At 40.1% G+C, this 72,089-nt stretch overlaps 1 protein-coding gene across 1 annotated transcript; it reads right to left on the bottom strand.

Annotated features, from left to right (window-relative positions):
* Positions 1-33,118: 33,118 nt before the first annotated feature.
* On the bottom strand, positions 33,119-46,594 carry TAF1L (TATA-box binding protein associated factor 1 like). Its single transcript, XM_030818386.1, is given in 4 exon segments — positions 33,119-33,201; positions 40,905-41,089; positions 41,091-41,250; positions 41,323-46,594. Coding segments are annotated over 4 exon segments (5,700 nt in total).
* Positions 46,595-72,089: the final 25,495 nt, after the last annotated feature.

Here is a 72,089-nt window from a genome sequence, read left to right as displayed (position 1 = left end):
TATATTATTTAAGTTTGAAAAACACTGTTATAACATCATACAAGTTTATTTTTTCTATAAAGTTATTAATAATCAACAGGGAATAAACTAAAGAAAACCAGAGTAGGCATATAATCAAAAGCTCAGCTACACTGCCTTTTAGGGACTAGAATGACAACTAACTTTGTAGGATCTAATATTTTTTTCAAAACACATTATTAGTATTATTTTTAGTTGACAGATAATCATTATACATGTGGCAGGGCATGGTGGATTACACCTGTAATCCCAGCACTTTGGGAGGCCAAGGCAGGAGGATTGCTTGAAGTCAGGAGTTTGAGACCAGCCTGGGCAATATAGTGAGAACTTGTCTCTAGAAAATACTAATAGTAATAAGTATATATATTTATGGGGTACAACATAATGTTTTGAATACACTGTAGAGTGATCAAGCTAATTAATATAGCCATTGCTTACTAATTTTCTTTGGTGAGACATTAGAAATTTACTCTCTTTGGCTGGGCACAGTGGCTCACACCTGTAATCCCAGCGTTTTGGGAGGTTGAGGCGGGAGGATCACTTGAGCCCAGGTGTTCAAGACCAGTCTGGGCAACATAGTCAGACCCCCGTCGCTACAAAAATTAAAAAATTAGCCCAGCGTGGTGGTGTATGCCCGTGGTCCCAGCTGCTTGGGAGGCTGGGATGAGAGGATCACTTGAGACTGGGAGGCCGAGGCTAAAGTGAGCCATGATCATACCACTGCACTCCAGCCTGGGTGACAGAGCAAGACTCTGTCAAAAAAAAAAAAAAGAAAGAAAAGAAAAAAATATTTATTCGTTTAGCAATTTTGATGTATACACTATTTTAACTGTAGGCACCCTGCTGTGTAACACATCCCACAAATTTATTCCTCTCGCCTAACTTAAATTTTGTACCCTTTGACCAACATCTCTCTGTCCACCCACTCCCCCTTACTCCCAGCCTCTGGTAACTACCATTCTACTGTTTACTTTCATGAGTTCGACTTTTTTTGGATTCCATGTATGTGTGAGATCATGTAGTATTTGTCTTTATTGCCTGGTTTATTTCATGTAGTATAACGTCCTCTAATTCATTCATGCTGTTGCAAATGACAGGATTTCTGTATTTTTTTAAGGCTGAATAGCATTCCATTGTGTATACACACCACATTTTCTTTATCTATTCATCCACTGATGAACACTTAGGTTGATTCCACATCATAGGGTATTGTGAATAGTGCTGCAATGAACATGGGAGCGCAGATAAAAATCTTTTCAACATATTGATTTCAATTCCTTTGGATATATATCTAGAAGTAGAATTGCTAGATCATATGGTAGTTCTATTTTTAGTTTTTTGAGGAAAGATCTAGTATTCTTAGATGTAAGAGATTATTCTTTAATTTCAACCTAGTAAATTACATTTCATAATGATGCATCTCATGGAACCTCAGAGGCCAAGTGTTTAAGCCTAAAGTTTTCTAAAGTCTTCCGGAAAGGTATGTTTTCTTTTTGCTCTTCCTTTCCTTCTTTTCTCTTTTCCCACCATGAGTAACTAATTTTGTCTTTTTTCTCCTTAGTTTTAGTTGATTTTCTTGGGTGAAAGATGGCTTTTGGAGGGAAAAAAAGTGGGATCTGAATAATTTCAACTGATTATAATACAAATTTACAGGGTAATTGATACACTTTGCCTTCATTTTTTACTTCATAGATGTGACTTGAGAGTCTTAAAAGTCTTTACTGTTAGAAAAAAGTATTGTTGAGCATTGTATATAAATGCAGCCGTCTTCTGTTTATTCTTCCGAAATAACTTCTTTCAAAATTGGAGTCAATCCTCTCAAACCATGCTGCTGCTTTAGCAACTAAGTTTATGTAACACTTGACATCCTTTGTTGTCATTTCAACAATGTTCATAGCGTCTTCACCAGGAACAGTTTCCATCTCAAGAAACCACTTTCTTTGCTTATCCAGAAGAAGCAACTTCTCATCTACCAAGTTTTATCATGAGATTGAGGCACTTCAGTCACATCTTCAGGCTCCAGTTCTAATTCTAGTTCTCTTGCTATAGCCACCACATCTGCAGTTACTTCCTCCACTGAAGTCTTGAACCCCTCAAAATCATTTATGAGAGTTGAAATCAACTTCTTCCAAACTCTTGTTCATGTTGATACTTTGACTTCCTCCCATGAATCACAAATCTTCTTAATGGCATATAGGACAGTAAATTCCTTCCCAGAAGGTTTTCAATTTACTTTGCCAAGATCCATCAGAGGAATCACTATCTATGACAGCTGTAACCTTACGAAATGTATTTCTTAAAGAATAAGACTTGAAAGTTGAAATTACTCCTTGATCCATGGGCTGCAGAATGGATGCTGTGTTTGAAAGCATAAATAGAACATTCATTTCTTTGTACATCTCCATCAGAGCTCTTGGGTGACAAGGTGCATTGTCAATGAGCAGTAATGTTTTGAAAGAAGTCTCTTTTTCTAAGCAGTCGTTCTCAACAGTGGGTTTAAAATATTCAGTAAACCATGCTGTAAACAGATGTGCTGTCATCCAGGCTTTGTTGTTCCATTTATAGATCACAAGCAGAGTAGACTGAGCAAAATTCTTAAGGGCTTTTTAGGGATTTTCAGAATGGTAATTAGCCATGGCTTCCACTTAAAATCTCCAGCTACATTCGCCCCTAACAAGAGAGTCAGCCCATCCTTTGAAGCGTTGAAGCCAGGCATTGACTTCTCTCTAGCTATAAAAGTCCTAGATGGCATCTTCTTCCAATATAAAACTTTTTGGTCTACATTGAAAATCTGTTGTTCAGTGTAGCCATCTTCATCACAGATCTTAGCTACATCTTCTGGTTAACTTGCTGCAGCTTCTACATGGGCACTTGCTGCTTCACCTTGCACTTTTGTTATGGAGAGGGCTTCTTTCCTTAAACCTAATGAACCAATGGAGAAACAGCCAGTCGGTGGAGCAGCCAGAACCCACAGAACATTTATCAATTACGTTTGCCATCTTCTATGGGTGCGGTTCATTGCACCACAAAACAATTAGAATAGTAACAACAAAGATTACTATGAAAGATCACCATACCAGATATAATAATGAAATAGATCGAAACATTGCAAGAATCACCAACGGTGACACATATACGTGAAGTGAGCACATGCTGTTGGAAAAACGGTGCGGATAGACTTGCTCGCCATACAATTGCCACAAACCATTAATTTGTAAAACATACAACTTATGTGAAGTGTCATAAAGTGAAGCACAATACACCAAGGTATGCCTGCATTTGACCCAGGAACTCTGGCCTGTAGCTTCAAATCAAAATCCCAGGCTAGGCAGTGGCTCACACCTGTAATCCCAAACTTTAGGAGGCTGAGATGGGTGGATCACTTGAGGCCAGGAATTTGAGACCAGCCCGGCCAACATGGCGAAACCCTGTCTCTACTAAAAACACAAAACTTAGCTGGGCGTGGTGGTGCACACCTGTAATCCCAGCTACTCGGGAGGCCAAGGCAAGAGAATTGCTTGAACCCAGGAGGAGGAGGTTGCAGTGAGCCTAGATTGTGCCACTGCACTTCAGCCAGGGTGACAGAGCAAGACTGTCTCAAAACAAACAAACAAACAAACAAAAAATCCCACTGATAGTTTTCAAGTCTCTTTATTTGGCTACACCACTTAATTTCACCCTTTTCCCCTACCTCAACCCTACATTATGGAGCAATTGCATTTCTGTCCCTCAAAAATATCACCGTATTCACTACCTTCTCCTTGACTTTTTCCATCTGCCAGCAGAGAGTCTTACCCAAGTCCTACTGCCTCTGTAAACTTTGACCCCCGTGGCTCAGTGATTTTTGCTGCTTTTGCCCATCTAAAGGCTTCTTTGTCTGTTAAACCTATGCCAAGTTTTGCTTTCACAAATGGCTCGTTGAAAAATTTATTCAACATCCCACTCTGCATAGCTTGAATATAACTGAAATATCTATTATTTGGAAACAGGCACATCCATATCTTTGCAGGACATCTTGGAATAGAGTTCATTAAGAAGTTTAATTAGTAGGAAATGATGTATGATAACATTAGTAAATGTCTGGTGGCTAAACTGACAAGGCCCTGTTTCCAAACTTCCCATGTGGTGAACACCTCACACTGCACTCATCATGGCTAAAGCTGTGGGAAGCACCTCTTTCCAAGTCTCATCATTTCCAGCCACAGCCTGCCTCTGACTCCGCAAGAGCAAATTCTGTCAAACAGAAGGTTGTGGTTTTACTTACAGCTGTTCTGCTGGACGTTTTCAGTATTTATAAACCATGTGCTTGCTCTTAAAACTTGCAGAAAAGAGTTCAAATGCTCACATGTGTCTCTGAAGAAAATCATTGCCTTTCTCTCCTATTATCTTCTTTCCTTCTCCCAGTTTCTTCTCTCCTGTCTTAATCAGGGTAATTAACAGTTAACTCCAAATTTTCACTGGCCTAGAATGCTAAAAGTGTATTTCATGTCCCCATCACAGTCTATTGCAGGTTATGGGGATTAGGGTGGAGGATTAGGCTCTACTTAGACATTCAAGGACGCAGGATGATAAAGGGTCCCATGGTCTGCCTGAGCAATGACATCCACCAGATGTGGGTGGGGAGGGGAGACAAAAAAATGGGGGACAATGTCGGATATTTTAGGAGCTAGGACTGCACGTCTTCCATCCACATTCTATCTGCCAGAACTCAGTCACAGGGCCCCACCTAACCGCAGGGAATGCTGGAAAATGTAATTTAGCTATGTTTTCAGGAAAAGAACAAAATGGGTTTGATGAACAAACCCTTCATTCCATTTGGCTAGGGAGAGGTTTATGTATACGCTTCCTTGGAGGGCTAAGGAAGGGTATATGCAACCAGTCCACAGAAACATCCTTTGACATCTCATACATGCCAACAATGTGTTTGATGGGTCATACACAGTCCAGTTACTTCTGTAACAAACATCTAGATCCTATACAATATACTCTCTTGTATAAATCTCGGATCGTCTCACATATACGTTTGTTAAACGTTTGTTAATTCTTCAGTGAGACTTCACAGTTGAGGGGGTGGCAGTGAAAGGAGACAAGCTAGAAAGGGCTGTTTTCCACAGGAAGGGAAAAAAGAAAACAACTTAGTTTTAGAAACTTAATTGAATGTATATCCACAAAACATGATATTACAAAATTAATCAGTGCGGGAAATTGAGTGGAAAGATACTTACTTCTGAGCAAAAGATTTGTATTGGAGACAGTTAATTTGGGTCTAGAGGCATGAAAACGCATATTTTAAAGACTCAAATGTAAGGTCTTAGAGGATGCACTCATGGTTTCACAATTAGGAGATTCCACTAGATGGCCTCGTTTCAAAATGCTACAAAGCTGGAGACGTACAGCTTCCTGGTAACTGCAGCTCTCAGACCTTCTCAAGTATTTAGGGCACTTCGTTATCAATTGTAGTTGATTTTTCTAAAATACTATTGATGTGGCAAATTTCTTCTTTTAGTATGACATGGAAATGTTTTCGTAAAAGAATTTAGCCCAGAGTTTTCTCAACAGAGTATTTTGTTCTGAACAAATCATTAAAAATGAACAACCTGCATTGAAATGACAGCCTGTCCCCCAAAGTGCAGAATCAGCAGTGATGCTGCAAGAGTTTAGGAAGAAGCTGGAGCTGTAAATTTCCCTCGCTCCAAGTGGATTTTAAAGCCAACACAGATTCTGTCCCCCCTCCCTTTTCCAGCTCTATTTTGAGACACACATTTCAAAGTCCTAGGTTATTCTGCTATGTTATATGGATTTTGACAACTCCAAATAAGTCTAAACCACCCAATTAAAATATTTTCTGAAACTGAAATAGGATGATTATAATAAAAAGCTGCAAAACCCGTATTTATTAACTAGGGCCTGGTAGTTGTCCTTATTAGACATCTCCAGAATTGCTGACGAGATAGAACAGAGAATGCTAGTGTCTCTTTTTCCTAACTGTGCATTCATTAATACTGGCATCCTTTGTGTCAGGTATTGGCTCTCAAACCTAATAGGAAGTTTATCCGATTAAAGATTAAAGACCAATGGTGGGATCTTCCACCACTTCTGCTCTCATCATCGCCTCCTGCAAATTTGATAGTGGCAACACTGGTTTATTCCAAGAAACAAAGGAAGCCAACGGCAGAGCCTCCACTCCTACCATCCATCAGGATTGTTCCTGTATGTAAAAGGAGGCCCCACACTATACTCAACATTATTAAACAGTTCTTTTTTTTTGTTTTTTGTTTTTTTTTTTTGAGACGGAGTTTCACTCTTGTTGCCCGGGCTGGAGTGCAATGGCATGATCTCAGTTCACGGCAACCTCCGCCTCCCTGGGTCAAGCGCTTCTGCTGCCTCAGCCTCCCCAGTAGCTGGGATTATAGGCATGTGCCACTATGCCCAGCTAATTTTGTATTTTTAGTAGAGATGGGGTTTCTCCATGTTGGCCAGGCTGGTCTCGAACTCCTGACCTCAGATGATCCGCCCATCTCGGCCTCCCAAAGTGCTGGGATTACAGGCATGTACTGCCGCACCCAGCTTATTATTAAACAGTTATAAGACATGTCCACAATTGTAGATAAGAAATCAGAGTACTACTTTCGGCTAAGATAGTCTCCTACCAGACACTATGGCTATCTAGCTATCTTGGATATTATGTTGAAAATACCTTCCATCCCAGTACTTCCAGATTTGTAGCAGTCATATATTTCCTTATCCACTAAAACCTAGACCAAAAATGTTGCACATTTGTGTGTGCTTTTATCTGTGTGTGGGAGGTAGAATAAGGAGTCCAGAGAGTTGAGGGATTAAATTTGGCTGAGCTAATATGTATGTAATTCTACCTCTGGCTGTGATGAACTACCCGGGACTGGATTTACCTTTCTACCCCCAAACAACTAGAATATCTGACAAAACATATGAAGCAATGGTTTTAAGACATTGGACAATGTGTGATTATGATCCCTGCCAGAGGAAAATAGATGAGGTGAGCCCTACAATTTCCCCGTTTTCTGCTTGAAGAAGTTTTTAGGTTGCAGTGCAGGAAGAGAAAACCCAAACAGAGCATGGCAGTCTCACTGAGTTAGAGACTGAAGTTTTAGGAGGCCAAAGCAGCTAGAATTTCTTTCAGAGAGGAGGGAGCTACAGAGGGAGAGAGCTCTGAAGTCTTCCACTCAATAGTGATCTGTGCATGAGTCAGAGAAAACTACCTGAGGCCAGAGAAAGAAGCCTGAGAAATCACTACAACAAACAATGCTAAGCATGCAAAAAAGCAGGAAAACAGATCCATAACCAGGAAAAAATAATTGATAGAAAAAAACAAAAATGACAAAGGTAATGGAATTAGCAAAGAAGGATGTTTTAAAAAGCTATTACAAATATGCTCCATATATTCAATAAGTTGGAGGAAAGCAAGAATGATCAGGAGAGGAATGAGACAACCTAGAGAATGGGAAAAATTTTTTGCAATCTACCTATCTGACAAAGGTCTAATAGCCAGTATATACCAGGAACTTAAGTAAATTTACAAGAAAAAACAAACAACTCCATTAAAAAGTGGGCAAAGGATATGAACAGACATTTCTCAAAAAAGACATACAGGCGGCCAACAAATGTGAAAAAAAGCTCAACATCACTGATCATTAGAGCAATGCAAATCAAAACCACAATGAGGTATCATCTCACACCAGTCAGTATGGTGATTACTAAAAAGTCAATAAACAATAGACGCTGGCAAGGTTGCAGAAAAATAGGAACACTTTCACACTGTTGGTGGGAATGTAAATTAGTTCAACCATTGTGAAAGACAGTGTGGCAATTCCTCAAAGATTTAGAACTGGAAATACCATTTTTGATCCAGCAATCTCATTACTGGGTATATACCCAAAGGAATAGAAGTCATTCACTGCAGCACTATTCACAATAGCAAAGACGTGGAATCAACCCAAATACCCAACAATGATAGACTGGATAAAGAAAATGTGGCACATATACACCATGGAATACTATGCAGCCATAAAAAGGAACGAGATCATTACCTTTGCAGGCACATAGATGAAAGTGGAAGCCATTATCTGTAGCAAACTAACTCAGGAACAGAAAACCAAACACTGCATGTTCTCACTTATAAGTGGGAGCTGAACAATGAGAACACATGGGTACAGGGAGGGGAACAACACTCACTGGGGCCTGTTGAGGGAGGGCAGTGAGGGGAGAGCATTAGGGAAAACAGCTAATGCATGCTGGGCTTAATATGTAGGTGATGGGCTGATAGGGTGCAGCAAACCACCATAGCACACGTTTACCTATGTAACAAACCTGCACATCCTGTACATGTACCCCAGAACTTAAAAATAATAATAATAAAAAAACAACAAAAACACATAAAAATTTGTGGGGTTTTAGTTAAAACAGTGCTCAAAAAGGAAAGTTATCATATTGAAGAATAATATTTAAGAAGAACTGACTCAAATCCATGATTTAAGCTTCCACTTAAAAAACTATTAGAAGAACAAATGAAACCTAAAGTAAGCAAAAGGAAATAAATGAAGAGCAGAAATCAAAGAAAAAGGGAAAAGAAAGGTAATAGAGAAAAAAAACAATGAAACCAAGAGTTGTTTCTTTGAAAAGACAAAAAAGTAAATCATAAATTTCTAGTCAGACTGATGAGAAAAAGTAGAGAGATCACAAGTCACCAATGTCAAATGAAAGAGAGAACATCACTACAGATCCTGCAGACATTAAAAGGAAAATAAAAGAGTGTTATAAACAATGCCATGCCAATAAATTCAACAATTTGGATGAAATGGACAAATCCCTTGCATGACAAACACTCGCAAAGCTCATACATTAACAAATAGATAACGTGAATAACCCTATATCTATTAGGGAGATTTAATTTGTAGTTTAAAAACCTCCCACAAAGTAAACTTCAGCTCCTGATGGCTCTACTGGTGAATTCTAACAAACATTTTAGGAAGAAATAATACCGGTTCTACACAAACTCTTGAGAAAACCGAAGATGAGGGAACACTTCCCAAATCATTCTACAAGGGAAGCAGTACCCCAACATCAAAACCAAACAAAGACATTACAAGAAAACACAATCACAGGCCACCATCCTTCATAATATATAGATACAAAAAGTCTTTAGAAAATTTTAGCAAATCACATCCTGCAGTATACAATATGATAACATCAGGACTACATAGAGTTTATCCCAAGAATGCAAGTTTGGTTGAAAGTTCAAAGATCAACTTATGGAACTCACCATATTAACATAGGAAAAGAGAAAAACTGTATAAGCAATAGACCGAGAAGTATTTGACAAGATTTAACACCCATTCACGATTTAAGAAAAACCCAAAACAAACAGAACAAAGACTCTCTCAGCAAACTAGGAAAAGAAGGGAACTTCCTAAACCTGGTAAAGAGTATTTACAAAAATTCTACAACTAACATCTTTTTTATTGTTTTTTTTAAGAGATGTGATCTTGCTGTGTTGCCAAGGCCGGCCTCAAACTTTGAACTCCTGGGTTCAGGTGACCCTCAAGCCTCAGCTTCCTGAATAGCTGGGACTACAGGTACACGCCACTGCACTAGCTACTAACATATTTAATGGAGAAAATCTTAATTCTTTCCCTTAAAATTGGGAATAAGACAAAGATGCCTGCTTATACTACTTCTATTTAATATTGTACCGAAGGCCATAGCCAGCACCATAAGGCTAAGAAAAGAAATAAAAGATACACAGATTTGAAAGGAAGAACTAAAACCATCTTTATTTGCAGGCCAATAATGCTACTAGAAATAATGAATTTAACAAGATTGTAGGATACAAGATCCATATATAAAAATAATTTATATTCGTATATACTAGAATGAACAATTGGAAGTTGAAATAAAAAATACAATTTACAATAACATCAAAAATATTAAATACTTAGGGATATATTTAATAAAACATATTTAAGAGCCACACACTGAGAAACTATAAAATTTTGCCGAGAGAAATTAAAGACCTATATAAATACAAAAAGCATATTTATGGATAAGAAAACTAAATATTATTAAGATGACAATTCTCCGTAAATTGATCCATAGCATCAACACATTTTCAGTCAAAATGCCAACAGGTTTTAAATAGACATGGCACTTTTGCAACTCAGTAATAAGAAAAAAAATACACGATTAAAAAAATTTTTAATCTCATTTTTATAATAGGCAAAAAAAATTTGAATAGACACTTTGATAAAGTACAGTTTTGAATGACAAATAAGCACAGAAGAGATGCTCAACATTATTGGACATTACAGAAATGCCAAAAAAACACAGTGCAACTTATTATTATTATTATTATTATTTTTGAGGTGCAATCTCACTCTGTCACCCAGACTGGAGTGCAGTGGTGCGATCTTGGCTCACTGAAACCTCCATCTCCTGGGTTCAAGTGATTCTCCTGCCTCAGCCTCCCGAGTAGCTGGGATTACAGGCATGCACCACCACGCTCAGTTAATTTTTTTGTATTTTTACTAAAGACGGGGTTTCACCATGTTGGCCAGGCTGGTCTCAAACTCCTGACCTCAAATGATCCACCCACCTCGTCCTCCCAAAGTGCTGGGATTACAGGTATGAGCCACCATACCCGGCCCCCCAGTGCAATTTAAAAAGAATGATTATACCAAGTATTGACAAGTAAGTAGAGCAATTAAAACTTTTTTTCTTCCTTTTTTTTTTTTTTTTTTTGAGATGGTGTCTCGCTCTGTCACCCACGCTGGAGTGCAATGACAATCTCGGCTCACTGCAACCTCTGCCTCTCGGGTTCAAGAGATTCTCCTGTCTCAGCCTCCTGAGTAGCTGGGATTACAGGCGTGCACCCCCACGCCCAGCTAATTTTTGTATTTTTACTAGAGATGGGGTTTCATCATGTTGGCCAGGCTGCTCTTGAACTCCTGACCTCAGGTGATCCGTCCGCCTTGGCCTCCCAAAGTGCTGGGATTGCAGGTGTGAACCACCGCGCCTGACCCAATTAAGACTCCTATACTTTGCTGGTGGAAATGCAAAATGGTACAGTCACTTTGGAAAACCGTTTGGCAGTTTCTTAAAAAGTTGAATGTATATTTACCATATGAACTAGCAATTCTATTCCTAGATTTACCATGAGAAATTAAAACATATGTTCACACAAAAACTTACACTCAAATATTTATAGCAGCTTTATTTGTAATAAGCAAACCCTAGATACAACCCTAATAAATTAGATGGTAAATGTATTAACTAACGCGGGTAAGTCCATATAATGGAATACTTCTCGAAAATAAAAAGGAACAACCTACCGATACAAGCAACGATATGGATGAATCTCAAAACATGCTTAGTGAAAGAAATGAGACACAAAGAGTACTTACTGTTTAATTCCACTTATATTGAATTATAGAAAGGGCAAAACTATAGGTATAGAAAGCAAATCAGTGATTGCCAGGGGCTATAAGTGGGAGAAAAGGATTGACTACAAAGGGATACAAGGGCATTTTTTTGGAATGAGGAAATGTTCTGTATCGTGATTGTGGTGGCGATTGCGTGACTGTATATGTTCATTAGTATTCAATAAATTATACACTTTAAATTGCTGGATTTTCTTATGTATAAATTATGCCTCAATAATACAGATTTTTTAAACATATAGAATGTCAAAAACCCATAAGGTAAATTGCATAAGAATGGTGACAAAACATACATATATTCTTTGGATTTCTAATGCTGAGTTCCTGAAACAACTGAAGCCTTTAATCAGACAGGCACTAAGGAGCTACCATTTAGTTAGGGAAAGCGTAGAGTGAACTGAATAACCAAGGTACAAAGGGTACCCAGGTATGTGACCTACTTCAGACCAGTGGGATTGGGAGGGTGAGGAGAGATGCGAATTGAGCCCTTGATGCTAAGACAAGCATCTCCCAAACAGCTCCACAAAGCAAGTTAATTTGTGGTTTCCATTTGATCAACACACAGCTCTGGAGCACTTTCTGTGAGTCAGGCAAAGAGTGTCAGCCCCTAGACAAAAATAAGATGAGGCATGTGACCTTAAGGGCAAAACCAGGATTGCAATACAAAATGATCAAGGCAAACTGCCACTGAAATGTAGAGAAGAATCTACCTATTCATGTTTTTAAAAACATTTATTGAGTACTAATTCTATTCCAGGCACTGTGTTAGTTTCTTTGAATAAAGTTAGTTGACAAAATAGCCGCAGAACTTCCTCTCTGGAAGACAAGGCAGCCATTAATCACAGAGTCACACTGTACTCATCAGGACCTTTGGATGTAAAAATGAAACTAAGTCTGGTCAAGTTAAGAAGAAAAATAACTTGATGGAAGAGTATCAGATGGCTTACGGCATTCACAGAAATGTCAAAGAATCAGACTAAGGCAGGAACCAAAGAAGGCTATGCACAGCCAAGACTCTGCTGCAGGAACTAATACCTGCCCTGATGGGGACATGACTGTTGGACATTCACCACTGCCACCCCCAGACACTTGCCACTGTGACACTGGCCTCTCAACTCTGCCCAACCAAGAAAAATCTCTAATCAGCCCTGTGCTTTTGCAGCATTTCCTAAGACTTATTTGCTCGTTCAGGCTAAGATCATGTGCCTGCCTGAATGTGGGAAGACGAAATGGCCTTCTTCCTCCTTGAGGTTTTGTAGTAGGAAGCAGGGTCTTAGTTAATTAGGTGAAGAGGAGAGGAGAGTGTTCCAAGCAGAGGAAACCACATGTTCCAAGTTCCTGTGGTGGGAGAGAGCATGATATGTATACCAGGCACTGAAATAGGATGGACCATGCCGCCCCATAAAAGCCATGTTAGGGGGCTTTGACTTTATTCCAAGGGCAATGAGAAGCCATTGTGGGATGTTAAGTAGGGAGTGACATATTGATCTGTGTGTCTAAAAGATTACTCTGCACTCTGGAGAACAAATTGGAAGTAACAAGAAACGAAAGTAGAAAGATCAGGTACTTGGCTGCTCCAAAGGTCCAGGGCAGAGGTTAAATGGTAGCTTTGACTAAATTGGTGGCAGTGGAAGTGGAGAGATGAGGAGAGAGTCAAGAGCTATTTAGAAGGTACATAGGCCAGGATGTGATGATAATCAGATGTGGGAGGTGAGACAGCAGTGGATCTAGGGTGACATCTAAGGTTCTGACTTGCATAACTGGATGAAGGGTGATTCCAATCACTAGGATGGGGAAACTGGAAGAGGGCTAGCTTGGAGAGAAGAACACAAGTTTTAGTATTAGTTCCATCTAATTTGAGATGGCTTGAGACATCCAAATGACAATGTCAACTAAGTGAGAACCTCAGCTTAAATGAGTTTACCAAAAATAAGTGGGGATGGCTCACAAAGTGCAAGTAAAATAAAAAATCATGGAGGTAGGTAATCAGATACAGCAGGAGCCAAGAGTTGAAATAATATTAATGTGTCTCATTTCCTCTCCTCATTGCTCTGAAAAAGCAATATGAGTCCATTCAAATGAAAAATAAAAACATTTTCTTTTAAACAACAAAAACCTATGATCTCAAACGTCTGCCAGAATGGATGGGCAGAATGACCTTCAAGAACTCATCCTAGAAGTCAAATTATCCTTGTTTGTAGATTACATAATCGTCTATTTGGAAAAACCTAAAGATTTCACAAGAAAACCACTAGAAGTGATCAACAAATTCAGTAAAGTTGCAGGATACAAAATCAACATACAAATATCAGTAGCAATTCTATATGCCAATGGTAAAGAATCTAAAACAGAAATAAAAAGTAATCCCATTTACAATAGTCACATATAAAATTAAATACCTAGGAATTAACCAAAGAAGTGAAAGACTTCTACAATAAAAACTACAAAACACTGATGAAAGAAATTGAAGAGGACACCAAAAACATTGAATATATTTCATGTTCATGGATTGTTAAAATGTCCATACTACCCCAAGGCAATATATAGATTAACGTAATTCCTATCAAAATACCAATGACATTCTTCACAGAAATAGAAAAAAAAAATTCTAAAATTTATATGGAACCACAAAAGACCCAGAATAACCAAAGCTATCCTAAGCAAAGAAAGCAAAACTGGAGGAATCACATTACCTGACTTCAAATTATACTACAGAGCTATAGTAACCAAAACAGCATGGTGCTGACATAAAAACAGACACACACACCAGTGAAACAGAATAGAGAACCCAGAAACAAATGCACACATCTACAGCAAACTCATTTTCAACAAAGGTGCCAAGAACATACGCTGGAAAAAAAGACAATCTCTTCAACAAATGGTGCTGGGAAAACTGGATATCCATATGCAGAAGAAGGAAACTAGACCCCTCTCTCTCACCATATAAAAAGATAAAATCGAAATGGATTAAAGACTTAAATCTAAGACCTCATACTATGAAACTATTACAAGAAAACATTGGGGAAAATCTCCAGAACTTTTGGTCTGGGCAAAAATTTCTTGAGCAATACCCCACAAGCACAGGCAACCAAAGCAAAAATGGACAAATGGGATCACATAAAGTTGAAAAGCTTCTGCACAGAAAAGGAAACAATCCACAAAGTGAAGAGACAATCCACAGAATGTGAGAGAATATTTGCAAACTATCCATCTGACAACTCTATAGGAAAAAATCTAAATAATCTGATAAAAAGAATCAGGCAAAAGATTTGAATAGACATTTCTCAAAAGACGTACAATGGCAAACAGGCATATGAAAAAGTGTTCAACATCATTGATCATCAGAGAAATGCAAATCAAAACAATAATGAGATGTCATCTCATCCCAGTTAAAATGGCTTGTATCCAAAAGACAGGCAATAACAAATGCTGGTGAGAATGTGGAGAAAAGGGAACCCTTATAAGTTATTGATAGGAATGTAAATTAGTACAATTACTATGGAGAACAGTGTGGAAGTTCCTCAAAAACCAAAAATAGAACTATCATATGCTCCAGCAAACTCACTGCTGGGTATATACCCAAAAGAAAGGAAATCAGCATATCGAAGAGATATCTGCACTGGTATGTTTGTTGCAGCTTTTACAATAGCTAAGATTTGGAAGCAATCTAAATGTCCATCAGCAGATGAATGGATAAGGAAAATGTGGTACATATCTACAATGAAGTCCTTGAGCCATGAAAAAGAATGAGAGCCTGTCACTTGCAACAACATGGATGGAACTGGAGGTCATTATGTTAAGTGAAATAAGCTAGGAACAGAAAGACGAATATCACATGTTCTCACTTATTTGTGGGACCTAAAAATCAAAACAATTGAACTCAAGGACAGAGAAAGTAGAAGGATGGTTACCAGAGGCTGGGAAGGGTAGTGGGGGCGGTGAGTGCTAAGGGGGAGATTAATGGGTACAAAAAATTTGGAAAGAATGCATAAGACCTAGTATTCGATAGCCCAACAGGGTGACTATAGTCAATAGTAACTTAGCTGTACATGTTAAAACAACTAATACAGTGTAACTGGATTGTTTGTAACACAAAGGATAAATGCTTGAGGGGATGGATACCCCATTCTCCGTAATGTGATTATTTCACAGTGTATGCCTGTATCAAAACATCTCACGTATCCCATAAATATGTACATCTACTATGTACCCACAAAAATTAAAAATTAAAAAAAAATTTTTTTAAAGATCCCAAGTTCATGCCAGGCACTTTATGTATACAAATACAGCAAATTTAGAATTATTGATATCATTTAGTGAAGAAGGAAACTCAGTCCTAAAATTTTGTTATTATTCGAAAGTTTTGAAATTATCAGCATGTTGTCTTATTCTTATTCAAATAAATTGTTTTCATTTCTCGATGATAATATTTTTATTATTATTATTATGTCAAGCAAGTGATCTCAGTTTCCCTAATATAAATATTTAAAAGGCAGTAATGACATGCCAGATAAAAGAATAAGGTTTGAGGGCAGCAAGTCCTGTGTTCACATTCCATCAAATATTAATCAGTTGTGTGAACTTACGCACAAAACATATTTTAATTTTCTGAGCATCATCTTTCTAATTTTCAAAATAAGAATAATAAAAGTACTTACATCATAATTTTTAAGAAGATTAAAGGAGCTCTTGAACATTTAAAATAGGGAACATCAAATAGGTAGTTGGATATATGAGACTAGAATTTGGAAGAAAAATCTGTGTGGTTAACATAAATTTGTGGTCATACGTCTATCAATAATTGAAGCCATGTTGTGAATGGCACTACCTAGGAAAGAAGTATACAGAGATGAAAGGACAAGGCCTGCGACTGAACATTGATTCCTTAATTGAGCTTCCTGCGCACATCAGAGTAGCAAATTTTGTGATGAAATTTGAAACTATGAGTGATTGTCTAGGTGGAGAAGGAAGGAAGGAGTATTTTGATGGTGACCAGAAGAAGAGGTCTAAGGCAACATAGAATATTCTGGGAGAGGTGGTGGCTAGGGTATAAGAACACTGCTGCTAAGGGAGATAGGGAGTAATTAAGACTCCAGAAGCAAACAGAAGAGGAAACTCCCCCAGGGAATTAAGAGTTACACAGTTGGATGTCTAAGGAAACAGAACAGCATCTTTCTTGGGAGGACTGAGCCAGGCTACTGGTAGGAAGGGAACTCAAAGAGTGAACTCCAACACTTTTGGCTGGAGACCTTGAACCAATGTGCATAACAGACATGGCTTATGTCTGACATTGATGGGGGTGGGGTGGAAGCAGGCAGAGCAGGGGTATATTAAGTCTCTAGAAGATACATGGTCCTGGTACTGTCTTCCCTTCTACTTTTCTGCTACTACAGAAAGAGTAGTTGAAATTCTACAAGCTGAGAGATTTCATATCTACCCAGACCTTAAGACTTCCTGAATAAAGTTTGGCAGATGGCAAATACAGAGCATGATCAGACCTGTGGAAATCTACCCAAAAGCCAGATGTCACCTCCCCTGTGTCCTCTGATTCCCGCATCTGCTCACACTACTCAGTCTCACTGCATCAACCTGGATGCAGAACTCAGCACCTCTCCTAGTCCTGCTGCTCTTCACCAAATCCAGCCACAGAAAAGCTTCAGTTAGCAATGTTAATTTCCCTGAAGATTCTGTGTGTCCTGGAGGAGAAGGAGGGGCAGGAAGGGTAGCTATATCACACAACCTGAAGAAAACAAGGTAAAAAATGACATTCTATATTTGTACCTCCAAAAATCCCTTCCTGGCTTTATCCTCTCTAGGGATTTGTCTCCCTGAATCTTCCCAGATTTCACTGCTTAATTCTGTCTCCTAGATTCTTGACCATCCTGCCCCCAACTCCTGCCTTCGTTTTCATTTTTTTCCTTCCCTTTCTTAAGCAAGCAATTTAGCCACTTCCCCCAATTCATAAACGTACAGACCCCAGGAAATCATGATGCTCCGCAAAACCAGATGCTCTACAGTAACAAGATTCACCCTCCTAAAGAAGCAGTTGGGGTAACAAACAATAATTTGTTGTTGTTTCATATAAATATAACAATCTGAAAAAGTAAAATGATATTAGCCGTGCCACCTCAAGGAGCACCTAGTTTGTGCCAGGTGCTTTATATATATATATATATATATATATATATATATACAGGTACAGCAAATTTAGGATCATTGATATCATTCAGTAAAGAAGAAAACTCAGCTCAGAGAGATTAAATATATAACCTGCCTAAAAACACAAACTCAGGGAGGTGACCCAGGATCAAAGCCTAGTTTTAACACTAAAGCCCATGACCTTTCCTATGCTGCTATATATTTTCAGGAACAGTTTGCTGGCGAATAATTATTTAGCTTTAAGCCATAAATTACTCAACCTAAAAATCTACAGTGGTGTAAGAATGCAAAGTGAGCCTGAATTGAACAAAACAAAACAAAAAACAACATGTAGGGCTATGAGAAAGGGATGGGAGTGGAGGAGAGACTACGATTTTTGTGCACTTCGAATGTATCAGGTTCTGTGGTCCAGTATTTACATACTTTTTCTCTTTTACTCCTTCCAACAACCCTGTGAAGCAGAGATTGTTATTTTTATGTTAACCTGTCTCTCTCTCCATCTCTCCTCTGTGGCTCATTTGCAAGGTTGACATGACATCTATTTTCATTTTGCTCAAGCTAAACTTATGCAGTGCTATGATATAAACTTCAGTTTCTCTGATCTACTGTAGTTCTTCTTGACCCTCTTCCTGGAAACTGTCACCCCTATGGAGAACAACTTGAGGGCTGGCTGTTATTTTCTACTTACTTTTCTCTAGCCAGAAAACTTGTGAGGAGGAGGAAAGGTCATCAGGAGCTGCCTGCAGTTGTTGCTGGCCTGGCTGGATTCTCTCTTCCAAGCCCCAGCAAATGTCCCTTACCAGGGCCAGTCTGCCTAGCATGGGACATTTTCTTTTTTTTTTTTTTTTTTTTTTTTTTGAGACGGAGTCTCGCTCTGACACCCAGGCTGGAGTGCAGTGGCACGATCTAGGCTCACTGCAAGCTCCGCCTCCCGGGTTCACGCCATTCTCTTGCCTCAGCCTCTCCGAGTAGCTGGGACCACAGGCGCCCGCCACCACACCTGGCTAATTTTTTTGTATTTTTTAGTAGAGACGGGGTTTCACCGGGGTCTCGATCTCCTGACCTCGTGATCCGCCCGCCTCGGCCTCCCAAAGTGCTGGGATTACAAGCGTGAGCCACCGCGCCCGGCCCAGCATGGGACATTTTCTAACCCAAGGGCTTTGGTTGATTCCCCCATTCAGCAAGCACCCTGGAGAATGCCCGGCCCTGCCTACTCCTCCTGCCTTAGCAAGGGCCTGCAGTGGCACGAAGAGTGGCTCCTACGCGTCAGTTTCCCCACCTCCTCGTGCCTCAGTCCTCTTCTTCCTCACATCAAGGCGAATTCAGAAAAAGTATCAGAATTTTGTTGACTCACCTTTCCTCATTTCTCCTTCTGAAAAGCGAGTGTCATTACAAGGTTGAAAGCCAGTGTTAAAACTGTATTACATGAAGTTTTGCCCTTTTTTCAATCTTGATCACTGATGATAAATTTTTGGCCCTTTAAAATGCAGTCATTTTATTCATTTTGTTAGGTACTGGGGGAAAAATGCTCTCTGATCTGACTTCCTTTACCTCAAACTTTCAGAACAACTTTCAAGCAGGTGGGCCACACTCAGAAAAACCAAAGCCTGAAATTCAGTGTCAGGGTAAAAATAACATTAAGGATGGGGTGAAAACCAGTGAGCCTTATTTCACATTCACTTTAGAGGCTGAATTACAGCTAGATAGGAGGAATAAGTTCTAGTGTTGCGATGGCTTCTAATTTTATATTTACTTAAATCATATACTTATGTTTCCAAGAGCTTAAAAAAAGGACAAGACACTTTGAAGCTTGTATCATTTCCAATACTAAAAATTCACTAAAGGTGAATCGTTGCAGGTTAAAAATCTCATATGCTAGGCCGGGCGCGGTGGCTCACGCCTGTAATCCCAGTACTTTGGGAGGCCGAGGCGGGTGGATCACGAGGTCAGGAGATTGAGACCATCCTGGCTAACACAGTGAAACCCCGTCTCTACTAAAAATACAAAAAATTAGCCGGGCGAGGTGGCAGGCACCTGTGGTCCCAGCTACTCTGGAGGCTGAGGCAGGAGAATGGCGTGAACCCCGGGGGGCAGAGCCTGCAGTGAGCCGAGATCGCGTGACTGCACTCCAGCCTGGGCGACAGCGAGACTCTGTCTCAAAAAAAAAAAAAAAAAAAAAAAACCTCATATGCTAAATAGACTTCAAAAACAACAACAAAAAAACCCCAAAGCATCCTTATAATGACACAAGATATTAGAGTGGCATTAAAATGTGTCTCAAATATATAATATCATTTTCACAAGATGTTGCCGTCTAGAAGCAACTGAGCTGAACATCTCTGACTTCACCATACTTTGCATTTATTTGTCTTACAAAGTGAAACTAATTCTTTCATTACTTTTAGAGATTAATTCTGTGTGCTGACTTCAACAAGACTTGATGTTTTGCATTTGTGCTCAGCCACATTTTAAGCAACACCCTGAGAGATAGAGTCAGTACTGTGTGCAGGGATTCAGCTGCACAGTGAGATCAGCAAAAGGGTGGATAAATCCCTAGGTGCAGTTTTAATTTTGTTGCCAGAAAAAAAAAAAAAAAACCCAACCAGTGTTCAGAGGCCATCAGGCTTAGCTTCTGCTCTGTGCCTCTGCGAAGTGCAATGCGCAGGAAACAGCTCATCCTGGAGCCCCGACCCACTCTGAATTACAGCTGCCTGCCAGGCCCAGGAGGCTTGGTCCTAGGAGTCCAGCAACCACGCTGTGCAGTGGGGCTGGGTCAAAAATTCCTGAGGGCTGATTATCTTCTTCTCGGCAGCTGGCAGGTGTGCGTCACCATCAGCTTAACTCTCCCTGTGTTCCCTGGATGACTCACAATGATCGCTTCCCATGTCACCTTAACCTAGTGAGCAAATTAGGAAGAGTTGTTTATTCATTTTAAAGTATGATAATCCCTTCTAGTCACAATAGCTAAAGTGGTCATATGGCCACTGGCCATCACTATTGATCTTCTGGTATGTGTTGGGTATAGTTATGGAGGCAGAGTAGCAGTGGTCAAACACGCGTGTTCTGGGTTCAGGAATTGAAACCCTGGCTCCACCACTAACTATCTGCATGGCAGGGCAAGGTCCTTAACTTCATTAAACCTCCGGTTCCTTATTCGTAAAATGGAGACAATAATGGCACCCATTGGGAGGACTTAAAAAGCTAATAGTGTGTATAGGAAAATTCTTAGCCCTGTGTTAATACTCTCACTGATGCAGCTGCTGAAGATGATTAACATCTGTTTTATTTAAGAAAGCTGATACCAAAGGTTTACGTTTATATATTTTCCTAATTAAAAAAAATATTTTAAATGACACATAATGATTTGTACATATTTATGGGGTGCATAGTGATGTTTCAACACATGTGATGTATAGTGATAAGGTCAAGGTAATTAGCATAGCCATCATGTCAAACATTTATCATTTCTTTGTCTTGGGAACATTCTATATCCTCCTGCTAGCTATTTGAAACTATAGAGTATATTATTGTTAACTATCATCATCCTATAGTGCTATATAACACTAGAACTCATTCCTTCTATCTAGCTGTAATTTTGTATTCTTCTACAAATCTATCCGTATTTCTCCCTTCCCTCCCCTTCCCAGCCTCTAGTTGCTTTACCAGTGATTAGGAATATAATGAAGTACTTCTGAAACCAGATGCTTTTTATTTTCAAGCTTTAAGCATTTGTTTTCAATTGTACAAAACCATCTTGCTTCATGGATGAAGACAGAGAAATATAAGGCTTGCCTGAGATCACAAAGCTGACTAGAGGTAAAAATGCTACTAAAATTCTAGTGTCCTGATTTTCTTCCCAGGCTTTTTTGTCTCCATTGCCCTGCTTTTCCTTGTATGATCATATTCATCAGTGGAGACTCTCATATTCTAGCCATGTTCCTACAGAGCCATTCTAGATGTTAGTAATTTCACATTTTGGCTGTTATAACAGAGAGCCTCAAAATAACACTGGGGCTAGCCTCAGTGGCTCATGCCTGTAATCCCAGCCCTTTGAGAGGCCTAGGTGGGTGGATCACTTGAGGTCAGGAGTTCCAGACCAGCCTGGCCAAGATACCAAAACCCCGTCTCTACTAAAAATACAAAAAAGTAGCTAGGCGAGATGGTGGGCAGGAGAATTGCTCGAACCCGAGAGGCGGAGGTTGCAGTGCGCTGAGATTGCAGCCACTGCACTCCAGCCTGGGCAACAGAGCAAAACTCCATCTCAAATAAATACAAAATAAATAAAAAATAACACTGGATTAAACAAGATACTTATCTCTCATGTTAAAATCCAGGTAAGCAATCCAGGGCTGGAATGGAGGCCCTGCAATCACCAGACGCCCAAGCCTCCTATGTCTTAATGCCTTGCCAATCTCAGCACCTAGTATCTGTTTTTGGTCTAAGGATGGCTATGCTCACTTCCACCTTCCCATCAGTGAGGATGTGGAAAGAGGTAAAAGCCTGGCTCACTTCTTCCATTTAAGAGAACATGACATTTTTACTCACATCCCATTCTTCTGAACTTAATCACATAGCTACATCTAGCTGCAAGGGAGGCTGGAAAATGGGACTCTTTAACTGTCCCCTGTGTAAGAAGGGGAGACTGGATACTGGAGTATAATTAATAGTTGTTGACACACGGACACCCTAAGCTTTAAGTAGTATGATGTTTTTACAAAAATACTAGAGTTTTTAGATTTTAATACAACAGCTAGAAGGTGTACATAGGTCCTAAGCATCAATGAAGGATCATTAATCTATTTCTCAGGATGTGATTCCAGACAGCAGCTTCCACCTGAGGGTCTACAAAGGTGGCATGAGGTTCTGCACATTATTACAAATATTTACCAAGCCAATGTATAAAAAGACAGGCAATAACAAATATTGACAAGGATGTAAAGAAACTGTAGCTCTTGTATTCTGCTGGTGGGAAAATGGTGCAGCCACTTTGTAAAACATTTTTCAGTTTCTTAAAATACTAAATAGAGTCACCGTATGACCCAACAATTCAGTCATTATTATCTACCCAAGAGAAGTGAAAATCTACATTCACACGAAGATTTGTATATGAATATCCCTGAGAACATTAGCCATAATATAAAAAAATGGAAATAACCCAAATGTTTTAACTGAATGGATAAGAAAAATGTGGTATATCCATACAACAGAATACTATTCCAGTCATAAAAAGGAAGAAAGTATTGACACATGCTTCAACATGAATGCATGTCAAAAACATTAAGTGAAAGAAGACAGAAACAAAAGACCATGGTTCCATTTATATGAATATAAATATATGAAATATCCATCATAGACACATCAATAGAAACAGAAAGCAGATTAGTGGTTTTGTGTGGCGGGGGCAGGGGTGGCGCTGAAGGTGGAAATAGGAAATGACTGCAAATGGGAACGAGGTTATTTTGGGGGTGAAGGAAATGTTCTAAAATTCCATTGTGGTAGTGATTGCAAAACTCTTTAAACTTACTAAGAATTATTAAATTATACACTTTTATTTTTAGAGATGAAGTCTTGCTACATTGTTCAGGTTGCTCTTGAACTCCTGGCCTGAAGTGATCCTCCTGCCTTGGCCTCCCAAAGCTCTGGGATTACAGGCATAAGCCACCATACCCGGCCTGTTTTTAATTTTCTTTGCAGCCTGAGGAAATCTAGAATTCAAGGACACATCATGATTAGTTGCTGGGGATATTAAGTGGTTAAAAAAGCCATGGCCTGGGCAGTGCTCAGGGACGAGAACAGGTGAACCAGGAGAGTGGCAACAAGCAATGGTAAGAGAAAACCCAGAGCAGAGTAACCACGCTGGACTCTTGCCGGGAGAACTAACCTTAAGGGGGTGTGGAGAAGAGCCAAGTAAATAACAAAAACAGTGCTCAGAGATATTCCCCAGTTCCCTGTGGTCCAGCTCAATCTCCTACAGTTTTCATGAGACTATACCACGCTGTGAGAATTGATATTCCTAATCATTCATTAATTCTTCACATATGCATCCACAAAGATTTCTTGAACCTCCTGTTGTCAGGAGTAAGGATGTTCCTAAGAGCCCAAACCTGGTTTCTCGTTCTGTTCAAGTACAGGTCTCATCTCAGTATAAGTTTCTTCTTTCTTTTTTTCGAATTTCAAAGAGCCTATATCTTCATGAATTTCATGAAAAAAATTAAATAAACATGAGATCTAAAATTTGCTTCTTGTGCCTACAATAAATCTTTCCAGGAAGAACTACCTTCCCAGGTTTTTTTATCCTTTTGTTTTCCTTCCTTAATATTACAAAGTCCTTTCTGAGGTCATAAGCATAGCAACAATATACAACTTTAGACTTAAATGTGAAAAAACATTAAATGACCATATTGACTCAGGATGAAGTGATCTAATCTGAATACCAATAATAAATTTAAAAAATTTTTTTCTTTATTCCTTCTAAAAAAAGAAAAACAGGATACATGTGCAGAACGTACAGATTTGTTACATAGGTATATGTGTGCCATGGTGGTTGGCTGTACCTATTGATCCATTCTTTAAGTTCCCTTCCCTCACCCCCAACCCTGCAACCAGCCCTGGTGTGTGTTGTTCTCCTCTCTGTGTCCATGTGTTCTCAGTGTTCAGCTCCTACTTATAAGTGAGAACATGCAGTGTTTGGTTTTCTGTGCCTGTGTTAGTTTGCTGAGGATGATGGTTTCCAGCTTCATCTATGTCCCTGCAAAGGACATGATCTCATTCCTTTTTATGGCTGCAGAGTATTCCATGGTGTATGTGTACCACATTTTCTTTATCCAGTCTATCACTGATGGACATTTGGGTTGGTTCCATGTCTTTGCTATTGTGACTAGTGCTGCAGTAAACATATATGTGCATGTGTTTTTATAGTAGCATAACTTATAATCCTTTGAGTATATACCCAGTAATGGGATTGCTGGGTCAAATGGTATTTCTGGTTCTAGATCCTTGAGGAATTGCCCCTCCAATAATCAAATTTTTAAAAATCATAGAATTCACTCCAAAGAAATCTCCTAACCCAGGTAGCTTTGTGGGTGAGCCTTTTTAAATATTAAAAACACATATGATTCTCCCTCTATAAACTCCTTCAAAGTTAAAATGGAAAACCTACCTAATTATAGAAAAGAAACCAAACAAACAAAACAAAACCAAAACCTGAAAATACCTTGGTACCAAAACTTAAAACAACAGCAACAACTGTAAACCAATCTTATGTATCAATATAGATGCAAAAACCTTGGGTAAACTACTTACAAATTAGGCTGGGTGCAGTGGCTCTGTAATTCCAACACTTTTAGAACCTGAGGCAAGAGGATTGCTCGAAGCCAGGAGTTCAAGAACAGCCTGGCCAACATCGCAAGACCCCATCTCAAAAAAAAATTTAAAAATTAGCTGTGGGTGAGGGAGACCTGGGCACAGCGGTGTACACCTGTAGACTCAGCTACTCAGGAGGCCAAGGTGGGAGGACTGCTTAAGCCCAGGAGTTCAAGGCTTCAGTGAGCTATGATAGCACCACTGCACTCCAGCCTGGGTGACAGAGTGAGACCACATCTCTAAAAAATAAAAAACAAGAGAGAAAAAAAATTACAAATTAAATTAAATAACATATTTAGGGACTTTCCACCATGTTCAAGTAGAATTTCCTCAAAAAAAATGAAGATTTTTTTTTTTTTTTTTTTTTTTTAGTATTCAGAAATATACTAGGCTGGGCATGGTGGCTCACACCTGTAATCCTAGCACTTTGGGAGGGTGAGGCAGGCGGATCACCTGAGGTCAGGAGTTTGAGACCAGCCTGGCCAACATGGTGAAACCCTGTCTCTACCAAAAATACAAAATAGGCATGGTGGCAGGCACCTGTAATACCAGCTACTAGGGAGGCTAAGGCAGGAGAATCACTTGAACCCGAGAGACAGAGGTTGCAGTGAGCTGAGATCACACCACTGCACAACAGCCTGGGCGACAAGAGTCAGAATCTGCCTCAAAAAAAAAAAAAAAAAAAAAAGAGAAAGGAAAAGAATATACTAATATCGACATTTGTGACAGACTAAAGATGAGGACAGGCCGAGCACCGTGGCTCACGCCTGTATTCCCACCACTTTGGGAGGCTTAGGTGGGCGGATCATTTGAGGTCAGGAGTTGGAGAGCAGCCTGGCCAACATGGTGAAACCCCGCTTCTACTAAAAACACAAAAATTAGCCAGGCATGGTGGGAGGTGCCTGTAATTCCAGCTACTGGGGAGGCTGAGGCAGGAGAATCGCTTGAACCCAGGAGATGGAGGCTGCAGTGAGCTAAGATCACACCACTGCACTCCAGCCTGGTGATATAGTGAGACTCTGTCTCAAAAATAAATAAATAAATAAATAAATAAAGATGAGGACAAATTCTTTGCCATTCCTCCATTGAGAAGTAGGGTCTATTGGCCCTCTCCTGAAATCTGAGATGACCTGTGACTGCTTTGACCAATTTAGAACAGTGGAAGTGACACTATGCCTTTAAGAGGATTGGCAGCAATGGCTGGATGCAGTGGCTCATTCCCGTAATCCCAGTATCTGGGAGGCTAAGGGTGGAAGATTGCTTGGGCCAGGAGTTTGAGACTAGCCTGGGCAACAAAGCAAGACCCCATCTATCTATTTCTCTCTCTCTCTCTCTCTCCCTCCCTCCCTCCCTCCCTCTCCTTCTCCCTCTCTCTCTCTCTCCACACACACACACACACACACACACACACACACACACATATATATATATACCTCCTTACTCTCTGTCACTCACTCACTCTCTTTCTCTATGTATATATATGACTGGCAGCTTTCACGTTCAATTCTGAGAGCCCTGAGCCACCTCTGAGAAGTTGGACTATTCTGTACACATAGAGAGGCTCTGAGACGACAAGGACTGGCCCATCCTTCTAGCTGTCTACACCAAGGTGCCAAGCAGGTGAGTAAAGCCATCTTGGACCCCCAGATGGCATCTTGGCACCCCAGATGGCAACTCCACATCATCAAGAGACCCCATTTGATATAGGAAGAGAAGAATACCTAGCTGAATCCTGCCCAAATTCCTAACTCACAAAATCATGAGATATAATTAATAAAATAGCTGTTGTTTATTTGTTACAAGCAATAGGTAACTGGAACAACACACCAACAGCATGTGAACTGACAATTTACTCAAAAAAGAAAATGTCTAATTTATAAATACAAATCTTCAACTTCGCTAGCACGCAGAGGGAAACTGACATTCCTATACTAGTGATAGGTGCAGAGTTTGTGCAACCTTTCTGAAAGTTAATTTAATCCACAAATTTCATTTCTAGGCATTTCTCCTAAGGAAATAATTCAGGAAGGGCACATGTGATCTAGGAAAGATATTTTCTGTAGAGTATATAAGATAGAGAAAAACTGGTAACTGAGGTCAGAACTGTGGGAGATTTTCACTTTCTGCCTTACATTTCTTTTTTCCCCCTTATCATGTGTTACTTTTATTAAAAAAAAAAAAAGACATTATTTAAAAGGAGCTCTTTACATGGTTCGGCCTAACTGGAGTTCTGCTCTGGGGCTTGGGACCCACCCTCAGAGTGATAAAAACTCCCCATTAACCTGGCTGGTCCTCTGTGTATATAAGCCATTTTCTCCTGGGACCCTGTGGGAACAGGTATTTGGTAGCAGCTAGAATTCACATGTTCAGGATTCGATGTCCTAGCCATCTGCCTCTCAAGTTATAAATATCTACTGGGACTTGGAGATATAACTATGTATGTATATATACAATTTAAAGTTGGAATTTGTAAACAGAATAATTTTACACTTCTTACGCAGCCCTGGAATCAACCACATAATACAGAGACCTTTCTCTTTTTTTTTTCTTTTCTTTTTTTTTTCTGAGACAGGGTCTTGCTGTCACCCAGGCTGGAATATAGTCACATGATCATAATTCACTGCAGTCTCCAACTCCTAGGCTCAAGTGATCCTCCTGCCTCAGCCTCCCAAGCAGCTGAGACTACAGCCATGTGCCACCATGCTGGCTAATTTTTTTATTTTTTTGAGACAGGGTCTTGTTATGTTGCCCAGGCTGGTCTCGAACTCCTGGCCTCAAGCAATCCTCCTGCCTCAGCCTCCCAAATGCTGGGATTACAGGCATGAGCCACTGCATCAGGCTTAGACCTTTCTTTTTACCTGAATTTTGAATATGTATCATATCATTAATCAATGTCTTCCCCATCCTCCCCCCAGCTTCTTGATTTGGTTTCTCTTGGGGTGCCAATCAATCCTCCTGTCCCTTACTTCCATATTCCATATGTCTATTTATTTGTGTTACCCATGAAATTGAACACAATTAGGAGAGACTAGCACGGACCAGGCATTGTAATTCTCAGACCAGAAGTACCCGGATTTCTAGGGCCTCCAAGCAGCTTCCTCTCCAAGTCTTGCTTTAACCCACTCCGGTTATCTGGACAACTGGATCATATTTTCTTATTGTGATTGGCTTTTAAATGAACATGTAGCCATGGTAACAACTGAGTGCTGATGATAACAAGAAGTCTTATTTAGAGAAAACCTCTTTTTATTGTCAAAGCAGCTGTGTATGCGTGTTCTTATCCATTGGAATCAATTATTCATTCCATTATTAAATGCAGCTTTCTCTTAAACTGTTTTTGTATTAGAAGCAGGATGCTGCCTATTTAAAAGAGAACTGGAATATTCAGAATGGGTGGGTAAACCAATCCTCCTAGATGAATTTGGGAACGTTGAAAAATAGCTGGGAAGCTGACACGATCATGAGGGCATTTCATCTGAGGAAGACGAAGACAAATAAGGGACTTGCCCAGTGTTTTGATTTCAAGGAATTATCAGTCAAGCTGTTTTCTTCATAGAAATAGAAATATCTTAATTTTTCCTGAAAACACGTTTATTGCTAAAACTTAAAAAATATAAAAAGTCCCCCCACTTCCTGCTTATAATCTCATACCCCCCAACTCTTAATAGTTTGTTAGATACACTTACAAATATTTTATGCATGTATGCTTTAAGCATATACACCTTGTGGGGTGTGTGTGTGTGTGTGTGTGTGTCTGTGCATACATGTGTACATATTTAACTTTTAAACACAAGTGGAGTTTATATGAGTTAGGATTACATTTGGCTGTACATAACAGAAACTCTTAAATTATGACTTGAACAAGATAAATCTTTACTTATCTCTCACCAGGGAAAAATGACAGGGCTTCTGCGATTACATCCACATTCCAAGGAGCAGATTGGAGGAGAGGGAAAGGGGCATAATTCTCTCCTTTTCAAGGAAACTTCTGATTATACTTCATGGCCAGAATTTAGTTATATGGTCACATCTTTGCAAAGGAGGAGGGAAATGTCATCTTACTGATGGGTTACATTGTGCCCACCTAAAAATAAGGTCTCCCTAACTTGAGGGAGAAGACTAGAATGGCTACTTGTTAGGGAACTAACTCTCTCTCCCAGTGTTACACTATTCATAATGTTCTATAACCTCCCCTTTCCACTCAATATACTGTGGGTAGATTCATTTTTAACAGCTGAATAGTACTCTCCTGCATGACTATGCCACAGCTGGTTTAACCAAACCCCTGTTGATGGGTATCTCGTAATTTTCTTTATTCCCCCCCAGAAAGATATTTTCTACTCTTCATATGTGAAAAACACAAAGATAATTTCGACAATACCATAACTTCTGGTCTTCCTCTCACTTCTCTCAACATTTCTAAGTTATTCAGTTCAGCTAAATGCACACCAATTAAAGCCATTTTCCTTTCCTGTGCTTTATCTAGAATGCTTCTTAAGGCTGGAGTCCCTTCCTGTCAACTCCTGTGGCTGCAAATCTCATCCCTCGGTAGTGAATCCTATTCTCTCCATTGAGTACATAATCTTTAACCTACTTCTAGCATTTTTTCTACAGATATACTTTCAAATGTCGCAAAGATATATATTCAAGAATTCTTATTACAACACTATTTGTAATAACAGCAAAAACAACCACAAAGCTGGTGGGGGCGGGTGTGGAACATCTTTCATTGGGTGAGTCAAGTAAATTATGCTACATTTATGTAATGCGATACAAGGCAGCCATTAAAATACACGTGGATCATTACATTGATCCACGTATATTACTATGGAAAGCTCTCCAAGACATATTAGTGAGGGGGAAAAAAATAAGATGCAATGTATTGCATTGCAGAATGTATTACCACCTCTCTACCATAAAGTCATCATATTTGTGTTTAAAATAAGAAATGTAATACATGTGAACACATTCAGTAAAACTCCTCCTTAACATGATAAGCTGAGTATAAAAATTCATCGGCCCAAAATGTGTTTCCCTTATTTCCAGTTTAACGAAGTGATCCAGACCAGGAGCTGGGAGGGGTCTAGTTTTGAGACTCAAATCCGATCTGGTCCTAAATGAGATTGGCGCAACCTGAGAGCAATAATCCACTCTGGTTTAAGTATTACTGGGATAGAGCTTCTAGAACAGTAGCAGTGTTTTCAGAAATCCTCCAATTAATTGGTTCCCATTTTATCTGGCCCCAATCTAAGGAGACTGTGCCCAAAGAATAACAAAGATGTGGGAACCCACATTTCACATCCCCATTTCCAAGACTGGATGGCAAGTCACATTTACACACACACCCTCTCACCAGCACCACCAGCACACCAGCACCACCAGCACCACCACCACCCCCAGCACCACTGCAGCCCACTTCTCTGCCTGGGCTAGGCTTAGACAGGAGAGCAGCCCATCACTAAGGACACTCCAGGGTAACTTTGCCGTGGATTTCATTGCATATGCTTACATTTACTCCATGCTATGCTGTTTTCTTAAACCTTAGCATGCTAGGTTTTTTGTAAATTAGTCCAAAATTAGAAAATTAAGCTGGAAGGAGTATTGAACATGAACAAATAAGTTACAGCTGAAACCACTTGATTTACAGTAATAAAAAAGAAACAAAAATATAGGATGCCTATCAAAGGGCTACTACTGAGAGAGACAGGGTTGCCCCAATAGGGCAATGAAAAGATTGGCAAGAAGACCAACAATCTTTATTTATTTATTCATTTATTTTTTGAGACAAGATCTCACTGTGTTGCCCATTGCTCCAGCTCAAGTGCAATGGCTCAATCACGGCTCACTGCAGCCTTAAACTCCTGGGCTTAAGCAATCTTCTCACATCAGTCTCCCAGGCACATGGCACATGCCACCACATCAGGCTATTTTTTTTATTTTTATTTTTTTACTTTTTGTAGAGATCAGATCACACTATGTTGCCCAGGCTAGTCTTGAATTCCTGGGCTCAAGCAATCCTCCTGCCTTGGCCTCCCAGCCTGCTGGGATTACAGGCATGAGCCACTGCACCAAGCCAAGACCAACAGTCTTAACTGGAGGATCTCAAGTTTCTTGTATGGCAACTGATACAGAATGTACGTCAATAGACCTTATCACACAAGCTAAAGGGAGAATTGATTGATTCAAAGACCCTCGTCCAAAGATCAGCCATGTTCCAAATTCGTCAGTTATCATCTTCACTTCCCACTGTACATCGAGAGCCAGGGAGATATAGAGGAGCTAGAAGTCTTCATGTGACTTCTGGGCATGTATAAAAGACACTGAGAGCTGGAAATGGACCTTCTAGAAGGCATCCCAGTGGAGCATGAGCTCCTTTACACAGCCACTCCAGAGTGATGCGAACAGACTGGCCACTCTGTGTTCGTGGTCAGCAGGCCATAGAAACTGTGTGAGTGACAAAATGTATGAGTAGCAGTGTGTGTTGGAATGAGTCAATACAAAGAAGAACACAGGCAGGAGATGTGGCTTTGCAAATCATATATGTATATTGAAAATTGGAATACACAGTTTGGTGGCTTTGAGTCCTAACACTTTTCCCCCATTTCTTGTACTTGTAGAAATATTGTTCTCACTTTTTCCTGATTTCTTTGTTTCTCACTCTATTGTGCTTAATAATTGTATTAAGGGTTGTTTCTCCTTTTTCATGTGTCCTAGGAAATGAATAATATGTGTTGAAGGCCGGGCACGGTGGCTCACACTTGTAATCCCAGCACTTTGGGAGGCCGAGGCGGGCGGATCACGAGGTCAGGAGATCAAGACCACGGTGAAACCCCGTCTCTACTAAAAATACAAAAAAAAAAAAATTAGCCGGGCGTGGTGGCGGGTGCCTGTAGTCCCAGCTACTCGGAGAGGCTGAGGCAGGAGAATGGCGTGAACCCGGGAGGCGGAGCTTGCAGTGAGCCGAGGTTGCACCACTGCACTCCAGCCTGGGCGACAGAGCGAGACTCCGTCTCAAAAAAAAAAAAAAATGAACATGACTCAATTGTCTACATATAAGTCAGTCTCCAAATATTATTAGATGTTTTATTTCTGTTTCTTACTACCAATAATTTATGAAACCAATGGCAATACCCAAAACTAATTTAATGAAAATCAAAATCATCAAAACACAAGAATAAAGAAGTATGGAAAGAAAGAGGTGGGAGGAGGAGGGAGAGAGGGAGGGAAGAAAGAAAGAAATTAGAGATAATAACAGACTAATAGAGAAAATTTAATTGTGTATGTTTAATATTCTGAAAATAGTTATTGTTTAATGAAAACTTGAAGTAGCAAAAACAATTGTGTCTTTCCAATTAAGAAAGAGGAAGTAAAGATGGGAAAACTCTTCCCTTTGGACGAAACAGATATTAAAACAGCTGATAGTCACAGTGGAAGAGAAGGGAGTAGATAGATGGTGTACACATGTTCCCCTAACTCTTTGAATTCTGATACTTCATTCTTCACTACTCACTGAAATGATGTATGCTGGGACAACAAAGACAGTTGCCAGTCACCATTCCAGGACACCTGTATATAACATCTATTTTCTTACTGTGAAAAAAAAAAAAGGAAGAGAAAAAAATTCACTGGGAAGCAAAATATGTGAAGATCAATATATATCTTTGAAACTTTTAATAAATAATACATATTTTTTTCTTGGGTGTAGATCCCTTTGACCTAAATAATTTGACATAGAATCTACAACATAGTTGGTATTCAATCAATATTTCCTAAATATACAAATGAGCAAAAATATATTACGTAGCCAATATCCTTAAATTAAGTACATCAAGGTTATTATTTCTCTTCCAACGATTTATGCATGTCTCCTGCTACAGCATTTTCAGTTTGCACTGCTTACACTTTAATTCCACTCACTAAGAGCTGAATTTAACATCTTAAAAAGAAACTGAATCGGCACACAAAGCAAACGTGTATTGGAAACCTACTATATATTAGGCTCTGTGCTTGCAGATGATTGGTCACTGCAAGGGGCATTAAGACGAGGTCCTGCCCTCAAGTCTCAAGTTTGTTTCTCCTTCCATCTCTGGATGATATAAAACACTGGGCTAATCAGTGGGGCAGCTGAGCCTCACAGCAAATGCCCTTTCTGTGGAAATGTCCTCGGCTGTCTGGCCGTGACACAGGAGACCTAAAGCCAAACCATGGGGGACAGCAGGAACAACTGAAGGAGCACCAAGTCAGATGAGGAATGAAGCAAGTCAAATGGAAGGGAGGAATGGGAAATGGTAGGGCTGAAGCCTGCACCGAGTATGAGGTTTATCATCACCCTGCTCTCAGGGCTCCCACATGTTCCAATGGCAACTCACAGTCGATGAAATGTCAGACCAGTTCTGAATGGGTCAGTGCAGGCTCTTCAAAAAATGATTCTTCTGGCCAGGCACCGTGGCTCACGCTTGTAATCGCAGCACATTGGGAGACTGAGGTGGGTGGATCACCTGAGGTTAGAAGTTCAAAACCAGCTTGGCAAATATGGTGGAACCCCATCTCTACTAAAAATACAAAATTTAGCCAGGCATGGTGCTGTGCGCCTGTAATCCCAGCTACTCAGGAGGCTGAGGCAGGAGAATCGCTTGAACCCCGGAGTTGGAGGTTGCAGAAAGCCAAGATTGTGCCATTGCACTCCAGCCTGGGTGACAGAGTGAGACTCTGTCTCAAAAAAAAAAAAAAAAAAGATTCTTCCAAGAATCTTCCAAGAAACTTGAGTAGTATTCCAATGTGTATTTGTTTATCCATTTACCAATAAACAGTTCCTATATTTTTACTATTATGAATAAAGCTACTACAAACATTTGTGAACAGCTTTTTATGTAGACATATACCTTCATTGCTCTTCGGTAACTATCTATTTAGAATTGGGATTGCTAGGTCCTGTGATAAGTTTAACTTTTAATGATCCCTGTCAAACTATTTTCCAAAGTAGTTATACCATTTTGCATTCCCGCCAGCAACGCATGTGAGCTCCAATTGCTCTGCACCCTCACCAGCATTTGGTATCGTCAGTTGCTTTTCTCTTTTTAAAAATTTGCTAGGTAGCTGTATGTCATTGCGGTTTTAATTTGCATTTTCTTGATGACTAATAACATTGAGCATCTTTTCATATGCTTATTTGCTATTCATAATTCACCTTTGATGAAGTGCCTGTTCAGATATTTTACTCAGTTTTTTTTTGTTTTGTTTTGCTTATTTATTTATTTAGAGAGAGTATCTTGTCCTGTCACCCAGGATGGGGTGCAGTGGTACAGTCATAGCTCATTGCAATCTTGAGCTCCTGGGCTCAAATGATCCCCCGACTTCAGCCTTCTGAGTAACTAGAACCACAGGTGCACACCACCATGTCCAGCTAATTTTTGTATTTTTTGTAAAGATGGGGTCTTACTATGTTGCCCAGGGCTGGTCTCAAACTACTGGCCTCAAGCAATCCTCCCACTTCAGCCTCCCAAAACACTGGGATTACAGGCGTGAGCCACCACACCTATCCTTTTGCCCATGTCTTGAATTGGGCTGTCTGTTTTCTTATTATTGAATTATGAGACTTATTCAAGATTTCTGAATGATCATGAGAATTCAAGTTTTCTGGATGCAAATCCTTTATCAAGACTTTATGATAAAGGACTTGCATTCATAATTCTTAAAGAATTCTCAGTTTTGCAAATATTTTCTCCCAGTCTGTGAATTTTCTTTTCATTTTCCTAATGGTGTCTTTTAAAGAGTGGATGCTTTTAATTTTGATGAAGCCCAATTTAACATTTTTTTCTTTTACATTTCATGCTTTTTGTGTCCTGAGAAACCTTTGCCTATCCAAAGTCAAAAATATTTTCTGCTTTGTTTTATCTAGTTTTACAATTTTAGATTTTAAATTTAGGCTTATCATCCATTTCAAGTTAATTTTTGCATATGGTGTGAGGTATGGTTGAAGTTCTCTTTTATTGCATATGGTCGTTCAACTACTTCAGCACTATTTTTTGAAAAGAATATCTTTTTTTTCCTATCACATTGCCTCGGCGCCTTTGTTGAAAATCAATTGGCCATTGTCTGGGTCTATTTCTGTACTCTCTTTCTGTTCCATTAATCTATGTGTCTATCCTTTAATTAATACCACATTGTGTTGATTACTATGGCTTTCATGTGATATAATTTTAAGTGAAAAATAGCACCATACATAGTTTTTTAAATAACATGCTTACTATAAAAATGTATATATATAGAAAAGACTGAAACTTGCAAAAATAAGATATGAGATTGTAGGTGATAATGTTCTCTATTTTTAATAGAAGTTTCTTTTATCCCTAGGACTAGGCTCTGGCTCTGCCAGGGAAAAATGGCAGGAAATAACTAGAATATTCTGCTTTCTCCAAGGTTTTTTTTAAGAATATATCTGTTCGAAGAAAGAAGCCTTACTTATAACTACTTCACTGACCCACATTCACCTAGCTTCACTGAATGTATGCTCTTCTTGCAGTCCTTGGAAAAGTCATTGCCCATTGATGGCAAACTCTCCAGGGGTTTTGTTATTTCTCAGAATGCCAGCAATGTAGAAATATGTGCGATATGACCAATCAGACATTTTCATACCAGTCCTGTTTTATAGTAGTTCTTCATTTAGTCACTCACTCATTTATTCGACATTTAATTAATTTAATAAATAATTAAATCCAACATTAAATAATTAAATGTCGTCGGATGCATGAATGAGTGACTGAATGAATAACTATTTTTACTATATACCAGTAACAATATTGAAATTGCAAGATGAGGAGGGCAAAATCTCTGTCTTCAAGGTGTTCATAGTCTAGTAAAGAAAAGAGGTTCACACAAACAATTGCTCCACCGGTATCACAGTGCTAGGGTGGGTCCCTGTTTAAGGTAAAGTGGGGCATCACAGAGAAAATGGCCTGTTCTGCTCACTTCCTGCTCCACTATGACTAGTCAGTGACTTCCCCTCTTTCCCCAGATCTAAGATTGTCCTTCTTCAGTTTCATCTCACTTTCAGGAGATGACCTTCATGATGAAGATAGAGGTCATCAGAATGGAACTCCCATCCTCATTGTCCTGCCGCCTAGAGAACAAACCTGCCAGCATCTGTACCCTCTCCTTCCGAGGGAAGTGTTCTCTTTTTAGCAAAGACGAATCTCTTCTCAGGGGAGATATCCCACTCCTTCCAGCCATCCTAGGAGCCTTGCCCCACAGGCTATCCCCCTTCTCCCCTGGAACTCCAGCCTCTTCCTTTCTCCTCGGTGCTTAACTCTGCAATTCCATCACCTATTAAAGAAGAACACTTATCTGATTGTACATTCCTTATCTGCTACCACCTGATTGTCTGTCCTCTTTTATTCTAAACTTCTTAAAAAAAAAAAAGTCACCTGCACAATGTTCCACTTCCTTGTAATACTTTCGTTCCTCATTCTGGCTCCTATGACCCAACCACATTTGCTCTTGCTAAGGTTGCCTATAAGTGCCATCATTGCTCAAGTTTGGAACACTCTGCAGTTCTCACCTCTTTACCTCTTATTGCCGTTCAACACTCTCACCCTCTTCTATACTCTTCCCTGGACTTCACTGATTCCAGGATTCTGGGTTTTCTCCACTTCTCTGAGCATTCCTTCTCAATCTCCTTTGCTATCGCCTCTCCCCTTCCTTGAGTCCTAAATGTCAGAGTTTTTTCAGGTTCAGCCTTGAGTATCTTTTCTTCCTAGGTAATTTCTACGACTTTAGAAATTACAGTCCACCCCTATGATCCCTGTGACTTTAAGTGCCATCTGAGACATCTTTCTGGATCTCCAAACCTACATGCTTAACTATTACCTGACATCTTTACTTGGTTGTTCCACAGGCACCTCAGATTTAACAATTTGAAAACCAAACATTTGATCTCCACTGCCCCCAGCCTATGCACTCCTTCAGGGGTCCTCATTTCAGGAAAGTATACAAAACATCTGTCCACATGCTCATATTAGAAACTTGGTAAATGTCCTTAACATTTTATCCAGACATTCATGTTCTCCAGTCCTATGAGCACTGCCTTGAAATTAAATGTTGACTCTACCCAAACCTCTCCCTCTCCATACCATATCATTTCTTGTATAGTCTCCTATTGGTCTTTCCTTTGCTGTAGTCACCCATTTCAATCTAATCCCTACAGAGAAGTCGCAACCATCTTTTAAAATGTTAGCTATGACACATCATTTGCCATTTCAATGTCTTCCCCATCATACTTTAGATAAAATCTGTCCTCTGTAATGTAGACAATAAGGCCGGTCATGATTTGGATCTTGCCCATTTCTCCAGCCTCTTCTCACATTGCCTCACCTCAAGCACTATCCTGCCACAGGGCATTAGCACGTGCTCCTGAGAACCCCTCCTCCCCCATTCTTCACATCGCTAAGCCCTGTTCATCTGTCAAGTCCCTGCTTAAATGTAATGTCACCAAGCAGACTTTTCTTATCCCCTTCAATCTAAATTACCATCAATCTAAGTACATTAATATCATGAAAATATTAATTTGTTTAGTTGTTTAATATTCATATTCCCCAACAGATTATAAGCTCTTTTAAGGTGGAGAGCATGTGTTTCTGGTTTGCCTGTGCCTCTGGTGCCTGGCTTTGTGTCTAGCAAATAGTGGTTACATGGGTATATTAGTTCCCTATTGCTGCTGTAACAAATGACCATAAACTTAGTGGCTTTTTCATTTTTTTTTTTTTTTGAGATGGAGTCTTCCTCTGTTGCCTAGGCTGGAGTGAGTGGTACAATCTCAGTTCACTGCAACCTCCACCTCCTGGTTCAAGTGATTCTCCTACCTCAGCCTCCTGAGTAGTTGGAATTACAGGCACGTGCCACCACACCCAGCTAATTTTGGTATTTTTAGTAGAGACGGGGTTTCACCATGTTGGCCAGGCTGGTCTCGAACTCCTGAACTCAGGTGATCTGCCCTCCTTGGCCTGCCAAAGCTAGTGGCTTTAAACAACACAAATGTATTCTCTGATAGTTCTGGGTATCAGAAGAGTCTTACAGGGCAAAAATCACAGTGTCAGCAGAGTTGGTTCCTTCTGGAGGCTCTAGAGGAGAATCTACTTTCCTGCCTTTTCCAGCTACCAGAGCTGCATTCCTTTCTCTTTCTCTGCCTTCAAACCCAGTAGTATAGCATCTTCAAATCTCTCTGCTTCTGTCTTCACATCACCTTCTGTCTTACTCTTACTCTGTCTCTTTCCCCTCATCTCAAGATCCTCAACTCAGTCACATTTGCAAAGTCCTTTTGACCATGTAAAGCAACATATTCACAACTTCTGGATATTAGGAACTGATGATTCTTGGGGACCATTATTTAGCCTACCACAGTAATTGTTGAGTGAATTAATGAGTGAAGGGAGAGAGCCAGGAATGCTTCACAGGGGGGAGAAATGTTTAAACTGTAATATGAGAGATTAATAGGTATTTACCAGGCAGACAAACAAAGGTTGCATTCATTCTAGGAATAGGGAAGTACATGGACAAAGGGCTAGAAGTAAGAGAAAGCAGGTTTCGTTTGGAGAAGGAAGCAATAGTGTCTTCTTGTACGGAGAGTTTGAGAAAGGATTTGAAATGAGCAGACAAGTCAAGGCTGAGTTCTACATCACTGGAGGTGTAGAAGACTGTGTAAAGACTGTAGACATTACCTTTAGGTGAGTCAATGCTGAGTCATCTGCATGCTTATTATAATTCATTCATTCAAGATTTAACAAGCAATCATTGAGCAGATTTTTTATGCCAAGAGATGGCTAGGTACCACCTAAAACAGATATCATTAAACCTAAACAGACCAAAATGGCAGCATAAGAGAGAAGGGATAAAATATTGACTGGCTGTTAGAACATTAGTTTGGGGGTGTCTTATGTACCAGCAAGGGTAACATGTGAAAGATCTTACAGAAGCTCTGTGTCTTTGTGGCATTCTTCTGTTTTAAGATGTTTTTAAAATAAAAGTAATACAAATTAGAAAATGTAAGCATGCAAAACAAAGAAAATAAAGATACATTTCTACTATTCAGAGGTAAACACAATGAATATTTTGGTATATATACTTCTAGAATTTATTTAATATTATGTACATATGAAACTTATTACAAAGTATTTATTATGAAATATTGAGACATGCTAAAAGAAATCGAGAAAAATATAATGAAAATCCAGGTACCCACTACCCAGCTTAAGAAATAAAACATTATCAATACAGTGAAGATTCCCTGTTTACACACATTTCTGAATTTCCATCTCCCTCTTTTTTTTGGAATAAAAAATGTGTTACAAAAATAATACATACTTGTAAAAAAATTCAAATGATACAGAAATAAAAGCACAATATCCCACCCAGCATACATAACAAACACAGAAGCCCTCTCCCCTCCAATCCCATTCCTGGGGGGTTATCATTGTGAACAGTTAGCATATATCCTTTCAGACTTTTACCTTTGCATGCAAGAGTATATAGAGTATATATAAAAACACATACAAATAAACACACATGGTTCTGTGTTTTACAAAAATGGAATCACATACATCTGTTATATATGATTCTTCAATTTCTTTCTTCATTCGTACATTACACAGATTTCTAAAACACAAGCCTGATTACATCACTCCTCTAAGAGCTTATTTCCCATAATATAAAAATCATACACATTAACATCAAATGCAAAGCTTGTGATGATATACTTCCTGCCCATCTTTCAGTCTCATCTCTAGCCATTCCAGCATTAAAGGACTGGAATATAAACCATCTTAAATCCTTCCTGGAACAAGGCAGTTACAAACAAACAAACTAGAAACACACTGCCATTTCTAGACTGTGGCCTTTCCCATTCATGTTACACTTTGACTGGACTTTTCCATCTGGCAAACTTCTACTAATTCTAAAACAATCAGCTTAAAAATTATCTCTAGGAAGACTTCCTTGACTTTTCAGATATGATTACTCCTCTATTTCCCCTATACTTTACAGCTAGCTTCTTAATTGCACTTATCTCACAGTACTATAATGATTTATTAACATGTTTTGAATTCCACTTCTCCTCCCCCAACTCGATGGTGAGCTCTTTGGGGAAAAGGGATTTGTCTTATTTACCTTTGCATCCCAAGGATCTGACAGAGTACTCATCATGAAAAGGAGATGCTCAGTAACATATCTGTTGAGGGTTTTATGATTCTAGGAACATTTGCTGAGTACCTACTATGCACAGAACCATATCCTAAGCATGAAAAGAAACACAAGACACAGTCTTTGCCCTAAGAAACTTACCATTTTCCTACCATTTCTCCTGGTGGGGAGGGACATAAAACATTTAGATGGCAACATTATCATTTCTGACATATAGGCTGTTTCAAAACTTACGGTAATTTGCCTCAAATCCGTGTAGGAACTAGGCATTGCATAATTAAATAAATAATAAAATAATGGGCGGTTTGTCACACAGGTTTAAGTGTAGCAGAGTCCACTAGAACCCAATTCTCTGTCCCAGCACGAGGGCTCTCATCTGTTCCAGCCTGTAAATTAGAAAAGTGAGATGATACCATGCTTGGAAATTTTCTTTCTTGTTTTTTTTTTGAGATGGAGTCTCACTCTTTGGCCCAGGCTGGAGTGCAGTGGCATGGTCTCCACTCACTGCAACCTCTGCCTCCCGGGTGCAAGCAATTCTCCTGCCTCAGCCTCCCGAGTAGCTGGGATTACAGGCATGCACCACCATGCCTGGCTAATTTTTGTATGTTCCGTAGAGATGAAGTTTCGACATGTTGGCCAAGCTGGTCTCAAACTTCTGACCTCAGGTGATCCGCCCGCCTTGGCCTCCCAGAGTGCTGAGATTACAGGTGTGAGCCACCACGCCCAGCTGGAAATTTCCGATGCTGCTGAAGATTGTGTCTTGGGTGTTCAACTTGGGATCAGGCTCCTCACAGCTCCCATAACTGATGTTGCTATCCTCCAAATCATGGGAAGCCTCCCCACCGTCTCCCTCATAGGCCATCATGCTTTCTTCATTTTCCATGCCCATCCGGTTGTTTGGGTCTTATTCCACAATATCCCACATCAGAGTCACTTCCACTTTCACTCAGCTGGATAGCAGAGAAAGGATTGTCTCCTTCTTCATCACTCCCAGCATCTTCCTCATCATCTTCTCCTTCAGACATAAGCAAATCCTCATACAGGACACTGGCTTCAGGTTGTTGTACAGTTCCTTCCTCATCATCTTCTCCTTCAGACATAAGCAAATCCTCATACAGGACACTGGCTTCAGGTTGTTGTACAGTTCCTTCCTCTTCATCTGCAAGATCACCATCTCCCCCTTCTGGAGCTGGAGGCTTAGGTTTCCCATCCTCCTCCTCATCATCATACCCTTCCATATCCACATCAGAGTCTTCCTCACCCAGCCTACCTCGGCCCTGGCACATCTGCTTTTCTGGAGTGGCAGTGGGACTATCCAAGACAGACATATTGCTCTCATCTTGAAATACAGAGGCATCTCGAGACGTACTGAGGGATATGTTGGTATCATACATGTCAGGAAGCTGAGGTGTGTAGGGCCCTGGGGTCATTGGGTCCAGGCTTTCTAATTCTGCTTCCTCCAAAGCTGCTTCTTTAGCTGTACAAATATCCTTCTCAAGTTGAGTCAAATGCTCATCATACTCAGTCATTGTCTGGTAACAGACGTTCACAATCTCCTGAGCAGTCTTAGTATACTGACTCTCAGGTCCATTATACTTAACACTGTTGGCCAGAATAAGGTTTACATCACCTAGAAAACTCTTCCGACTCTGATACTTGTGCTTGGAGATGTTCTTACGTATGGTCTCTAAATCCACTGGATTGACAATCACTTTGTAATAATCTGGAACAAACTTCTTATTAACTGGGTGATGAAATGGCCAAGAATCTGGAACTGCCATCATTTTCTCGGTGACAATGTTGTCCAGAATGAAAGAAAATGCCACTTGGTCATCATCATCCAGCAAGGGGTTGATAGCTTTCTCTAAGCGAGCTAATTTGTCTTCTTTCTCTTTGAGTTTTTCATCACAGAGATCCAGCATGGATTGAGAGATCTGAGTCAACGAGTGTTTTGGCCCATTGTAGGTTGCACTGTTTTTCACAATTAGCTCCAGATGCTCTCTGAACTCTTCCCGAGACGGGTAGAGGCACTTACGCACATTTTCACGGAGTGTTTGTAGGTCCATTGGCCGAGTGATGATTTTGTAGTAGTCCTTTACAACCTTTGCATTGACTGGAGTGTGGAAAGGGTATGTATTTGGAAGATCTCTCATGTCATTGATGATAGACTCCAAGATGGATGATAGCGTCACCATAGGGTCTGTGCGGCGTCGGTGGATGGACTTATGAGGTGTATTCAAATAGTCACAGTGAACAGTGGTTTCAATTCGCCGTTTCTTCTTTGGAGGAAGCTGCTGTTTAGGAAACCTGAGAACCAGAGATTTTCTGCGAACCTCATCCGCATTCTCAATTAGCTGTTTCCCCAAGACAATTTTGGTCCCTTCAACCTTGATAAGTTCTTCATTATCATTACGAATGACTCTCTTTTCCAACTCCTCCTCCTGCTCTTCTGTCATGGCAACAGGTTTGGAAGGTGGCACATTTGTTTGATAATAGAGGGGGCAGAATTTGTTAGTCCTCATGTGTCCAATGGCACCACATGCCCCACATTTCAGTTTTAGGTGAGGACGCTCCTTCATTTTCTTGGGCTTCTTCTCAGGAGGACCCTTAAGCTTCTCCTTTTCCTGGTTCCGCTTAAGCCGCCTCAGTTGCTCTTGAATCCTCCGCCGTTCTTTTCGCATCTCTTCCCGATGTTTTTCATCAAAAAGGGCAAATTTTTGAATGAATTTCTCATCTTTTGTAGTCCGTATGTGCACATAGGCATCAATGACAGCTGGTTTTCGGACTGTCTCACAGCGAACATACTCTTTCCCCTCTTCATCTCGAAATGTGCGATAAATCTTGAGACAGTGTCCAGTGGCAGAAGAGTTAAGGCTAGTCTTGGAAGCTGTGTTATCATCTCTGTGATTGTTTCCTGATGCTGCTGAACCCGCTGCCAGTAGCATTCGCTGTAGTTCCTTCCGCTGCTGCTCCTCCCATTCACGTGACAGCTGAGAGCTGGTTTTCTTGTTCTGCAACATGTTCTCAATGTTCTTTCTCATTTCTTCAATGTCACTATCTTCAGCTGAGCTGCTGTCTGTGTCAGTTGTTAAGACTTCAGTTGATGACAGAACCTTGTTCTGCAGGTCAAAGATGCGCTGACATTCCTCTTTGTAATGCTTTTGATGCTCAGCCACAGAAAACCTTGATCCACGAGCAAATTTACTCATAGGCCCCTCTCCAGAACGAGCCTGTTCTGTTGACATTGTGCGCACCACATCAATCACTTCCCAGCGGGACAACTTTTTAATCTCTTCCTCAGGCACACCAAATTTACGTAGAAGTTGCTTGGCATTTTTCAGGGAAAGGCGACGAAGGTCTGCATCTGTTCCTGTCACTGTCTTCTTCACTGCCTGCGGCTCTTTATCATCCTTCTGCTGTGTTGGTTTATTTGGAATCTTCACATAGGAGAATCCTTCACCACACCCTGTGGGATCTGCCACCCCAGTCACCTCCAGGAGACACTTGCCCTTCATGGCAGCAATGAAGGCCCTTGTGGTGTTCCAAGGAGCAGTGTGAACTTCATCATCAATCTTCATCCGGAAATCTTCCTCTTTTTCTTCTTCTGGGGCAAAAAAGGATTTCTTACCATAGCCAGCATCCTTCAGTCGTTGCTCTGCAGCTATCATGCTATAATAAGCACAGCACTGCTCTGGTGACACCTTAGCTCTGATCTCTTCTTCAGTTGGTAAACGAAAATCAGACTTAAGCACCCACCAGTTTGAATCCATCCCTGTGCGTTTGAAGTCAGCGCAGAGCTTTAGCCTCTTCCGGATGCTGCTTTCTGAATGGGAAGGAAAGGCTTTTTTTATATCTTCCATTCGTATCCTCCGTGGCCGATCTTTACTCTTCCAGAAAAGGCGGTAAATGAAAACCTGTAGAAAGTCTCGAATATGCATATTGGCCCTTCTGGAGTTAGGCCCAGGAACTTCAAACAAGGGACACTGCTGGCCAACCACAAAAATATCCACTAATTCCCGAATATAGTAACCCTGTCTTGTCCGAATGATCAGGAAATCAGTTTCTGGCATCTTATGAAGATAAATTGGAGCACGAAAAAGGTTGTTCTCAAATGCCTGCAGTAACTGGCCAGGATGGAGAGAGCCCAAGAAAGGAGATGTATGGCAGTAAACAGTTTCCCCATATTTACAATCTGGTGCTCCAGGATCTTTTCCAGGTTTCCGTTTGTAATAGTTATTTATCTTGGTTGCCATGCCAATCTGCATCATTAAGGGTGCATTTTCCTCACTATATTCTGCAAGAATAAGATCTCCATCTTTGCCTGTGAGATCCTGAGGTGTGCGCATAAAAAATAAGTCTCCACCACCTGAGGCTTGCCTCTCTTGTTCTCTCATCTTGGCCTTTTTTTTAATGTGCTTTAGCAAAGGTTTGACTGAATGGGGACCTGGCTGAGAGAGTGCACCAAATGAGTACTTTTTCAGAGGTGGCCGATGGAACTGCCGGATTTTGATGGGCCCCATGTGGGTGGGAAAGAAGGGCTGCCATAATTCCACAGCAGGAATCGAATGCTGGATAATATTCCCTCCAAAGGTGCCTCGAAGACCCTGTTGGTTGGGGAAATAATACTCATCATTGGAGAGATTCCATGGATCTTTCACTTCTGGCTGAGACATGTTCTGCTGTGGTTCCTCCCTGATGACACCTGTTTTGCCCAAGAGAATTCGACTCTTCTTCAGAGATGGTTCCTTCTTACTCTCCTTGGAGGGGGAGTTAGAGGTAGCCTCTTTCTTCTCATCAGGAATTTCCAAAATGAGGTTCTCATCATTGGGATCAAGTGCCAAAACAGGAGGTTCCAACAGCCGGGGCATGGCCTGAGCATCCCAAATGATGTTGTCCTCCCAGCGTCCATACACCAGATCCTCACTGTCAATGGGAAAAATGGAGTACCAAGGTTTGTCATCATCCAGAGTGGCTGCAAAACCTTGCTGAACATTGTAAGCCATTGCATTCCTAGTCATGCTAGAAGGAAGCCAGCCTGCCAGGCTTGCATGCTGAGGTTTTGTCCCTTTGTGTTTGACATCCTCCCCATCCCAGATGATAGAATCCTCCCAATGCAGCTGGGTCACCATCAGGAAGTTTTCGTCAGCCAGAAGATCAGTGCCATTGCTTTCTTCAAGTTTCCTAAATTCCTCTGTCATTCTAGATTTTATCACAGGTTCATGTTGTGTCTTTCTCAGTTTGAAGCCATAGTCAAACCCACTGCCATCTTCGGAGACACCCAGCATATCATACCACAGTCGGGCAGGCCCATAACGCCACTCAGCCACTCTTGGTTTGGTATCTGTCACTTTATCTACATCTCCAGTTGATTGGGAAAATTTGGACTTCGCAGAAACCATCATCTTGATTTCATCATCAGAGAGACACTGCTCTGGAGGTGGTGGTGGAGCGTAGTCATAGTTCCACAAAGACTTCTGGCTGACTTCTGATTCTACCAAGCATTCCAGCTTCTGGATCTGCTCTTCCTGTATCAGCTCACGACGCTTCTTCCTCTTTCTCCGAGCACTCCGCCAAACAGAAGGGACATTCTTCCCTGGTCCAAAAAGATGTAGGAAGCGTAACACCTTTCCAGGTCGAAATTCTGGAAAAAGTTCTGTGACACTTGGCAACGGCTTGGTGGCATCATGCTGCATAATCCCAGCCAATGGAAGGGTCAGCTTTCCATCCTCAGATTCTGCCTGTGTTGCTTCCTGAGGTCCCATCTCAGATTCTGAATCAGAGTAACTACTGAAGTCCACTTTCTCTGAGGCCAGAAAGGAAGGGGCAATGATGGAGGGCAAGATGATGCCTTCTCTATTTTCAGACACACAGGTAATAGCATCTTGGTCCTTACCCTTCTTCATTGGTCCCGGGGGTGGAGGTGGAGGAGGCATCAACTTGCAATCAATGTCTTCACAATCAGCATCATAGTCATCTTCATCATAATCTGAGTGGCAAAGCGGCTGCAAGCTCCCCATCGTCTGCTGGTGTCTTCGGCTTTCATCTTCTGCCACCTCATTGATGTCTGAATAGTCCACAGCATCTTCTGTACTCCTAATCCACCCTTCATCATTTACCAAGGCACCGCCAGTCCGGGTCAATTCTTCATTTGCCGTGAGTTCAGTGATCAGGCTGCCCAGCCCCAAAGCCCCCAAGCCTGCCAAGTGCTTCTTACACTCATCATCCAAGACGCTTTCCCCCTCCAGCTGCCCCGCTCCATTGATGTTGCCGAAAAGGATACCCGCTAAAGAAAATGGGCCGCCTCCAGCTGAATCTTCCTCGCTGTCGGTGTCTGACATGATGGCGGCAGTGACGGTAGCTGCTGCCCTCAGCAGCAAATCGCAGCCGGATCCCATAAACCGGAAATAAAACAAACAGTCGCCAGGAAGTGACCTACTGGCTCCCTTACCCTACCAGCGTCTACCGGAAGCTGAATAAAGGCGGGGGGGGGGGGCGAAGGGGCGGGGGGGGGGCGAAGGGGCGGGGGGGGGCGAAGGGGCGGGGGGGGGCGAAGGGGGGGGGGGGGGGGGGGGGGGGCGAAGGGGCGGGGGGGGCGAAGGGGCGGGGGGGGCGAAGGGGCGGGGGGGGCGAAGGGGCGGGGGAAAAACCCGGAAAACATTTTTTTTTTTTTGAGACGGAGTCTTGCACCGTCACCCAGGCTGGAGTGCCGTGGCGCGATCTCGGCTCACTGCAAGCTCCGCCTCCTGGGTTCACGCCATTCTCCTGCCTCAGCCTCCTGAGTAGCTGGGACTACAGGCGCTCGCCACTACGCCTGGCTAATTTTTTTTTTTTTTTTTTGTATTTTTAGTAGAGATGGGGTTTCACCATGTTAGCCTCTCGATCTCCTGACCTTGCGATCCGCCCGCCTCGGCTTCCTAAAGTTCTGGGATTACAGGCGTGAGCCACTGTGCCCGGCCTGTTTGCTGGTTTTTGAGACAAAGTCTTGCTGTGTCACCCCAGGCTGGAGTGCAGTGGCGCGATCTCGGCTCACTGAAACCTCCGCCTCAGGAGTTCAAGAGATTCTTCTGCTTCAGCCTCCATAGTAGCTGGGATTACAGGCATGAGCCACCATGCCTGGCTAATTTTTTGTATTTTTAGTGGAGACAAGATTTCACCATATTGGCCAGGCTAGTCTCAAACTCCTGACCTCAGATGGTCAGCCTGTCTCTGTCTCCCAAAGTGCTGGGATTACAGGCGTGAGCCACTGCACCCAGCCTCCATAAATCTCTTTATACATGAACTGCATATGTATGCTTCTCCAAATAATCTATAGTATTGTCATGCTTTACAATTTTGTATAAAAGGCATCATACTGTGTGTACTCGTTTTTTTTTTCCCTTCCTTTTTTTTTTAAGAGATGGGATCTCACTATGTTAGCCAAGCTGGTCTTAAACTCCTCCTGGCCTCAAGCAGTCGTCCCACTTTGGCCTCCCAAAGTGCTGGGATTACAGTCGAGAGCCACCACACCTGACCTTACTGTATGTACTCTTAGCCATAATGTTTTCTGGATAAAATTTATGTTTATGATATTCAACTATGTTGATGCATTCAATTCTATTTTTATAGCTCTATAGTGTTCTACAGTATGGTTATGCTACAATTTATCTATGTTCCTATGTTTGTTCATTTAAATTGTTTCCAAATTGTTCCTTTTATAAATAATGTATATGATTCCTTGAGCATATGTAGGACACATTCTTCAGGGTATACATCTAGGAGTGGAATTACTAGATTTTACAATATATGCTTTTTCAACTACACTTGCTATTACTAAATTGTTCTCCAAAGTAGTTGTACCATTTTACATACCTAACAGCAGTGTATAAAAGTTCTCACCTCCCCACATCCATTCTAACACTTAGCATTGTCATTTGTTAATTTTTCTTCATTTCTAATAAATGTATAATGATATTGTGGTTTTAATTTGTATTTCTCCGATTCCTAGTGAAGGCTAACTTTTCATACACTTATTGACCAACTGTTTTTCCTCTTATGTCAATTGCCTTTTCATATATTTTTATCTAATTTTTATAGTATTTTTAGGTTATCTGTCTTTTCATTGATGTATAAGAGTTCTTCATATATTATGGATTTGCTTGCAAATAACTTCCCTAGTCGGTGACATGTCTTTTAATCTATTTTAATGGTGTCTTTGATTAATATGTATTTTAAAATTTCAATCTTCTCTTACCAAATTTTTCCTTTATGCTTTTTTTTTCTTTTTGAGACAGAGTCTTGCTCTGTCACCCAGGCTGGAGTGCAGTGGCATGATCTCGGCTCACTGCAACCTCTGTCTCCGGGTTCAAGTGATTATTCTGCCTCAGCCTCCCCAAGTAGCTGGGACTACAGGCACACGCCACCACGCCCGGCTATTTTTTGTACTTTTAGTAGAGATAGGGTTTTGCCGTGTTGCCAGGCTGGTCTCAAACTCCTGACTTCAGGTGATCTGACCCACTTGGCCTCCCAATGTGCTGAGATTACAGGTGTGAGCCACCACGCCTAGCCTATGCTTTTTTTTTTTTTTCTAAAAAAGCTTTTCCTACTAAAAGTCATAAAGATATTTTCTTAACATTCTAAAAGTTTTAATGTTTCACTTGTTTTTTTGTTTAGTTCTTTAATCTATCTGTAATTTATGTGTTTGATATAAATCTAGTTTGTGTGTGTATGTGTGTGTCTGTCTGTCTGTCCTTCTCTCTCTGATAATCAGTTGTTACAGCACCATAGATACCCATTAATCTGTGATGGATCTTTGTCATATATCAGATTACCATAGAAAAATGTATTATTAATATCTCTTTCTGAATTTCTGTTCTGTTCCATTGGTCTATTTGTTTACCCTGGAGACTCACTACACTTAATGTCTATAGCTCAATTCCTATAGCTTTATAATAAATCTAGACAGTTGACAAAAATGAGCCCTGCCCCAACCTTGATTTTTTTCCAAAACTATATTAGATTTTTTTTATCTTTTGCCCTTGCATATAAATTTTAGAATCACCTTGTTAATTCCCACTTTAAAAATCTGAGGGGTTTATATTAGAATTGTATTATACCCATAAATTAATTTGGGGAGACCTGATATTTTTGTTACATGAGTTTTCTTATCCATGAACATAATGAACGTGGTAGCCCTTTATTTATTTAAGCTTTCTTTAAATATTTTTCAATAAAATTTAATACTTTTTCTGCTTAGATATCTTAAACATCTTTTGTTGATTTATTCCTAAATGTTTGAGTCTTATGTGGCTATTAAATGTTAATTTAAAATGTGTGTATGTAGGTGTGTATACATATCCTTGATTTCTTGTTAATATAGGAATTCAACTGCTTTTTAATTATAATTGTCTTACATCTAGTAACCCTAGTCTAGTCAGCTGTCTTAATGATTTTCACAATTTGATTGCAGATTATCTTGGGTGGCTGTCTATGTAATCCTCTATAAGTAATCATATTTAAAGTTTTATTATTGATCATTCTATTTTTAAATACTATCAATTGTGTATGCATGTTTTTATCTCTTCCTTTTAGATAACCAATAGTATATACTTTTCCACCTTGCTTTTCTTGCTTAAAAATATATCTTGGAGATTACTCCACAGTAGTTTATAGAGATTCCTTCTTATTTTTGATAACTGTAGAGTTATCACTTGGGTGAGTATACCAGCCACCCATTGACAGGTATTTGAGTTGTTTCCAGGCTTTGCTATTTCACACAGTGCTGCAGTGAGAAGTCTTATGTATGCATCCTTTTTTTTTTTTTTTTGGTCAGAACATCTTTGGGATAGATTCCTGCAAGAGGGATTAGTGGGTCAAAGAGTAAATGCAGATATTATTTCATCAGTATTTGCCAAATTCTATTCCTTAGTTGTTGAACCATTTTTCATTCCCAACAGCAATGAATGAGAGGGACAGTTTCCCCAAAGCTTCAACAACATAGCATGTTGTCAAATTTTTGAATTTTTGCTGATCTCATAGGTATAAGACAGTATCTTGCTGTAGTTTTAATTTGCACTTATCTTATCATGGATGACATGGAGTATCTTTTCAACCAAGGGGCATTTGCATTTATTTTTCCTGTGTATTTGTTCATATCTCTTATTCATTTTTCTAAGGTTGTTAGTCCTTTCTCCTCTTTTTAAATAAAATTTTAATATGTTAGGGATATTTACCCTTTCTGTAATATAAATTGAAAATATTTTGCCAGTTCGTCACTTATTTTTTTCATAACACTGTATATTTTACTTTTCTTATTAAAATATTTGTTCTCTGGACAAAGAAGTCTATGTTGGTAGTTTTTTATTTCTTTCAATATCAAGAAGTTATCTTTCCATTGACCTCTGGTTTTCACTTGTACTGGCTTTTCACATCAGCTGTTGATCAGATTGGTGCTTTTTTGTTGGTAATCTGTCCTTTTCCTTTTGTTATATTTAAGATTTTCTCCTTGCATTTCATTTTCTACTGTTTCACTACATGTTTCTGGAGGCAGATTTCTTTTCTTTCTTTTTTTTTTTTTTTTTTTTTTTTAAGACAGAGTCTCACTCTGTCGCCCAGGCTGGAGTGCAGTGGTACAATCTTGGCTCACTGCAACCTTCAACCATGGGATTCAAGCAATTCTCCTGCCTCAGCCTCCCTAGTAGCTGGGACCACAGGCATGCGCCACCATGCCAGGCGGGTCTCGAACTCCTGACCTCAAGTACTCTGTCCACCTCGGCCTCCCAAAGTGCAGGGATTACAGGCATGAGCCACCGTGCCTGGCCTGGAGGCAAATTTCTCTTTTTATTCTTTTAGCTCCATTTGACCCTTTAGGCTTATTAAATAGTAAAATTGAAAGTCTTTCATTAGTTCTCTGAAATTCTTTGACATTATCTTTTAAAATATTGCCCCTGCTCCATTTTATCTTTTTCTTTTTTATACTCCAATTATGTGAATGTTATGCCTTACTTTATCCTCTATGTTTCTTAGTCAATATTCTGTATTTTCCCTTTTAAAAATTTTCTTTAGGTTTCATTCTGTATATTTTTCTCTGACCCAGCGTCCAGTTCACAATTTTTTTCTTCAATTGTATGTAATCCTCTGTTAAACCCATCCATTCAGTTCTTCATTTTACCTATTGTATTTTTCAATTTTATAATTTCTAGTTGGTTCTTTTTTAGTTTTACAAGGTCACCTCTTATGGTTTCTATGACTGCACTGATATTTTTAAACAAAGCATTTATATCCATGAGCATATTAATGCTGTTGTTTTACAACATCTGTCTGATAATTCTGGTATTTGGACTCTTGTAGCTCTTGTTTTTGTTGTCCACTGTTTTCCTTAGTTCTGGCTTGATTTGTCTTGAGTCTCATTTTGCATTATAGTCTTTCATAGCTGGGTAAAAAAATTAAAATTATATTTATTGATAGTTTGAGACCCAGGATGGTGTTATTTTCCTTCACAAAGGATTTCACTTTTTTTCACCTTTAAGACACCTGAGTATATTAGCAGTCTGGAGTTTGGCAGGCTAGAGTAAAATGCATACCCCATGCTTCCAGGTTGCAGTCTTTGTCTCAAGCCAGAGCAAAAGATACTATGTTAGGGCCTCTGTCTTTGAGGGAGATGAACACCAGTTCCTAAACCTGCATGCATCTGAGTAATCAAAAGCTTAGCTCTGTGTCTGCTGCTTCCAGTCCATTGCCAAAAAGCCTCAAAGCCAAAATGGCAGCCCTTGTGGTTCCAGGATATACAGTGGGTGATTTCCCAAGATCTCAGTGAAGCTCTGCCTCAACTTCCTTTTAACTATCAGCAAATCCTCCTTTCCAAGGAGATGCTGTTTCACCTCTTTGAGCTCCAATTGTTGTCTTAATTCCTTACTATCTTGTTAGATTCTAATGTTTGTAAGAATGTGTGTGTCTGCGTGTGTGTTTTGTTCCACTTTTAAAATTGTCTTCAAGTGGGAGATTTGATTGAAATCAACTGCTCTGCTAGCCCTGGAATCTGGAATATGGGCTAATATCTTAATGGGGGAGACCAAAAATAAATAAACAAGTAAATACATACTATGTCAGGTGGTGATAAGTGCTATTGTGAAAACTAAGGCAGAATAAGGGAGATAGGAATGCCAGGGGTGTGGGAAAAAGTTGTCAGGGAAGATCCTTCTGAAATTACGACATTTGAGTGAATAGCTATGAAAAGTGAGAGAGGTAATTGTTCTATGTAACTTTGGGGGCAGTGTGTGTGCAACGGGGTAGGTGGCAAGAGATAAAATGATGAGGTGAGGGGGTAGCTGAGGGCAAAATTATATAGGGCCTTGCAGGTCATTACTGTTTCAGAATTTTACTGTGAGTGAAAGAAGGAGCCATTAAAAGTTTTGAGCAAAAGAATTACTTGATCTTACCTGCTCTGGCCTCTATGTTGAAAACTGACTGTAATGAGGTAAAGGAAGAAGTGGGTCCAGCTGGGAAGTTATTAAAATAATTCTGGGGAGAGAGTGAGATATGATGGAAGCATGGACCAAGATAGTAGCAACAGAGGTGGTGAAAGTGTTCAGATTTTTAATACATAGTATTTTGAAGGTAAAGTCAACAGGATTTACTGATGAATTGGGTATGTGGTGTCAGAGAAAGACGGGAGATAAGGTTTTAGCCTGGGCAACTAGAAGGACAGAGAAACCATTTCCTGAGATGTAGAAGACTGTGTAAAGAGAAGACAACAGCAGAGACATGGGAGATGTTAGTGGAGAGTCAGGAGTTTGATTTTGGACAGGTTAATTTTAAGATTCCCTATTAGATAGATTTCAAGTGGAGATTTCAGTAGAGGCCGAGTACAAGTCTACAAGTTAGGAAATAGTTCAGGGCTAGAATTATAAATTTGAGGTTCATTGGTGTATAAATGCTTTCAAAGCTTAGGGACTGTGAATGGTGTTACCTAAGGAGTAAGTAAAGACAAAGAAATAAAAAGATTATAGGGCTAAACTCTGCAGTGTTCTAACACTCAGCAATCAGTAGATAAGAAGGACCTGAACAGCCAGTGGCATAGAAGGAGAATGAAGAGAAAGTGATGCTTCAAGCCAAGTGAAGAAAGTGATCAAAAACTGAAGCGTGGTCTGGCCAGGGGCAGTGGCTCACACCTGTAATCCCAGCACTTTGGGAGGCCAAGGCGGGCAGATCACGAGGTCAAGAGATCGAGACCATCCTGGCTACAGTGAAACCCTGTCTCTACTAAAAATACAAAAAAATTAGCCAGGCATGGTGGTGGGCACCTGTAGTCCCCGCTACTCAGGAGGCTGAGGCAGGAGAATGATGTGAACCCAGGAGGCAGAGCTTTCAGTTAGCCGAGATCGTGCCACTGCACTCCAGCCTGGGCGACAGTGCGAGACTCCGTCTCAAAGAAAAGAAAGGGAAGGGAATGGGAGGGGAGGAGAGGGGAGGGGAGAGTACGGGAGGGGAGGGGAGGGGACAGAAGGGGAGGGGAGGGGAGGTGGCGTTGTCAACCAGCAGTTGCTGAAAGTGCAAGTAAAGCCATGGATTGAGCAATAGTGAGGCCAAATTTTAGAAAAGTAAATCTAAGGAATAAACAGCATTTGAAAACATTGGCATTAAAATGACATTTGTTCTTTTGAGTAAAATTTAAGAAAAAGAATTCTAATGGGACCCTCTGGGCAACAGCAAATAACAGCCTTCTTTGGTATCAACTTGCAGACAGAAGTATCTCCCCACCCCTGCCATGAAAAATGCTCAACAGTTTGTCACTTCATTTGCAGTATTATTTCTTTAGTCTCAGAAATAGCTTTGTACACTTTGACTTCTAGATTATTTTTTATTTTTCATTTTTTCATATTTCATCAAATATTTTCATATATGATGATATGGTGGCAGGTGGGTATTACGTAACTTTTGAGCTCTTATACAAAACAAAAGAAACATTTGGAATCTTCAAAGAATACAAACAAGCTTGCATGTCTACAAATTCTAAAACATTTTCCCAAATAATAACACATTAATAAAACCTTAAGTACTTTAATTATTTCTAAATTATATATATATATATATCCAATTAGTTCTTTCAGTGTTTGTTTTAAACATAATTTATTTTCTCCACAGAAAACATTTATTTTCTCCACAGAAAACATTTATTTTTTAGTTATCATACAGAATGGGAAATTCAATTTTCTTTCATCAAAATGATTTCCTGATGTCGTTCAATTTAAAAATTTTAATGTGACATTAAATATGTTTAAACTACTTAAATTAGGATAGTTAAAATTAGAAATTGTTTCATTTTTATTTTTTATTTTTTTAAATAAGAAAAAGCATTTTATGGTGTGAATATTTTTATTTGAGTGCATTCATATGAACATAGAAAAAATATAAACATTAAGTTGCCATTTCTTGTTTTGAGGAAGGAATGATAGTGGGAATGAGAGTCATGGGAAAGGAGAACATTGTTGGTTTTTCTTTTTTATAACTTTTATTTTAGGTTTTGGGGTACATGTGAAGGTTTGTTATATAGGTAAACGTGTCACAGGGGTTTGTTGTACGAATTACTTCATCACCCATGTATTAAGCTAGTACCCAACGGTTATTTTTTCTGCTCCTCTCCCTCCTCCCACCCTTCACTCTCAGGTAGACTACAGTGTACAGCATCTGTTGTTCCCATCTTTGTGTTCATAAATTCTCATCGTTTAGCTACCACTTCTAAGTGAGAACATGCAGTATTTGGTTTTCTGTTGCTGCGTTAGTTGGCTAAGGATAATAGCCTCCGGCTCCATCCATGTTCCTGCAAAAAACATGATCTTGTTCTTTTCTATGGCAGCATAGTATTTCATGGTGTATATGTACCACATTTTCTTTATCCAATCTGTCATTGAAGGGCATTTAGGTTGATTCCATGTCTTTGTTATTGTGCATATTCCTGCAATGAACGTTCATGTGCATGTGTCTTTATAGTAGAACAATTTATATTTCTTTGGGTACATACCCAGTAATGCGATAACTGGGTCGAATGGTAGTTCTGCTGTTAGCTCTTTGAGGAATCGCCACACTGCTTTCCACAATTTAAACTCCCACCAACAGTGTATAAGTGTTCCCTTTTCTCTGCAACCTTGCCAGCATGTTATTTTTTGACTTTTTATTATAGCCATTCTGACTGGTGTGAGATGCTATTTCATTGTGGTTTTAATGAGCATTTCTCTAATGAATGGTGATATTGAGCTTTTTTCATATGCTTGCTGGCTGCATGTATGTCTTCTTTTGAAAAGTGTCTGTTCGTGTCTTTTGCCCACTTTTTAATGGGGTTGTTTTTCTCTTGTAAATTTGTTTAAGTTTCTTATAGGTGATGAATAGTAGACTTTTGTCACATGCATAGTTTGCAGATATTTTCTCCCGTTCTGTAGATTGTCTGTTTACTCTGTGGATAGTTTCCCTTACTGTGCAGAAGCTCTTAATTAGATCCCATTTGTCAATTTTTACTTTAGTTGTGTTTGCTTTTGGTGTCTTTGTCATGAAATCTTTGCCAGTTCCTATGTCCAGGATGGTATTGCCTAGGTTGTCTTCTAGGGTTTTTACAGTTTTGGGTTTTAAATTTAAGTCTTTAATCCATTTTCGGTTGATTTTCCATGAAGCAAAATAATACTTGCTTCATGGGATCATTACGATTTTATAGGGCCAAGCATTGAGTAGGTGCTGAATAAAAGAAAAGTATTCATCATCACCATCGTTATCATCATCATTGTTCAATGATCTCCAAAATAAAGTAGTTAAAAAAGATAAGCTAGGGTGAGCACTATCATTACCAAATGTTAGGATTTGGTTTTACAGGAAATATATTTATTTATATTAAGAGTTTAACAATAAAACCCACGAAGGGGAAAAGGAGAGAAGATTCATTGCATTCCCTGTACTGGATAACAGGTATTTTTACACACATCTTTTAGTTAAACCTGATAATCCTTTCTTTAGTTAAATCCCAGAAAGGAGGTAGTATATGCCCATTTTATAGATGGAAATTGAATCTCAGAAGGACTAAGTGATTTGGCCAAGATCACATAGCTGTTAACTGGTAGAAGTGAATCAGCTTCACTTCTTTTGACTCCAAATTTCATACTAAACTTCAAACTTACAGTCACTTTGGAGGCTATTGAAATTGGACCACCCACTCTCATCTAGTCTAGATCTAAATCCAAAGCTTGTGGGTGGCATAGGCTTTCGCAGCCCTCAGGTTTTTTTGTTTGTTTGGTTGGTTATTTTGTTTTTGGAGATGGAGTCTTGCTCTGTTGCCCAGGCTGGACTGGAGTGCAGTGGCTCAATCTAGGCTCACTGCAACTTCCGCCTCCCGGGTTCAAGCAATTCTCGTGCCTCAGCCTCCCAAGTAGCTGGGAGTACAGGTGCCCACCACCACACCTGGCTAATTTTTTTTTTTTTTTGGTATTTAGTAGAGCCAGGGTTTCACCATGTTGCCCAGGCTGGTCTCAAATTCCTGAGCTCAGGGTATCCTCCTGCCTCGGTCTCCCAAAGTGCTGGGATTACAGGCGTAAGCCACCACACCTGGCTATAGCCCTCAGCTTTTATTCACTCTTTCATCCACATCCTAACCACACGGAAGGAACCCCATAATTCGGAGGGCTAGTGACCACACCTGCTGCCTGCACAGAGCTCAGCTGTGCCAGCCCTTCTCTGCATGGAGTTGGAACATTCCTTTCCCTGGACAGTTCCCTTCCTTAGCTGGCAAATCAGATGGAGCTGGGCCTGGGCTGACTGGACCTCCTGTGTTCCCATGGATGCAGTCACGCTCATTTCCAGTCAACCTTGGGTTGAAGAATTTGCCTGACTCAGCAAGTCTGGCATTTCCTCCCACACAGTTCTTTCCAGCTTGTTGGCAATGGTATCCAGGAGTGGCTGGTGAATTCTGATAACAGCTTACTGGTTGGATTCCAGGGGAGTAGCTCTGGTTCTGCTGAAGACTCATTGGAAGGTGGAGAATTACTGCCAAAGGAAGTTAATGATGACCACTCCAGAAACTTTGATTACCTCTGTGGATGCCTTCACAACTATTTAAAGCATCACCCTGGAGCTAACTGAGACACCAGAAATGGAAACAAACCCCATAAATAGAAATTAACAATCAGTCTGTGACCCACTTAAGTAGATGGTACATCTCCTGCCAAAGGCCTGCCAGACAGTGTACCCTGAGTTAATGGCTTGGTGCCTTCGTCTTCATCACTCTCATGTGGAAATTAAACAATTGTCTCCTAATTCCCTTGCAATATCGTGCCCTCTTCTGACCTCCATTCATGGTAGCTTTTTTTTTTTTTAAACTACGGAACTACTTCATAAAACACAGTCGGCCAGGCGCCATGACTCACGCCTGTAATCCCAGCACTTTAGGAGGCTGAGGCCGGCGAATCACGAGGTCAGGAGATCGAGACCATCCTGGCTAACACGGTGAAACCTTGTCTCTACTAAAAATACAAAAAATTAGCCGGGTGTGGTGGCGGGTGCCTGTAGTCCCAGCTACTCCGGAGGCTGAGGCAGGAGAATGGCGTGAACCCGGGGGGCGGAGCTTGCAGTGAGCCGAGATTGCACCACTGCACTCTAGCCTGGACTACAGAGCAAGACTCCACCTCAAAACAAATAAATAAATAAAAATAAAACATAAAACACAGCCAGTACAGAACTGCAAAAGGTGTCTGACTCAAGCAATTGTGGATATTGGCATGTGAAAGTTACACTTACCATGCAATATCAAAGTCATGAAACTCAAGTGAAGACATTGTTTTCTGTATTCTGTGAGCAATATTTGGCACACTCAGGGATTCACAAATCCTCTTTCAAGACCTTCCAAGATTGAGATTTAATTAACTTTTTGTAGTTACATCTCCTTTATTATTTAACCTATGGTCTTGTCTAGCACTGTCTAATAGAAATGTAGTATGAGGCACATGTCATGTTAAAGTTTCTAACAGCTACCTTAAAAACATTATGTAAATTAATTTTAATAATACACATTAACCCAATCTATCCAAAATATTATTTCAACATGTAATCAATATAAAAAATTATTAATGAGATGTTACATTCTTTCATACTAAGTCTTCAAAATCTGGCTATAAGAGGTACACTTACAGCACCCCTTAATTGGAACTAGCTGTTTCAAGTGATCAACAGTCTCATTTAATCAGTGGTTACCTTATTAGACAGTACAGCTCTATTCAATTATGTTGAAATGAAAAACAAATAGGCAAGTAGTATTTTTTTTTTATTATACTTTAGGTTTTAGGGTACATGTGCACAATGTGCAGGTTTGTTACATATGTATCCATGTGCCATGTTGATTTCCTGCACCCATTAACTCGTCATTTAGCATTAGGTATATCTCCTAATGCTGTCCCTCCCCCCTCCCCCAACCCCACAACAGTCCCCGGAGTGTGATGTTCCCCTTCCTGTGTCCATGAGTTCTCATTGTTCAATTCCCACCTATGGGTGAGAACATGCGGTGTTTGGTTTTTTGTCCTTGCGATAGTTTACTGAGAATGATGTTTTCCAGTTTCATCCATGTCCCTACAAAGGACATGAACTCATCATTTTTTATGGCTGCATAGTATTCCATGGTGTATATGTGCCACAATTTCTTAATCCAGTCTATCGTTGTTGGACATTTGGGTTGGTTCCAATTCTTTGCTATTGTGAATAGTGCTGCAATAAACATACGTGTGCATGTGTCTTTATAGCAGCATGATTTATAGTCCTTTGGGTATATACGCAGTAATGGGATGGCTGGGTCAAATGGTATTTCTAGTTCAGATCCCTGAGGAATCGCCACACTGACTTCCACAATGGTTGAACTAGTTTACAGTCCCACCAACAGTGTAAAAGTGTTCCTATTTCTCCACATCCTCTCCAGCACCTGTTGTTTCCTGATTTTTTAATGATGGCCATTCTAACTGGTGTGAGATGGTATCTCACTGTGGTTTTGATTTGCATTTCTCTGATGGCCAGTGATGATGAGCATTTCTTCATGTGTTTTTTGGCTGCATAAATGTCTTCTTTTGAGAAGTGTCTGTTCATGTCCTTTGCCCACTTTTTGATGGAGTTGTTTGTTTTTTCTTGTAAATTTGTTTGAGTTCATTGTAGATTCTGGATATTAGCCCTTTGTCAGATGAGTAGGTTGCAAAAATTTTCTCCCATTCTGTAGGTTGCCTGTTCACTCTGATGGTAGTTTCTTTTGCTGTGCAGAAGCTCTTTAGTTTAATTAGATCCCATTTGTCAATTTTGGCTTTTGTTGCCATTGCTTTTGGTGTTTTAGACATGAAGTCCTTGCCCACGCCTATGTCCTGAATGGTATTGCCTAGGTTTTCTTGTAGGATTTTAATGGTTTTAGGTCTAACATGTAAGTCTTTAATCCATCTTGAATTAATTTTTGTATAAGGTGTAAGGAAGGGATCCAGTTTCAGCTTTCTGCATATGGCTAGCCAGTTTTCCCAGCACCATTTATTAAATAGGGAATCCTTTCCCCATTGCTTGTTTTTGTCAGGTTTGTCAAAGATCAGATACTTGTAGATATGCGGCATCATTTCTGAGGGCGCTGTTCTGTTCCATTGATCTATGTCTCTGTTGTGGTACCAGTACCATGCTGTTTTGGTTACTGTAGCCTTGTAGTATAGTTTGAAGTCAGGTAGCATGATGCCTCCAGCTTTGTTCTTTTGGCTTAGGATTGACTTGGCGATGTGGGCTCTTTTTTGGTTCCATATGAACTTTGAAGTAGTTTTTTCCAATTCTGTGAAGAAAGTCATTGGTAGCTTCATGGGGATGGCATTGAATCTATAAATTACCTTGGGCAGTATGGCCATTTTCACGATATTGATTCTTCCAACCCATGAGCATGGAATGTTCTTCCATTTGTTTGTATCCTCTTTTATTTCATTGAGCAGTGGTTTGTAGTTCTCCTTGAAGAGGTCCTTCACATCCCTTGTAAGTTGGATTCCTAGGTATTTTATTTTGTTTGAAGCAATTGTGAATGGGAGTTCACTCATGATTTGGCTCTCTGTTTGTCTGTGATTGGTGTACAAGAATGCTTGTGATTTTTGTACATTGATTTTGTATCCTGAGACTTTGCTGAAGTTGCTAATCAGCTTAAGGAGATTTTGGGATGAGACAATAGGGTTTTCTAGATATACAATCATGTCATCTGCAAACAGGGACAATTTGACTTCCTCTTTTCCTAATTGAATACCCTTTATTTCCTTCTCCTGCCTGATTGCTCTGGCCAGAACTTCCAGCACTATGTTGAATAGGAGCGGTGAGAGAGGGCATCCCTGTCTTGTGCCAGTTTTCAGAGGGAATGCTTCCAGTTTTTGCCCATTCAGTATGATATTGGCTGTGGGTTTGTCATAGATAGCTCTTATTATTTTGAGATACATCCCATCAATACCTAATTTATTGAGAGTTTTTAGCATGAAGCGTTGTTGAATTTTGTCAAAGGCCTTTTCTGCATCTATTGAGATAATCATGTGGTTTTTGTCTTTGGTTCTGTTTATATGCTGGATTACATTTATTGATTTGCATATGTTGAACCAGCCTTGCATCGCAGGGATGAAGCCCACTTGATTATGGTGGATAAGCTTTTTGATGTGCTGCTGGATTCGGTTTGCCAGTATTTTATTGAGGATTTTTGCATCAATGTTCATCAAGGGACCTAATAGACATCTACAGAACTCTCCACCCAAAATCAATAGAATATACATTTTTTTTCAGCACCACACCACACCTATTCCAAAATTGACCACATAGTTGGAAGTAAAGCTCTCCTCAGCAAATGTAAAAGAACAGAAATTATAACAAACTGTCTCTCAGACCACAGTGCAATCAAACTAGAACTCAGGATTAAGAAACTCACTCAAAACCGCTCAACTACATGGAAACTGAACAACCTGCTCCTGAATGACTATTGGGTACATAATGAAATGAAGGCAGAAAAAAAGATGTTCTTTGAAACCAACGAGAACAAAGACACGACATACCAGAATCTCTGAGACACGTTCAAAGCAGTGTGTAGAAGGAAGTTTATAGCACTAAATGCCCACAAGAGAAAGCAGGAAAGATCCAAAATTGACACCCTAACATCACAATTAAAAGAACTATAAAAGCAAGAGCAAACACATTCAAAAGCTAGCAGAAGGCTAGAAATAACTAAAATCAGAGCACAACTGAAGGAAATAGAGACACAAAAAACCCTTCAAAAAATCAATGAATTCAAGAGCTGGTTTTTTGAAAAGATCAACAAAATTGATAGACCGCTAGCAAGACTAATAAAGAAGAAAAGAGAGAAGAATCAAATAGATGCAATAAAAAATGAAAAAGGGGATTATCACCATCAATCCCACAGAAATACAATCTACCATCAGAGAATACTACAAACACCTTTATGCAAATAAACTAGAAAATCTAGAAGAAATGGATAAATTCCTCGACAAATACACCCTCCCAAGACTAAACCAGGAAGAAGTTGAATCTCTGAATAGACCAATAACAGGCTCTGAAATTGTGGCAATAATCAATAGCTTACCAACCAAAAAGAGTCCAGGACCTGATGGATTCACAGCCGAATTCTACCAGAGGTACAAGGAGGAACTGGTACCATTCCTTCTGAAACTATTCCAATCGATAGAAAAAGAGGGAATCCTCCCTAACACATTTTATGAAGCCAGCATCGTCCTGATACCAAAGCCTGGCAGAGACATAACCAAAAAAGAGAATTTCAGGCAAGTAGTATTATTAAATGAACAACTTCTCCAGAGGTAAGTAAACAGAGAGGTTTAAGATGTTGTTTCTGTTGCATACATTTTGCTTCCTAATAAGACATGTAGAGATTCAATAGTTGCTGCTGGTGCATGAAATAGATAACTTAGAGGTGAGGAGCCTGGCTTTGAGCCAGACAGACCAACCATTAAAATTTTGGCCCTGCTCTGGCCAGGCACAGTGGCTCACACCTGTCATCCCAGCACTTTGGGAGGCTGAGGCCGATGAATCATCATGAGGTCAGGAGTTCGAGATCAGCCTGGCCAACATGGTGAAACCTGTTCCTACTAAAAATACAAAAATTAGCTGGGCATGGTGGCAGGCACCTGTAAACCCAGCTACTTGGGAGGCTGAGGCAGGAAATTAGCTTGAATCCAGGAGGCAGAGGTTGCAGTGAGTCAAGATTGTGCCATTGTACTCCAATCTGGGCGACAAGAGCGAGACTTCGTCTCAAAAAAAAAAAAAAAAAAAAATTGGCCCTGCTCACTATTAGCTTGTGATCTTGACAAATTACTTTTCTAAGTCTCAGTTGCTTCTTCTTCTATAAACAATTCACGCCATCTGGGTCTGATATTGAGGAAAGTAGAAACCGAATGAGGAAGATGCCCAAATTGTGGAATGTCTTTAAGGCACAGAGCTTTATAAACTAAGTGTGCTGTCAAGAGAAGAATTATTTAAATGAACTGGTGAGAATGACAAGTGGCATGGGAAAAGAATGGAAGGGTACATAAAGGATGCATTACTTCTGAGATCCTTTCTCATTCTGATGTTTTATAATTTCATATTTTATATCAACTTAAAATGGATAATTTTGAAGTGCTTTGCAAATGTTTATTCTTTTAAAGCAACTATTCAACCTTAAATTTTGTCTGTGTTACAAATTTAGGAAGTGTAAATTTTAAATGCCTATGCCTGATGAGGGGCAGTTGCAAGTTTCTGGAATTCAAATAAAAGAAGATCCTTACTTATTTGCAGGTAGTTCACGGAGTGACCCAGAACACTGGCTTTGGATTCTGAAATATCCAAGTTCTTGTTCAGCTCTCCCAGTTTTGGAATTGTCATTTTGGGTAAGTCTCATAACCTCTGTACATATCATCTGCATGATAGAGATAATAATAGTACCTATCACGCAAGACTGGTGAAAGTATTTACTTAGATGATGTGCAAAGCTCCCGTAAAATTTTCCATACATTTTAGTGGTTATATCATGTTACTTTACAGTTCTGATCATTCTCATGCAGCCACTCCCATTTAGTAAAATCCTCGGAATGGCTTCTTCATGATGGTGGGAAATTTCCCTTTTACCAACAGCCAAATAAATGGCTACATGAAATAATATTTCTTCCATCTTCACAGGGCTCCCTCCTGAAACAGCCACTTAGGAACAAGAGCCACTGAAAAGTGATGGATGTCCTCCCTTGACAGCCCATAGCAGGAACCAGCTTGTGTAGCAGTGACACTGCAAACTAAGGAACCAGAAGCCAGATAGATGCATCCCTTGCCAGGGGGCTCCCAGTGGAGTCTTGTAGACTATGTTACAGTGTGCCGTGGCTCCAATTCAATTCTAAGCTCTAGTTGTGTGACTAAAAGCCTAAAGGAGAAAAAGGAAAACCAGCCTCAAAGTCCTGCCTGCTTCTGTCTTCTGGCAAGAAGAAACTATGGCTATACATCCAGGAGGGCTGGAAGGGCTGAGTGGCATTATCATTTTGTAACTCTCTTACTCACCAAAAACACAGGAGAGGTTTTCAAATGAATGTATATTCATGAGGAATATTTTTTAAAGACAGCAGAAAGAATTTTTTTAAAAAGCAGCAGTATCACAAGGCCTATGGGTTATCTCTGTCCAGCAACACACATTTAGGGGTCATGTCAGAAAATGGTATATGCTCATAGGATCTGCCTTCATTTAGGTCACACCTTTATATCATCCGCTTATTCTGGAAACAATATTGTTCATTCCCATGGGCTGCTTAAGATTTCTAAGATATCCCACTGGCCAGAATACTTTGATAAGTTCCATTGCTCAGGATCCTGGATTTTTGACTGGTCAAGCCCCATCGAAGGAACTGGAGCACAAAATAGACAACTTAGAGGTCAAGAGGCTGGCCTTCAGCCAAAGACACCAGTCGTTAGAATTTTGGCCCTGCTCATTACTACCTTGTGATTTTGACAAATTACTTTTCTTTCTAAGCCTCAGTTTCTTCTTCTATAAACAAAGGCTAGAAAGATACCTACTTCACAGGATTGTTACTAGGATCAAATGAGAATGCCTATAAAGTGCTTAGCGTAGTGCCTGGCACATCGTAAGATTTCAATAAACGTTAAATGCTTTCCCATGCAAAACTGGTGGAAATGTGTCTTTTTTGTTTCCAGGGCCTCTGTTCCTCTAGAAAATTGTCAAGTGATAAGAGTCTATCCAGCACCAACAAGCTACACAACCAGAGCAAGACTGAAACAAGTCCATTTACCTGGCTCCACACAAAGCTCCTGTAGAATAAAAATACCTGTGACTAAAGAAGCATGGAATGTTAGTATGGGAAGGGCCTTTAGAGACCATTTAGTCCAATCTTTTATTTTCCAAAAAATAAGAATAAACAAAACTTCTGAGAGATAAAGAAAATTGATCCGTGTGAAGAGCTAGTTAGAGGTAGGGCCATGGTTCAAATCCAGATTTTTTGACCCTTAATCCTGTGACCTGATGAGCTCAATTGCTTTGGTGGTTAGAATAGGTGAAATGGCAGGGCATGAATGACCAAGGGGAAAGCCTCCTAAATGTCTAAGTCATCTCATTAAGCACTAATTTGTGACTCCATGATTGTATCACAATATGCTCTCTCAATAGCAAACAGAGAGCAAGTGATTACAAGATGACACCTTAAAAGAAACCCTCCACTTCATAGGCCCTGCAAACTATCATCGTCATGGTGAGTTTGCCTAAACACATTTGATATTGAACCATAATGTGTGAAACAATTCATCAAATGCTTGCAATCATTTATGCCAAAGAACTGGGGGGAAATCATAGAAATCTATACTCTGAACTGTAAGCCAATGGCATTTATGGCAAGTGAAATGTCATGCTAGACAGTCTCTACAATGACACCCAATAATCCCTACTTCCTGGTCTTCATATCATTGGGTAATCTCCTCCCCTAGAGTTTGGGCACTTGCTTCTAACAAATAGAATACAGCAGAAGTGATAGGATGTCAATTGTGAGCTCAGGTTATAAAAAGACTGTGGCTTCCACATTTGGCACTCTTTTTCACTCTCCTTTAGTTTGCCTATTTGGGGGAAACCATCTGCCATGCCATAAAGTAGCCCCATGGATAAGCGCATGTGAGTAAGCTTGGAAGCAGACCTTCTGAGGCCTGCCTATAACCATGTGAGTGAGATTGGAAGCAGTTTTTTCAGCCCCAGTCAAGTCTTGAGATGACTGACAGTTTGACTGCAACCTTGTGAGATACCTTAGGCCAAATGGTACCCAGCTAAGCTGCTCCCAGATACATTACCCATAGAAATTATGATATAATAAATTTTAGGGTAACTTGCAATAGATAACACAAAATGCAGATAGGATTGGGATATAGCAACCCTGAGCACAGGGCTTAATGTCGTGGTCCCCCAAAAAGCAAATATTTTTACTCTTATTATGGACAGTCCAGAAAAACAGTATTCATTTTCTGTGAGACTTATCCAAGGTTCTACAAAAATCAAATAAATATACTTGTGGATGATCTCAATGCTATTATCTGGATTGCGAAAGTGGGAAAGTTCAGTTTATTGCTATCCTTGGTGCCTGGCAAATCTTGGCTCTCTATAAATATTCTTGAATGAATGAATGAATGAATGATATCTCCCAATGGCATAACTGGTTCTGCACCAGTCTTATGGGAATACTATTTTTAAAATATCTTCCATTATTTCCTCTGTAATTTCTTAGTAATTCAGGTGTTATTTTTCTTTCCCGTGTATCCCATCTGCTTTAAAGGTAAGCCAAGAGTCATTTTGCTCTAGTGAAGGAAGGGATGGGTGCTATCTTGAAAAGAAATCTTCTTTTTTAGTTCCATAGCAAGACAGAGTTGAAAGCCAGATACCGATGAGAGAGAACATTTTTAAAATAAATTCCCAAATCTCCTTTTTTATATATAAGCCGTGCATATCTGTATGAAAATACAGTTTTCCACGGTCAGACTGCTGTTCTAAGTGGGTCCCCGATCCCATTTCTCCTCACTGGGCAGGACATCCAGGCTGGAGCCTCCAGATACCCCCACTGGTGTTTTCTGGCTGATGGAGGTTTCATACCTCCCTGGGATGGAGCTCCCAGCAGGAGGGTGGACAGCCATCTTTGCTGTTTAGGACTTAGCTGTCTCACCCTTTGGGCTTTGGAGAGTCCAGGGCATCTGGGGACTGAAGCAGATCTCCAGCACAGCACAGCTGCTCTATGAAAACATAGCCAGAACTGCTGGTCCCCAATACCATTCCTTCTCACTGGATGGGACCTCCCAATGGGGTCTCCAGCCACCTCCTACAGGTGTCTTCCAGCCAGCCACTGGTCTGAACCTCTCTGGGAGGGAGCTCCTAAGGGGAGAGGAAGGCTGCCATCTTTGCTGTTTCACAGCCTTCACTGTTGATACCCTTCGGTACTAGAAAAGCCAAGGTGACTAGAGATTGGTGTGGACCCCCAGCATACTGCAGCACCCCTACAGAAAAGTGGCCTGTTCCTGTACCTCCTCACCAGGCAGGTCCTCCAGGCATGGGCCTCCAGCCACCCCCTGCTGGGGCTATTGAGCCAGTAGCAGCTCTGCAACAACCTGGGCAGAGCCCACGGGGGTAACTGAAAACCTCTCTGCCACCATCTCTGCAGTGGACATGCCCTTGCTACTCTTGGACTAGTGACGGAGCAAAGACCCTAAGTGCCTCACCCATACCTCCAACAAGCTGCAATCGACCCGAGGAGAGGAGGCAGATATATTTTCCCTGAATCCCACTCTGCTTGTCACCAGACAGGGAACTCCTGGCTTGAGCCCACAGCACAGACCCTCCATCATGGGCTGATTGCACTGAGCAATTGTTAACCTGTATCTCTCTGGGGTAGAGCCCCCAGGAAACAAGAAAAAGACCCTTGGCCACAACCACTACTAAGGTCCCTTCCTCTACTGCCTCCAACTTGGGGGAGGAACGTAAACTCTGAGATGACCCCAGAGCTGCAGTGGGCAGCCTAGGAGCGCCAAGCCATGATTTACATCCAGCACTCAAGGGAGAGAGGAGCCCACTTTCAGAGCATTCAGAGGGAACACAGCTGCAACTGTGAGGAAAGAAAGGGGAGCCACACAACTGAGCAAGTCTATCAACTGGCCAACATGTCTAAACACCACCAAATGGATCACCTCCAAAGCTTCAACACCAAAAATAACCCACTAAAACTGTAAAACCAAAGACAAGGCACAAAACCTTGGCCTTATAAAAAAATCTAGAAGTCAATTGACTGTACTCAATCTACAATGCAGTTAAAGGAACAAGAATTCCAGTACCAACACAAGAATTCCAGTAACTCAAATGGACAGAGTGTCATGTGTTCTCCAAATGACTGCACCAGTTCTCCAACAAAAGTTCTTAACCAGGCTGACCTGGCTGAAATGACAAAAATAGAATTAAGAATATGGATAGGAAAGATCATTGAGATTTAGAAGAATGGAAAAACCAAATACAAGGAAACTAAGAATCACAATAAAACAATGCAGGAGCTGAAGGACAAAATAGCCAGTATAAAAAGGAACCTAACAGCTCTAACAGAGCTGGAAAACACAATACAAGAATTTCACAATGCAATTACAAGTATTAACAGCAGAATCGATCAAGCTGAGGAAAGAATTCTTAAAGAAAAAATATTCAACCAAGAATTTCATATCCAATCAAACTAAGCTTTCTAAGAAGAGGAGAAATAAGATCCTTTTCAGATAAACAAATGTTGAGGGAGTTCATTACTACCAGACCTGCCTTACAAGAGGTCTTGAAAGGAGCACTAAATATAGAAAGGAAAGATTGCTACAAAATAGTACAAAAGCACTCTTAAATACACAGACCAGTGACACTATAAAGTAACCACACAAACAAGCCAGCATAATAACCAGCTAACAACACAATGACAGGATCAAATCCACACATATTAATACTAACCTTTAATGTAAATGGGCTAAATGCCCCACTTAAAAGGCATAGAGTGGCAAGCTAGATAAAAAAGCAAAACCCAATGGTATACTGTCTTCAAGAGACCCATCTCGCACGTAAAGACACCCATAGGCTCAAAATAAAGGGATGGAGGAAAATCTACCAAGCAAATGGAAAACAGATAAAAGCAGGGTTGCAATCCTAATTTCAGACAAAACAGAATTTAACCCAACAAAGATCATAAAAGACAAGAAGGGCATTATATAATGATAAAGGGTTCAATTCAACAAGAAGACCAAATTATTCTAAATATATATGCACACAACATAGGAGCACCCAGATTTATAAAGCAAATTCTTAGAGACCTACAAAGAGACTTAGACTCCCACACAATAATAGTGGGAGACTTCAACACTCCACTGACACTATTAGAAAGATCATCAACGCAGAAAATTAACAAAGATATTCAGGACCTAAACTAAACATTGGACCAAATGGATCTGATAGATCTCTATGGAACTCTCCACCCCAAACCAACAGAATATAGATTCTTCTCGTCACATGGCACATACCCTAAAATTGACCACATAATTGGACATAAAACAATCCTCAGCAAATGCAAAAGAACCAAAATCATACCAAACATACTCTTGGACCACAGCACAATAAAAATAGAAGCCAAGATTAAGAAAATCACTTAAAACCATGCAATTACATGGAAATTAAACAACATGCTCCTGAATGACTTTTGGGTAAAAGAAATTAAGGTGGAAATCAATAAGCTCTTTGAAACTAATGAGAACAAAGATACAACATACCAGAATCTCTGGGACACAGCTAAAGCAGTGTTAACAGGGAAATTCATAGCAATAAATGCCCACATCAAAAAGTTAGAAAAATCTCAAATTAACAGCTAAATATCCCAACTGAAAGAATTAGAGCAGCAAGGACAAATCAACCCCAAAGCTAGGAGAAGACAAGAAATAACCAAAATCAAAGCTGAGCTGAAGGAAATTGAAACACGAGAAACCATTCAAAAGATCAATGAATCCAAGAATTGCTTTTCTGAAAAAACAAGGTCAGCCACTAGTTAGAATAATAAAGAAGAAAAGAAAGAAGATCTAAAGAAACATAATGAGAAATGATGAAAGGGGTGTTTCCGCTGAACCCACAGAAATAAAAATAACCATCAGAATCTACTATGAATACCTCTATGCATACGAACTAGAAAACCTAGAGGAGATGGATTAATTCCTGGATACATACATCCTCCCAAGACTGAACCAGGAAGAAATTGATTCCCTCAACAGTTATGGGAAAAATTATGGGTTCCAAAAGGGAATCAGAAATAAATAGCCTACCAATCAAAAAAAGCCAAAGATCAGACAGATTCACAACCAAATTCTACCAGATGTACAAAGCACAGCTGCTATTATTCCTACAAAAACTATTCCAAAAAATTGAGGAGGGGGCTCCTCCCAACAAATTCTATGAGGCTAGTATCATCCCAATACCAAAACCTGGCACAACAAATAAAAATAAAACTTTAAACCAATATTTTTGATGTAACAATCCTCAACAAAATCCTAGAAAACCGAACCCAGAAGCACATCAAAAAGCTAACCCACCATGATTGAGTAGGCTTTATGCCCAGGATGCAAGGCTGGTTCAACATACACAAATCAATAAATGGGACTCATCACATAAACAGAACTGAAAACAAAAACCACGTGATTACCTCCATAGATGCAGAAAAGACTTTTGATAAAATTCAATATCCCTTCATGTTAAAAACTCTCAATAAACTAGGTATTGAAGGAACATACATCAAAGTAATAACAGCTGTCTATGACAAACCCACAGCCAACATTACACTGAATGGGCAAAAGCTGGAATATTCCCCTTGAAAATTGGCACAAGACAAGGATACCCTCTCTCACCACTTCTATTCAACACAGTATTGGATGTCCTAGCCAGAGCAGTAAGACAAGAGAAAGAAATAAAGTCATCTAAATAGGAAGAGAGGAAGCCAAACTATCCCTGTTTGCAGACAACATGATTCTATATCTAGAAATCCTCATAGTCTTCGGCCAAAAGCTCCTTCAGCTGATAAACAACTTCAGCAAAGTTTCAGGATACAAAATCAATGTACAAAAATTATTAGCATTCCTATACACCAACAGGAGCCAAGCCGAGAGCCAAACCAGGAAGGCAACCCCATTCATAATTGCCACAAAAAGAATTAAATACCTAGGAATACAGTTAACCAGAAAGGTGAAAGATCTCTACAATAAAAATGACAAAACATTGCTCAAAGAAATCAGAGAAAACACAGACAAATGGAAAAAACATTCCATGCTCATGGATAGGAAGAATCAACATCATTAAGTACTGCCCAAAGCAATTTACGGATTCAATGCTATTCCTATCAAATTATCAATGGCGTTCTTCACAGAACTAGAAAAATCTATTTTAAAATTCACGTGGAACTAAAAAAGAGCTTGAATAGCCAAGGCAGTTCTAAGCAAAAAGAACAAAGCTGGAGGCATTGTGTTACCTGACTTCAAACTATGCTACAGGGCTATAGTAACCAAAACAGCATGGTACTTTTACAAAACAGGCACACCGACCAATGAAACAGAATAGACAGCCCAGAAACAAGGCTGCACATTGTCATAAATATGACCATTTGATATGCAACAAAGGTGACAAAAACAAGCAATGAGGAAAAGACTCCTTATTCAATAAATGGGGCTAGAATAAGTGGCTAGCCATGTTCAGATGATTGAAACTGGACCCTTTCCTTACACCATACACAAAAATCAACTCAAGATAGATTAAAGACTTACATGTAAAATGAAAAACTGTAAAAACCCTAGAAGACAACCTAGGCAATACTACCCTGGACATAGGAATGGGCAAAGATTTCATGACAAAGACACCAAAAGTAATTGCAAAAAACGCAAAAATACACAAATGGAATCTAATTAAACAAGAGCTTCTGCATAGCAAGAGAAACTATTCACAGAGTAAACAGACAATCTACAGAATGGGAGAAAATATCTGCAAACTATGCATGTGACAAAGGTCTACTATCCATCATCTAAAAGAAACTTAAACAAATTTACAAGAGAAAAACAACCCCATTAAAAAATGGGCAAAGTATGTGAACAGACACTTTCAAAAGAAGATATACATGCAGCCAACAAGCATATGAAAAAAAGTTCAATATCGCCGTTCATTAGAGAAATGCAAATCAAAACCACAATGAAATACCATCACACACCAGTCAGAATGGCTATTAATATAAAGTAAAAAAATAACATGCTGGCAAGGTTGCAGAGAAAAGGGAACACTTATACACTGATGGTGGGAGTTTAAATTAGTTCAACCATTGTGGAAAGCAGTATGGCAATTCCTCAAAGAGCTAAAAGCAGAACTACCATTTGACCCAGCAATTCTATTAGTGGGTATACCCAGAGGAATATAAATTATTCTACTGTAAAGACATACGCACATGAATGTTTACTGCAGCAATATTCACGATAGCAAAGACATGGAATCAACCTAAATGCCCATCGATGATAGACTAGATAAAGAAAATGTGATACAGATACACCATGGAATAGTATGCAGCCATAAAAAAGAACGAGATCATGTCTTTTGCAGGAACATGGATGGAGCTGGAGGCTATTAGCCTTAGCCAACTAACACAGGAACAGAAAACCAAATACTGCATGTTCTTGTAAGTGTGAGCTAAATGATGAGAACACACGGACACACAGGGGGAATAACACACACTGGAGCCTACCTGAGGATGAGAGGGTGGGAGGAGGGAGAGGCGCAGAAAAAATAACTGTTGGGTACTGGGCTTAATACCTGGGTGATGAAATAATCTGTACAACAAATCC

This window comes from Nomascus leucogenys, chromosome 8 (assembly GCF_006542625.1).
Source record: "Nomascus leucogenys isolate Asia chromosome 8, Asia_NLE_v1, whole genome shotgun sequence".
NCBI classification, from domain to species: Eukaryota; Metazoa; Chordata; class Mammalia; order Primates; family Hylobatidae; genus Nomascus; species Nomascus leucogenys.
Note: the sequence above shows the minus strand (reverse complement) of the source record. Positions and strands in the feature narration are given on the sequence as shown.